At 36.2% G+C, this 72089-nt stretch overlaps 2 protein-coding genes and 2 long non-coding RNA genes across 6 annotated transcripts; 1 reads left to right on the top strand and 3 right to left on the bottom strand.

Moving 5' to 3' along the window:
* Positions 1-27452: 27452 nt before the first annotated feature.
* LOC132635985 (uncharacterized) lies at positions 27453-30839 on the bottom strand. Its single transcript, XM_060352607.1, has 2 exons — positions 30678-30839; positions 27453-28265 (listed from the first exon to the last, which is right to left on the bottom strand). The coding sequence occupies exons 1-2, from the start codon at positions 30745-30747 to the stop codon at positions 27655-27657; spliced, it is 681 nt and encodes a 226-aa protein (XP_060208590.1). The 5' UTR covers positions 30748-30839; the 3' UTR covers positions 27453-27654.
* A 2146-nt stretch (positions 30840-32985) lies between these two features.
* LOC132635984 (uncharacterized) lies at positions 32986-37375 on the bottom strand. Of its 2 annotated transcripts, XR_009580882.1 has the most exons (5): positions 37062-37375; positions 36472-36537; positions 36084-36135; positions 34734-34808; positions 32986-33291 (listed from the first exon to the last, which is right to left on the bottom strand). It is a non-coding gene; the product is annotated as an uncharacterized LOC132635984 (long non-coding RNA). The 2 variants fall into 2 exon arrangements; XR_009580883.1 differs by lacking the exon at positions 36084-36135 and having other exon boundaries at positions 37062-37371.
* A 3752-nt stretch (positions 37376-41127) lies between these two features.
* Positions 41128-45271, bottom strand: LOC132635983 (uncharacterized). Of its 2 annotated transcripts, XR_009580881.1 has the most exons (5): positions 44656-45271; positions 44097-44198; positions 43770-43955; positions 42162-42195; positions 41128-41899 (listed from the first exon to the last, which is right to left on the bottom strand). It is a non-coding gene; the product is annotated as an uncharacterized LOC132635983 (long non-coding RNA). The 2 variants fall into 2 exon arrangements; XR_009580880.1 differs by having other exon boundaries at positions 42162-43955.
* A 15463-nt stretch (positions 45272-60734) lies between these two features.
* Positions 60735-61061, top strand: LOC132637466 (uncharacterized). Its single transcript, XM_060354546.1, has one exon. The coding sequence runs from the start codon at positions 60735-60737 to the stop codon at positions 61059-61061; it is 327 nt and encodes a 108-aa protein (XP_060210529.1).
* Positions 61062-72089: the final 11028 nt, after the last annotated feature.

The raw sequence follows: 72089 nt of genomic DNA, 5'->3' as shown, positions 1-72089 counted from the left end.
TGGGTTTTGTGAATCTTTAAATGCACTATTCTGGAAATTCATCATATCTCCTTCTTCTGAACAATGGACTGGAGACATCCTTGGACTTGGAGATAGTTCTGGACTAGGGTTCTTGATTATATGCTTGTCTTGTTCTGCTTTTGTTTGGAAAAATCTTTCCAAAGTCTCTTTAACTATATTTTCTATGTTGTCATTTGTTTTCTTTTTTGCAAGTATGCTTTTCTTGGTAGAAATAGCTCCTTGCGTCAATGTCTTTGGTAGTCTTCTTCTTGTCTGGAGAGATGAACATCCCTCATCTTCACTTTTTGGCAAAGTGACAACCATCAACGGATTTGATGAGTCTTTACCGGCTACCGTTTGAACCGGACTAGCTGTATCTTTATCCGATACAGTGGATCTATTTGCATTCATTGGGGAATGCACACCCATCTCATCCATTTTAGTCTGAGATGGAGAACTCTGAGATTGCATCAATTCGAACTTAACCGCTTGTAGTCTTTGTTCTAATGTCTTCACTTGATCCAAGAGTTTCATTTTTTCTTGAACCAATGTCTCTTTCTACTGGTTTAACCTTTTGACCACGTCAATCATAGTAGAGCAGTGATCACAAAAAATTATTTTTTCTGTATCTTTTTGTACATTGTACTGAGGGATTTTGTTTGGATTTTTTCTGAGAGCTGGAGAAATATAGTAGTTTGGACCCAATACTCCTCTAGCATAGTCTAATGCTTCAGTGAAATTATGAAATCCTTTAAAAAGAGGTTTTCTTATGTCTTTGATAGAGTCTACAACTTCTATCCATGTTTGAAAAATACCATTAGTTTTACCGTGAACTACAACATAAAATTTAAATTTTTTGTCTAAATTTCGGTCTGTACTGACAAAGAGAATTTATAGTGGCTACAAAATGTTTAGCGTCTTTTCTATTATGCGAAATCCATAAATTATCCACTAAGCATCTTTGTTGTCTGTCTATTACGTATTCAGGTAATACTTTAAAAGTCTAGTTTGATGGCTGGAAAGCTACTAAGTTATTGGCTCTGAATTGTATTCTTTCCATAGTATTTCTTTCTAATAAAGATGTAGGTCTAAAATGGAGGTTACCTAATACTGTCTGTCTGTATGTATCTTGGGTTGAGGCTATGCCTTTCCCCTTGTCTGCTGTCTGAGAACTGGAAGGTCTCATGCTATTCAAATAAAAATTTAGTTAGCAGTAATCTTTAATCTACTTAATTGGTCTGCTAAATTATTATCTTTTCATTTTATATGTTCAAATTGTAAATTTTAAATAGAAATAGTATCCATAAAGTTTAACCATCTTCGTCTACTGCTACTTTTATCATTAATTTTTTGATAGAATTTAACTATAGCTTCGCAGTCTGTTCTAACTAGTATTTCTGGTTTATTTAGGATATATAGTCTAAAACTATTTAATCCATATATTACAGCTAGAATTTCCGCATCTATACTACTCATATTTCCTTTTTCTTTATACTTACCACTTTGGTAAGCACATATCTTTTCTTCATTTTTATTACTATATTTATTAGGTTTTTCTTTTAGTATTGCTCCCCATCCTTCGAAACTACCGTTTGTTTCTATAATTAAGTAGTCTGTTTCTAGAGGCATATTTAAATCGGGAATGTTCTTTATTTTGTCTTTTATTTTTTGTACCAATTTAATGTCTTCAGTATTAAAGTGTTTTTGACCATTAGATCCAGTCTTTGAATACAATGGGTCTGCTATCTTTCCTAAATCTTTTATAAAATTTCTAGCATAATTGACTATTCCTAAAAGTTTTTGTAATTCTTTTACATTGTCTAGCTTATCTGGCATTTCTAAAGCTTTCTTGGCTATATGAGGTTGTAGCTTTATTTTTCCTTCTCCTAGTATTACTCCTAAAAAATTTATATAATTTTTACATAATTCAATATTTTTCTTACTAATTATTATTCCATTTTCTACAAATAGTCTAAATACTGTTTGTAGGTGTCCTAAATGTTCTTTAATATCTTTACTAAATACTAGTATATCATCTACATATACTAATACAAACCTTTTGTATTCTCCAAATATACTATCCATTTTTCTTTGAAAAATTGGTGGAGTTGTCTTTAATCCAAATGGCATTACTAACCATTCGAAATGTCCTTCAGGACAGGTGAATGCAGTCCATTCTATACTGTCTTCATGCATTCGTACCTGCCAATATCCTGATTTACAATCAAACTTGCTAAATATTTTCTTTCCTTGTATTCTATTTATTAATTCTGTTTTGTCTGGTAACTTATATCCATCTGTTCTAGTATTATCATTAAGTCTTTTATAGTTTATTACCATTCTTGCTTTTCCTCTTACTATTTCGCTATGATTTCTTACCATAAATGCTGCAGATCTATGTTTAGAAGTAGATCTCCGTATTACTCCTAAATCCAATAGTTCTTTTATTTGTACTTTAAAATCTTCTACATCTTGATTTGTTGCTTCAATCAAAGCTGTTTTAATTATATAGTCTGGATTTATTATATCTAATTTACATACAATCCTATTATTTTTCCAATGTTTTAATGGTCTTTCTCCTATAATTTCTATTTCATCTAGTATTTTTATTATATTATCTAGGTCTTTTTGATTTTTTATTACTCCTATTCTTTATATTCCTGTTTTGAAATTATATAACTCTGTTTCTATGTCTATTAAAGTATAATTTTTTTCTAATGAATCCTCTTCTCCTAGAATTTCTTCTTCTTCTTCTTGTAGAGTTAAATTTTTTATTTCTGGCTTGTCTTTACAACATGTGTTATTTTCTTGACATTCTTTACAACAACTATCCTTTTTCTTTTGCAGGTCTGTATTATGTATCTTTTTATGACGGATCCTAGTTTCAGTCCTAAGAACTTGTACTGGTGTATGAGTAATATTTTTTAAGAAAATTACTCTATCTCTTGTAATCATACAGCTGTCATTATTATGTAACATAAAGTCCAATCCTATGACAAAGTCTACATTTATATTAAGGTCTCTTACCCATATCTTATCCATTTTATAGCTTGGTTTGTAAAATTATGAACATGTATTTATAAAGCTAATGTAGGCCTTATGAACATAATGTCTATATATGTTATGTGTGCCATCCATTTGCATGGCTGCAACTGGTTTTTCTAGATTTTTTATTAAATTAGGTGGAACTATTCTTTTATTTATTATGCACTTTGTGCACCCTGAATCTACTAATGCTAATGTTTCTATCTCATAATCATCTATTTTAATCCTAGCAAGTATTTTTATTATTCCTAATTCTTTATCTTCATTACATACTAATGCTTCATGATCTTCTATACTCATTAATTCTGCTTGAGAATCTTCTGGTATTATTCTTAATGGTTTCATTATTGGTTGTATATTTAATAATCTTATTTCTTCGTCTTCACTATCTACTTGTTTTTGTTTTCCTTTTTCTAGGTTACATAATCTAGTTTCTAATTCATTTATTCTTGTTTCTAATGTTATTATTCTTAGATTAATAGTAGGGTCTTCAATTTTCTTATGAGTTTCTTCTCTATTTATTTTTGTCTTAAATTCTTTTTCTATACACATTGTACATCCTTCTATATAGCAATTTTTACATTTAGCTTTTTTGTCTCTACTAAGATACCATTTACAAAAGAAACATGCATTACTATCCAATCCCTTATTTCGTTCGAACTCATGGTTACAGTCTTCCGCTATATTTGCCAAATTATCTATTGCTTCTAATTCTAGATTTTCTAATCCAATTTCATTTATTAATTCTTCTGCTTCTGAGTCTGACGAGTCTGTTATGATTTTTTCTTCAGTGTCTACACTTACTATAGAATATATACTCTCTGTGTCTGACAGACATTCGTCTACATTTATTAACGTTTCTTGAAAATTTTCAATTAACTGAGAATTTCTTGTCTTATTATTTATTCTTTTTGGACATGTATTTGCTAAGTGTTCTACACTTCCACAAGTAAAGCATTCTAGTTTATTTTTATAATTCCTTTCTGTTCGATATTTTCTTACATGCCTATTTCTGTCTAAATAAGGTTTTCTGGCTGCTGATTTTCTAAGATAATATTTCTTTCTATTATATTGAGGATAATTTCTATTATAATGTGTTCTGTATTTTTTATGCCTTTTCTTTTTGTAATTGTCCTTATCGTAGCTTTGTGTAGTGTAAACCACGCTCTTACAAAAGTTTATTTCATTTTGTTTTAGCTGTTTTTGTATCTGTATATGGGTACATTTTTATTGTAGTATATCCATTATATGTTGTATTCTATGTCCTATAGACCATTTTAGATTAGGATTTTGTACTACTCCGTCTCTCTTATTCCATCTATCTTCTATTTCTCTTCCTAAGGCTCCTGGTAGCTTATTAAATAATTTTTTACCTAATTCTTGGTCAAACGCATTTCCACTAATAGTGCAATAGTAAAAATAATCGTTTAAAAATTTCTTAATATGAAACCAACTACTTATACTTAGTTGTTCTAATTTTATTACCGCATTTCTTTGTAGTACCAATAATCCACTATTTGGGTCTTCCCCTGTAATTAAAGTATGTATTTTATTAGTAAAGTTATATGGATTTGCTCCCATAGATACTAAGTGTTGAAATTCCATTGGAAATTTTTCCTTATAGGCTTTCCATAAAGCTTTGGCTGATTCTCCTAAAAAGGTTTCTAAATATTTATACATTGTTTTTGCGTCTGTATCACTATATGTTTTTATATAGTCTGCTACTACTATTCCCTTCCAAAGATCTATTACTGAATTCCATCTTTGTGGATCACGTGCTGCTATATTTAATATTTTACCTTTATTGCCTCCTTCTTGAAGAATAATGGGTTCTTCTATAGGCATTCTTTTTCCTGATGGTTTAACATTGTCTATAGGTTCTCCTGTTGTTCTAAAAAATCTTCTTCTAGGTACATTTCCTGTACTAGTATCTACAGTGTATTGTTCTCCAATAGTTGTTCTTTGAAACGGACTAGAACTAGATGCACTGGATTCCATTAATTCTTTTTGACTTATTATCGAATCTATTTCTATTTCGTCATCACTATATTGCATATCTTCTAATATTCTATCGAATTTGTCTGATTTCTTTTGGTATATATGTTCTACTCTATATCCCCAATTATCAGTTCGGGCTTCACATAATTTAAAATGACTTATGGTTTCTTCTATTGTTAGTTCTCCTAACTTACACCCTTTACATCTAAAAAGCATATTTGTGTTTTCTTTTTGGAGTCTTTTTGCTTCTTCTATAGCTATGTCTACTTCAAAATCTTTTTGTATTAATTCTATGTTCATAAAGGTTGACTCAGTAGTTTCATTTTCATCTAGAGTACTTTCTTCTTCTATGTCTTTTTGTGGCGTATAATTATAATTAGTAAAACGTATAGATGTTTCTCCCTTAGAATTAGTGTACATTAGGTGAGATTCTGGCTGTAGAATCTTTTTTCTATTAAAATCTTCTAGATTCCATTCCATCCCTGCATATTCTTCGGGATTTATCTTTATGGGTTTTATTAATCTTATTCCTCTATTTCCCATTACCTCTACTACATCTTCTACCTTAATTTTAAATTTTGTATTACTATTATTAGTCATTTTTCCTAGGAATCCTACGCATATTAATAAATTATTACCATTACACATCTCTTCATAGCCTTTGGTCTGTATTCCTATTTTTATGTGCTTTCCAAATTCTGCTAAGTTCATTATAAAATCTGGGCTAATATAAAAGATTCCTCCATTATTTGTCATGTCTACCTCCGTTAGTCCTATTATTGATTTTTTCATGTCTGACCATCTATCGTCGTAAATCACTATTAGAACTTTAGTTCCTAAGTTTTTTCTAGCTAATCCTTTTAATCCTACTACTATTAATCCCATATGCATTAAACTTCTTCCAGTATTTTTTATTTGTCTTACAGCCGCTGGGTCTATTAAACTTATTGTATTAACTTTAGTTCCTATGGCTGATAATTGTTCCTCTCTATAATGTCTATATAATTGTGCTGTTCTTGAGAACTGTCCTATATTATATAAGGTTTTTGGATTTAATAGTTTTAATTGGTTTTGTTGGAAAATTTGTATATCTCTATCTACGTCTATTACCTCACTTAGCTGTTGATTGTTTTCTTCTGGTGTTCTTCTACTTAGAATTCTTGATAAGAAATTATTACCTATTCGATTTTCTGAGAAACTTACTCTTGGTCTTTCTTGCCTTTCTGATCCTCCTTCGTTTCCTGGTCTAGCTGAAAGAAGGTCCATCTTTGTGGTTTTCTAATTACTTTAACTTTTTCTTTCTGAGGTGTTATCTCAACCTTTTTCAATTGTTCTATTAATTCTTCAACTTCTTTATTTTTTGGGGTCTCTTTATTTTTTTCCCTTTGTTGTTCAGTTAACCACCAAATGCGTTCATCTAATAATTCTAACCTTGGTACTATTATTTCTATTTTCTTTATTATTTCTAATATTAATGAAATTATAGTAATATTTTGTTGTATTATTATTTGGTCCGATTTAGCGTTAGGTATATAATCTTTATAGTCTGCTGGTAAAGGTATAGACTTTTCTATTAATTTTGAGGCTTCTTCTTGAGCTAATGTTGGTCTATTCATGAAAGAGTGATTTCTTTTAGTTCTGCTACTGTCTTTTTTAATTCTCTAATGTCACTAGTTAAAACTTCTACTTGTTGCGTTATTTTAGAGACTATGTGGGTTGTTTTTAGTTCTATTTCTTTTGGTTTTTCTGTAATAATTTTAACTAACTTTCCTATTTCTGTCTTTGTAGGTAATTTTTCTAGATTAGATTTATTAATTAGAGTCTGAACTTTCTTTTCTAATTCTAATTCTTGGGTTTTTAAGTAGTCTAGATTTTGTTCTAGTTTTTCGAATGTTCTCTTTTGCTTAGTTTGAGATGCTTCTACCACCTCTAATATTCTAGTGATATCTTTATTATTCTCTTGTATTTTTTCACTAAAATTTATGAGTAAATCTACTAATGTATTCAACTGCTTGTCTTCACTATGTAGTATATGTTCGCTGTTACTGAAATTGCACTTTATAATACTATGGTCTTTTAATGCTCTATATTTTTTTTTCTGGGTATATTCTTAGGTCTAAGTATTCTAGGTTTTTTAATGTATCTATTTTGCTAGGCTTATTTATTACCCTATCGAAATTTGTATTTTACAAGCTTCCTTATGGTGCTCTATAATAGTTGTAATTCTTGTTATATCTTCCCTTATACCGTGTAATTCCCACGTTATAGCAGAGATTGTCTCTTCGTTAATTTGACTTTGTAAGTGTCTATTTTGTATTAGTGATGATAATGTTTCTGAATTTATTACCTCTAAATACACACTCAAAGCTTTTTCTACTTGTCTATATTCTCGTCTTTTCTTTATCTCTCTATATAAATACCAATGATTTATAGCTATTTGTCTGACAAAGGGTAGTGTTCTCATACAATTAATATGGTCTAAATCGTTTTTGGTTCTTTGAAATCTTTCTGGATTTTATATATCCTAGTAACTTATATTCTAATCCTGATATTATATCTATTAATTCCTGTAGTCTTAACTGGTTTTCTTTGGTACTACTTAATTTAATATATTCTGGGTATAGGTTATTTAATTCTTGTTTGACTTTTAAATAATGATCTTGCATATTAACCTAAAGGCATACGTTGTACTTTTTGTTCTAGTTGTCTAATATAGTTTTCAGTTCTAAATATCTCACCGTTGGTAAAATGAATTTCCTAAAGAAGATTATTGCAAAAACTTAATACCGCTGTTTTATGATTTAGTTCTTCTCTATAAGCTGTGTCTAAATAGTTAATATGTTCGGTAAGGGTCTTTCTTGTGCTTGTAAGGTTTATTAATCTTTTTTGAGTAAGATAGATCATACGATAGTAAAAACTTAAATCTTTAGCAAAACGGTGTTGTCTCATTAACTCTAGTCTAGTAGTAGGTACAGGCGTTTGCTTTCTTCTTCTAGCAGAAAAAGGTCTTCTCATATAGTCTTAGATGAGTCTTTGGTTCCAAAAATCTTCTCGCTCTGATACCAAACTTTTAGGGGGGGGGGTACCAAATTTTTCAATAAGTTAAATTTTTCAAAAAGTTCTTTCAAAAAGTTCAAGGGACAAAGCATGAAATTAATGTTGTTTTCAAATAACTTTTTAACAATCCTACTCGGTACTTCCTCACTCCTATATTTCTCTTCTTATCATGTAGTTATATTTATTAATTTTCTGTCTATCTCCCAATTAGTTTTTATGAACAGTACTACGAACAGTACCGTTTAATGTCCATAAATTATCCACTAAGTATTAGTGATGATAATGTTTCTGAATTTATTACCTCCCGGCAGACGCACCAACATACATATATAATTTTTTTTTTAAGTGTCTAAATTATGTAGTGCAATAGAATCAAAACTCATTCCCGAATCGTAGTCGTTTGGGTCTTGTGAATCTTGAAATGCACTATTCTGGAAATTCATCATATCTCCTTCTTCTGAACTATGGACTGGAGACATCCTTGGACTTGGAGATAGTTCTGGACTAGGGTTCTTGATTATATTCTTGTCTTGTTCTGCTTTTGTTTGGAAAAATCTTTCCAAAGTCTCTTTAACTATATTTTCTATGTTGTCATTTTTTTTATTTTTTGCAAGTATGCTTTTCTTGGTAGAAATAGCTCCTTGCGTCAATGTCTTTGGTAGTCTTCTTCTTGTCTTGAGATATGAACATCCCTCATCTTCACTTTTTGGCAAAGTGACAGCCATCAACGGATTTGATGAGTCTTTACCGGCTACCGTTTGAACCGGACTAGCTGTATCTTTATCCGATACAGTGGATCTATTTGCATTCATTGGGGAATGCACACCCGTCTCATCCATTTTAGTCTGAGATGGAGAACTCTGAGATTGCATCAATTCGAACTTAACCGCTTGTAGTCTTTGTTCTAATGTCTTCACTTGATCCAAGAGTTTCATTTTTTCTTGAACCAATGTCTCTTTCTGCTGGTTTAACCTTTTGACCACGTCAGTCATAGTAGAGCAGTGATCACAAAAAATTATTTTGTCTGTATCTTTTTGTACATTGTACTGAGGGATTTTGTCTGGGTTTTGTCTGAGAGCTGGAGAAATATAGTAGTTTGGACCCAATACTCCTCTAGCATTGTCTAATGCTTCAGTGAAATTATTAAATCCTTTAAAAAGAGGCTTTCTTATGTCTTTGATAGAGTCTACAACTTCTATCCATGTTTGAAAAATACCATTAGTTTTACCGTGAACTACAACATAAAATTTAAATTTTTTGTCTAAATTTCGGTCTGTAAAATACTGACAAAGAGAATTTATAGTGGCTACAAAATGTTTAGCGTCTTTTCTATTATGCGAAATCCATAAATTATCCACTAAGCATCTTTGTTGTCTGTCTATAACGTATTCTGGTAACAAATTTTTATGTGTATATATATATATATATACACACACACACTCAAATACACCATCAAATATCTAATTAAGTTCAATGGTTTCTGTACGTCAAAACTAAACACGATATCAGTAAAAATCACCCTGAACTAGCAAAACAGAAATTCTGGACAGTGCTACTGTCTTGTATTGTGACTCAGTTTCAAAGGGGTAAACGACAAAAATGGACTTTGTGGTCTTAATGAATGTTGTAGATATATTCTTGGGGTTCTATAGAAATTTAAATCATCCCAATATCAATTTCGTACAAAAATATATGCCCAAAATACTAACAGTAGCACATGGGGGTTTGTAAAACAGAATCTGGGCAGCACCTTCCATGTACTTCATCACCTCTTTTTGTGTAAACACAAGCAAAACTAGGTTTTGGAGCCTGAACAGAATTTTTAGATCTATGAAATAGATTTCCAGATCATCTTGGCTCACTTAAAACTAAATTTTATACAAGGAGATAAGCTCAAAATACTAACAATTGATTAATTCTAAAATGGGATTTAGCAAATTACCACAAAAAGGAGGAGTAGTGCTTCATATTGAGCATAATCTTCAATAACTTAGAGAAGTATACAACAGAAGGAAGAGGTCGTGTTGTAACCATATTATGGGAGAGAGTAACAGCATCAACCAAACATTTGACATCGTCAACCCCAAATTTTCCCTTTACCGAAGTGGATGTATTATTATGGCATGAAGAATAAGCCCTAATTTATTTGGACGAAATAGCAATGAGTGAGTGGATAGACATGAGCCCAAGAATATTATACATACATACATATATATATATATTATATTACTTTCTTACGGATGAAGGGAAAAAAAGGTGGTTGACCAAAATATCAAATATCCATTCCATTTCTGAATTTACTAAGATAATAATAGTAGGAGTAGTTTACATATCTACACCATAACACTTCAGACAAGTTCCAAATATCCTCAATTTCACGTTCAAGAAGAGCGAAATAAAATATATCCCTAGTATCAAGATATGGTCAACCGAAAATTCAAGTGTTAGTTTAAAAATTTTAGGATGTTACATCTATCTACGAGCCTCTACATGGAGTGCATAACATAATAGGATGGTACAGGACTGTCACGACCCAGCTAGGGGCCGCGATGGGTACCCGGGGCTAACCACCGAGCACCGCTCGTACTATTACTTCTTAGACTCATTCAACAATCATTTATCGGTTTCATGCTCATTTTACAAGGAAATTGCTTTTTATTACAAAACATAATGCTTTTATACAATAACATATATCGATATATTTACACAATATCTAAGTCGTGAAACCACATAACCCACATTGAGTATCTACGAGCCTCTATTGGATTACACATACAACTGTACACAAAAGATTCATCATAAGCACCTCCGGAACAAGGGGGTGCTTTCAGTCAGCTAACAACTTCTAAGAGTCCGGAGCAAGATCTCCTCCCTGTCTACCTGTGGGCATGAACACAGCGTCCAAAGAAAACGGACGTCAGTACGAACATTGTACTGAGTATGTAAGGCAGGAATGAAATGAACAATGTCATAGAAGCATCATGAATCATAAGAAAAGATATAACCTGCTTGAGTGTTATAAGCAACATACTTTTTACATATATCATATTTTACATCATCATAGTGTATGTTTTGTCATATCCCATATATCATCACATACTTCATCACGTACATCGTCACATCGTACTCTGCATCATTACCCGCGTCCGGGTAATCCTTATATGTCGCCCACTAGTGGTGATCATGCCCGGCCCTCTAGGCTCGGTGTAAACATAGCAGCCCGCATTAGCGGTGACATGCCCGGCCATATAGGTGCGGTGGAATCATACGCAGCCCGCATTCGCGGTGACATGCCCGGCCCAATAGGCACGGTGGAATCTTGTCATCACAAAATCAATCATAACACATCACTATTACACATCTCATAACATAGCATCATCTTATCATTTCTTGGTATCTTATACATATCATCATCGTATTAAAAACTAGCATTGTTAATAATTTTATAGGCATATCATATATTAGCATTAAGAGCATACATTAAGCTTTAAGGGCAACCACACTATGTTGGGGTGACGTAAGGTCGTGAACCCCCGATTATATTATGAACGTTTATGAGTATCGTGCCTCGCCTTGAAGGAATTAGAGCATGAGGCGAGTGCTAACAAAGATAACATCATTAGCCTTATAGGAACATCATGCCATAATTTCTTGAATCGCTATACTCTAGCTCATTATCATCACCATCATATTCATATGTAATTCAATATATTGAAGGACTCATAGGCTTCGTTTTGTAGAAGGATTATATAAGACTTGAAGGATTCATTCCTTTGAAAGAAAAGATAAGCCTCACATACCTTTGTCGTTTAGCTATGCTATCGTTTCCTTGATTTCCTTTGATGTCACGTCTCTACCTTCAAGAGAGAATTCGTACCATCGTTAGTCAATCGACGAGAAGAACGCACTACTATTTCTAGGGAAACCAGCATTTCCTTTGTTTCTACTACTTTTCCTATGATTCATTTCAACTACCAAACATTCACAACAACACTCACAATATCGTATTAACAATCGTCATTTATCTACGTTTACCACATTCCACCATTTTCCCCCAATTTCTCCACATTTATGGGTTTTAGCACATCATCACATTTTCTCATACATCACACCTATTTCATGGTCTACACGTCATCTATAACATATTTATACTCCCAACTCATCAACATTGATAATTCAATCCAACTATCATCCAACTATGGCACTATTCACATTTTATGACCCATTTACTACACTCTTCTATAATCCAAGTGTTTCAACGTATAAATACTTCAATCATCATGAGAAAGTCATAAAAATTACCTTAGATGTGGTAGGAACGAGTCTTGAGTAGCAATACTCTTCTATTCCAAAAACCCTACTTCACTTCCTTTGCAATTTCTTGGTGTAGGTGAACTTTGATGAGTTTCACAATCTTGGTTTCATGGATTTGGTGTTGTTGATCTTGATTTTCCTTTGATTCTCTTGTGGATGAATATTAGAGAGTATTCTAGATGTTTCTTGAACTGTGGAGTGAAAATGAAATGAATTGAATGAAAAAGGGTCCCTTATACTTAACTTAAAATTTGATTTTTATGAACAGTAGTCGAAGTGCACAGTGGCCGTAAACCCAGTTTACGGGCCGTATTCTGGTTTACAGTCCGTCTTTCATTACTGTATTTAAGCATAACAGAACCAGAAAGGTTTGCTGGAGTCATGGTGGTTTACGGTCACAGTTTACGGGTCGTATTTCGATTTACGGTCCGTATTCTGAGTCGTATTTAACCATTTAGACATTTGGAAAAAAGTTGAAGTTTTGGAATGTTGAAAGACGATAGCAGTTTATGGTTTGTAAACCACTTTACGGGCCGTATTCTATTTTACGACCAACTGGGCCGAAGTGCAAACTTGCGACTTTCGCATTTTCAAAACTCATAAGTAGTCATCCCCTTCTTAATAAGACATCGTACACTCATACTCTTCATTGGTCTATTCATTGTACGTTCACAGAGAAATTTCCGAGGTGTAACAAGGACCCCTCCATGCCCATATATATACACAAAAGAATCGTACCAACTGAACTGCAACTCCAGAACAAGTGAAGCGCTCCTGTACAACGCTGAGGAAGTAGCCTAAGGTTCTAATGCGTCTCCTTTCTACCTACGGGCATGAACGCAGCATCCACAAACAAAAATGATGTCAATACGAATAATATACTGAGTATGTAAGACATGAATACCAACATCATAAAGATATGAAAGAAATAAGGGATAAGAGAAATAACATGTACATCTGAATGCCTCTTAAGGCAGATAACATGCATGCTTTCCTTTTAAAAAAACATTTTCATACATATACATATGTCATAATACTGTACCCGGCCATATAGGCTTGGAGTCATCTGTACACAGCCATAATAAGGCTCGGTATTATCCGTATCCAACTGCAGTGGTGTGCATAATAGGTGTCGTACCCGGCCGATTATAGCGCGGATCGGTGTAAGAAAATAGTTACATATACATATAAAGCATGCATGAGAGCTCAAAGAAACGTCATGACTCTATCAGAGTGATGTAAGGTCGGTAAACCTTCGATTACCATTATAGAACTATTATCATGAACATATCTCACCTTGAAGGAACAATAACAATAAGACAAGATCAATAATCATGAGACAAAGATCAATAATATCATAAGAACATCAAGAACCATCAGCTTTTAGTGTTTCTAACATAATAATCCTTCAATAACTCTAACCATCGCCTATGCCGCAAATTCAACTCCTTCTGCTTGAAGATATACTGAAGGCTCTTATGGTCTGTAGAGATAGCAATATGTACCCCATATAAGTAGTGCCTCCACATCTTCAATGCATGAATCACCGCGGATAATTCTAGATCATGGATCGGAAAGTTTTTCTTATGTTTTCGCAACTTCCTTGAAGCATAAGCTATAACTTTGCCGAGCTGCATTAACACACAACCTAGCCTAACACCTAAAGCATCACAATAAATAACCTAGCCCTCCGACCTCTTCGGAAGTGTTAGAACTGGTGCTGAAGTTAGTCTGTCCTTCAACTCTTGAAAACTGCACTCACAAGCCTCGATCCATTGAAACTTAGCTGATTTCTGAGTCAGCTTTGTCAGTGGTGCAGAAATGGAAGAAAAACCCTCTACGAATCTCCTATAATAGCCTGCCAAACCCAGAAAACTGCTAACCTCTACGGATGTTGTGGGTCTCGGCCAAGTCTTCACGGCTTCGATCTTTTGCGTATCCACTCTGACACCCTTATTTGAAATAATGTGCCCCAGAAAAGTCACAGAGTTCAACCAGAACTCACATTGAGAATTTTGCATACAACTTCTGAGCTTGAAGAACTTTAAGGACAACACGTAAATGATCTGCATGCTCTGCCTTAGATCGAGAATATACTAGGATATCATTAATAAACACAATCACAAATAGATTCAGAAAGGGTCTGAATACGTTGTTCATTAAATCCATAAGTACTGTCGGTGCATTAGTTAACCCAAACGACATTACACGAAAGTCAAAGTGACCATATCTGGTTCTGAAAGTTGTCTTCAGAATGTCTTTCTCTCTAACCCTCACCTGGTGATACCCTGACCTCAAATCTATCTTCGAGAACTATTTAGCACCCTGCAACTGTTCATCAATCCTCGGGAGTGGATACTTGTTCTTTATGGTCACCTTATTTAGCTGCCTGTAATCAATACACATTCGCAAGGAGCCGTCTTTATTTCTCACAAATAACACTGGTGCTCCCCACAACGACGTACTCGACCTGATAAAATCTTTCTGAAGCAAGTCATTTAACTCTCTTAACTCGGCTGGCACCATTCTATAAGAAGTAATAGATATTGGCTTAGTATCTGGTAGTACGTCAATGGCAAAATCAATCTCCTGCTCTAGCAGAAGACTTAGAAGCTCATCTGGAAATACGTCTGGAAATTCATTAACTACTGGAATAGACTGAAGAGACGATGGCTTTGCTTCTGTACCCTGAATCTGGACCAAATGATAAATACAATCTTTGGCAATCATCTTCCTTGCTTTGAGATAGGAAATAAACCTATCTCTCAGAGATGTTGTATTACTCTTCCACTTTAGAACTGGTTCTCCTGGAAACTGAAATAGAACCATCTTCGTTCTACAGTTATCATTAGCATAATAAGAAGCCAACCAATCCATACCTATAATAACATCAAAGTCTATCATATCTAACTTAATCAAATCTGCTATAATATGACGATCACAGACTATAACCACACAATTTCTATATACCCATCTAGCTATCACTGGGTCACTAATGGGTGTAGACTCCTCAAAAGGTTTAATCGACTCAGGTTTCACCCCAAACTAACCAGCGATAAGAGGAGTAACATACGACAATGCAGAACCTGGATCAATCAATGCATATACTTCATGAGAAGGTACTGATAATATACTTGTAACAACATCAGGCGAAGACTTGAGATCCTGTCTACCGGCCAGTGCATAAATGCGGTTCTGAGGACCGCTCGAGCTAGACATTCCCCCTCTGCCTCCACCACGACCTGATGATATTTGACAACCTTGCCCCGGAGGGCGTACAGATGATAACTAACCAACTGCTGATTATGTAGGCTGAACTATACCTCTACCGCCTCTCGATGGACACTCACGCATAATATGGCCTGCTGACCATAGGCTTAACAAGCATCTGAACCCAATCAGCACTGTCCAGCATGTAGCTTACCACACTGAGCACATCGTGGTAAAGGTGGCCTCATCTAGCCTGAATCACCTCTATACTGAGATACTAAGGCTCTAGCACCCTGACCTAATACTGAATAAATAGGTCGGTCAGATCTCTGACTTGCAAACTGCGGAGGTGCACTAGGCGCTGAATGACCCGAGTGTCTAGAATACTGCTGCCTCTGACCCCCTCTGAATTCACTAATAACACCGGAAGATCTAGCTCTCTTACTATAACCCATATTATGCTCACACTCGACCTTTCACTGCTACTGGCGCTCCTCAAGATTCTGAGCGTGTTCCTCAATGCAGGAAATATCCTTACCTGTTTGAAGTGAGGCCCTCAGGCAGTCATCAATCAAATGTGGTCCCAATCCACTCACAAACCGGTAAATACGATCTCCCATGTCAGCTACCATAGCTGGAGCATATCTAACCAATGAATTAAAATGAAGACCATACTCTTGAACACTCATGTTCCCCAGTCTAAGGTTCAAGAACCTATCAGCTCTAGCCTGTCGAATCTTTGGCGGCAAATAATCTTGAAGGAAGGCATCTGTGAATTCCCTCCACAGGGATGGAGGTTCATTAATCCCTCTAGATGACACAGGTCTTATACCAATGAATGACAATATCTCGTAAGCTATAGGAAGCCAACTCCACTGACTCGGTGTCTGAAGCATGCATCACCCACAATGTCCTCAACGTTCCATATATAAAGTTCTACGGGTCCTCATTTGATTTCGACCCAAAGAATTCTGGGGGGTCTAAATTAATAAAATCTCAAAATCTGGCACTAACAGCCCTATCACCATGACCTGTACGCTGTCGCTGGGATTGAGCGGCTACTAACTGGGTCAACAACTGAATAGCCTCTCTCATATCCCGCCCTGAGGCATCTGGTGGAGGAACTGGGGGTGCTGGAGCTGGAGCCAGGGCTAGGGCTCCTCTATGCTCCTCTGGAACGGGCGGAGTATGAGAGGATCGTGATGGAAACTCATTCTGGGACTCTCCCTTCTTTACATCTGCAAGCGGTACCCGTCCAGTTCTCCTACTTGCCACTGACTTGCGCACAGTTAGGAAAAGGGGATCCTCATAACATTTCTCTATCGCACGATCTAGGATGAGAAAGAAAGGTCAATCTTCCTAAATGTCCTGTAGCCTCTTGTTTATAAGTGTGGTGTACTGCACACCCATAAATAAGACTCTACTAGACACGGCTTGTAGACAGCCCTAGGACGAACTGCTCTGATATCACTTTTATTACGACCCAACTGGAGGCCATGACCGACACCCGGAGCTAACCTACCGAGCACCACATGACATACATGCATCTCATTATCATACCTTAGTGGGCATACATGCTAACTATTAAATGCCATAAACAGTAAGGGATGCAAGCCCATACATATATATACATCATCAAACTGGTCTCAAGTACTCAAGCCGACAAAGCTACCAAAGAAATGATACAACACAACAGGGACCGAGAAGGTCACAGAATATCTAACTGTACATATCTGTCTACGATACTCTCCATGGAGTGCATAACATAATAAGGACGGGACAGGACCCTGCCATGCCCATATATATACACAAAATAATCTTACCAACTGAACTTCAGCTCCATAACAAGTGGAGCGCTCCTGTACAAACGCTAAGGAAGCAACTTAGGGGTCTGACCCATCTCCCTGTCTACTTACGGGCATAGATGCAGCGTCCACAAACAAAAAGGACGTCAATACAAATAATGTATTGAGTAAGTAAGGTATGAATAACAACATCATAAAGATAAACATCATAAAGATATGAAAGAAATAAGGGATAACAGAAATAACCTGTAACATGCATGCTTTCCTTTAAAAAAAACATTTACATATACATATATCATAATACCGTACTCGGCCATATAGGCTCGGTGTCATCCGTACCCGGCCATAATAAGGCTTGGTGTTATCCGTACCCAACTGCAGTAGTGTGCACAATAGGTGCCGTACCCTGCAGATTATAGCGTGGCTCAGTGTGAGAAAATAGCTATATATATATATATATATATATAGCTATATAGCTCAAAGAAATGTCATGACTCTATCGGAGTGACGTAAGGTCGGTAAACCTCCGATTACAATTATGAAACTATTATCATGAACATATACAACATCATAAAGATAAACATCATAAAGATATGAAAGAAATAAGGGATAACAGAAATAACCTGTAACATGCATGCTTTCCTTTAAAAAAACATTTTCATACATATACATATATCATAATACCGTACCCGGCCATAATAAGGCTTGATGTTATCCGTACCCAACTGCAGTAGTGTGCACAATAGGTGTCGTACCCTGCAGATTATAGCGTGGCTCAGTGTGAGAATATATATATATATATATATATATAAAGCATGCATGAGAGCTCAAAGAAATGTCATGACTCTATCGGAGTGACGTAAGGTCGGTAAACCTCCGATTACAATTATGGAACTATTATCATGAACATATCTCACCTTGAAGGAACAATAACCATAAGAAAAGATCAATAATCATGAGACAAAGATCAATTATATCATAAGATCATCAAGAACCATAAGCTTCTAGTGTTTCTAGGAATGGAGTAATTGTGTATATCTTTCGTATAAGTTTGTAACAAATAGATCATGCCATAAGGGAGAAAGGGAAAACCTTAACATACCTTTTCGTTTCCTTAAATACCCAACGCCTATCTTCCTAAGCTTGTAAATATATATTCAATATGATTCATTCTAGAGTTAAGTCTTGAAAACTCTCATAAGGTCAAACTAAAGTAATTGGTGAGCTAGCGAAAATTGGGCAGCATTTCCCCTATTTCATCTACTTCCACCAAACTCCAAAAAAGCTATCAAACAACAATAACAAAATCAAAATTACCATAGTCAAGAGATTACATTCAAATCAAACTCAAATCAATCCAAACTCCCTTTCAAAATCAACCCATAGCCATCAACTTAAACTTAATACCTTATAACTTCTCTACTATGATTCTCTTCATTTTAAGACTTTCTAAACCTTCAAATCAACTCAACATAAGGTTTAAGATGAAGAGAATACCTTATAATAGAAGAGATTCACCTCACACAACTTACTCCAAGACCAAATTCACCACAACATCAAGTAGAAGCAAGAACAATCATTTTGCATGAACTAGCTTAGGGTTTTGGAGCTTGATCTTATCTTGTGATGGTTTGGAATGATTTGGGATGATGGAGAACATTCAATAACACCCTTATAAGTTATAGAGAGAAGTATGGAAAGTGAGTATATGAAATGGGACTTTTAGAACTTTAAAAAAAAAAAAAAAAAAAAAAAAACTTAGACCGCCCCTCCGCCTCAACTTGCGGTGGAGATGCGGCCTAGCAAGTGGCAACTTGCGGCCGCATCTCTCCACCTCATCTTGGGGTGGTGTTGGGAAGTGAGATTTCCTAAAATGGAAAGTTTACGGTCAGTTTGCTGCACAACAAACTCCACATGCGGCTGCAAACTGCCCCCAAACTCCAAACTTCGCGAAAACGCGTTCTTTTCGATTTGTTTGACCTCCAATCCTTATAATATCTCCTTAAAACTTATGTAAACCTTAATTAACCATATAAGTAGTCCTATAACCTCCTCTTAAGATTAGACTATTCTAATTGTGGCACAATGACGCAAAATCTCAAAATCGTTCGAAGTATAACAGTGGCCGCATTTGCGAGGAAGGACCATCAAACCATTCTTCGCAATCGCAGGAGTAGTGGTCGCAATAGAGGATCACCTAGCAGTTTTTAAGAGTAGTGGTCATGGTCGCGATAGAGGATCACCTAGCAGTTTTTAAATTCCAAATTCGGTGTCATTGTTCAAAAACACATTCAGGCTATTAAGAGTTCGATTTTGAGGCGATTCAAAGGGTGATTTCGACATTGAACTATTAGGTAAGTGATTTCAACTTAATCTCAAGTATTTAATTTGATTATCTATGAATCGTAATGTCTATTTTAGCAGATTTGGGTGGATTGAAATTAGGATTTTTGAGTCAAGTTATGAAATAATAACAGTGTCCATTGTTCAAAAACAAATTTAGGGTATTAAGAGCTTGATTTTGAGGCGATTCAAAGGGTGATTTTGACATTGAACTATTAGGTAAGTGATTTAAACTTAATTCCAAGTATTTACTTTGATTATCTATGAATCGTAATGTCTATTTTTAGCAGATTTGAGTGGATTGAAATTAGGATTTTTGGGTTAGGTTATGAAATAATAATAAGTAATTAAAGGTCGATTTTGGATTAGTTTGACTTGAGATTTTAGATTTGAAATCTCAGGATGGGTAATTCAATATTAGAATACATTTTTTATTTTAAAGCAGGAGCTCAAGTTTGACTTTATTTTTGACCCAACCCTTTTATATTAGGATATGGGTATCGTTAGAGTTATTTAACACCATAGAGTACATTTTTTAATAGACTAGGAGCGTGTGGAGGCTCTAAGGAAAGGGAAGGATATTCTAGGTGGTTCAAAAGCGTGGTATTAAGGTAAGTTAAGACCTTGACTTTGATGAGGGAATGATTCTCAAATTAAATAACTATTGCAATGTATTAAGGGTAAGTGGGTACCGTATACGTGAGGTGACGAGCGCCGATGTGGGTACCGGGTGCCATGTTTGGGTACTTTAGCTATTATGTGTAGTATTCCATGTTATTTGATTGTTAAATTGATTTTTTGAGCATCCTTTTATTGAATTAATATGATACATGTAGTACTGATTCGCATGCTTGAGCATCACTTTGAATATCTCATGAACTTCGTGATAATTGAGTTGCATATATTCATTTCTTGTACTGTTTATGTATCATATGTGTGCATATGAGATTCATGTATCTATGAACATCCTTTCTTATACTCTGTGATTATTCATATGGTTATGACCCGATAAGATTTGGCTCCGGGCAGTGTGATGAGGATATGGCCTAATGGGATCTAGTTCCGGGCAGAGTGGTGATATTATGGCCTGACGGGCATAATGAGATTATTATTAACATGATAGGCCTTAAGATCCTCATTTGTGGCCTTAACCTCCTCCAAATCGGCTCTAAGTACTCCAGCCTCAGCCCTAAACTGATCAATATCTTCGGAAAGGGTCGTGACCCTAGCTATCTACCCTTGCGCTTCCATCAGGGAAGCAATCGCGAGGAGATTGCTCTATCCATAAAGAAAAATGATAGGAAATTAAATTATACGATAAAAAAAAGTGTGAAAATGGATAGTTAACATTCCTGGAGAGTAGAGTTAATTGCTTTGGTAACCAGACTCTCGAGGTCATACTTCTTAAGCCTTGCCCTCTCCTCAGGCCCAAGTAGGCCTCCGAGATATTGAGCCACCTCTAGGGGATACCTCAAGAGATCCACACCACTCAGGATCTTATTATGATCTGATGTGGTGCACGCGAAGAGGGACCGACTTCAAAATCAAAGATTCGGGCAACAATCCCCCGGGATCAATCGGGGTTGGCTCAACGATGCCTATGGCTGCTGGCTAGGCCTCTCTGTGTGTTCGTCTTAGTACGACCAGACTCACCGCCCCTAACCATTTCTGGGCCATCTATCGGAGGTGTCACACCCTAATTCCGCTAGGGTGTGATGGGCACCCGACCCTTACCTAGGGCCGAGCGAACCCTCAGACTCTTGCTGCACATAAAATCATGTCAAACTTTTCAAATCAAATGAGATGAAATACAGCGTAAATTTTTTTTTCCAGAAATATTCTTTCATGTAGCTTCCAAGCATAACGAATCAATAATCATACAAAATTCAGTACATAACACAGACCGACATTTTGGCTGACGGAGCCGCTTACAGACTGACAACCAATACCCACGACGCTGTCTGCAAAGTCTCTAACGTAATCCAGAAAGCATAACATACCAACTCAGACTCGGCAGCACTCCGGGAACAAATGGAGCTTGCCATCTGCACTGGAACATCTTCTATACTGTCTTCAACTCACCTGGGAGTACCTGCGCGGCATGAAACGCAGCCCCCCGAAAAGAGGGGGTCAGTACGAAATATGTACTGAGTATGTAAAGCATACAACACAGAAAGCAAAGTCACAACTGAAATACGATATATAGAAAGCGAGCACAATAGCCAGCATACTAAGGAGTCGTCTCCGGCGTACAACAGGCAAAAGCAGTTTCGGAGAAATCAACACGGCAATCGGGATGACAAAATGTTTGCTTTCTTTTGGAAAACATCTTTGTTTCACACACATAGAAGAATCAACGCACAATTTCCGCGGCCATAAGTCCAGCGATCACAATCACACATACCGCGGTCAAGTATCCAGCGATTTTCTATCACAAGTTCAACATACCGCGGTCAAGGGTCCAGCGGTCTATGTCGGCATAATCACAAGTGCGGCAGACGCGGTCAAGGGTCCAGCAGTCAATGTCGGGCACGCCGCGGTCGAGGGTCCAGCGGCCAATATCACATATGCGCATATTCACATAACCGGCCCGGGACTCGGTAACACAGAAGATAACCAGACAAAATGCCAAATTATCACTTTCCAAACATAATCACACATGCCAGGATCATGCATCACACAGGACTCAGGTATACCAAAATCGTATATCGGAAAATAAAGAAAATAAGTAGTTTGTCCAGAATCTCAGGGTAAGATTTTTAAAAACGCTTTAGATGTCAAAAACATTTTATAATGCTCATGAAGGTGGTCATAACACCTATCATATAGTGAACAGCATAATAACCAGGAGTTACCTGCGAACTCCGGACAAGAGTACATTGGCTAAAGCCGTACATCACATGTCAGGGTTTCGGTCCCCACAATTGGGTCAATAATCATTAAAATCCGTCTCGGGATAGATAAAATATCTCCCGTTTAGTAGTCGGAACAATAACCATGAGTTCCCTTGACTTACCGTACGGGAATAAGACAAACAGAACAATAAGAGAGGCATCAGGGATAGCGGGCCCACCTCGGGCCAAGTCGAGGCGGCGGACGAGAATCACGCCCATTAGACTCTACGGAATCATCCAGGAAAGCTTTAGAACGATCGGGTTACATTTGTAAACGTTTTGGAAGTCCAACCACTTTTCTAGTAAAATGCACCTTTTATAATTCAATTCTATTGAATGAATAGTAACGAAAACTAATCTCGGGTTACGATGAGCAGGATGGTCCCCGAGGCCGAAATCTCAACCTAGTAGACCTAGGGCATGCCAAAGAAGGAAAGGATAAACTTTACATACCTTTCGCGCTACTCACGCTTGTCCAAACTCAATCTCCGTTTCGCCCAAAACCTACAAATGGTCATTTTTACCAATTGTTAACTATAAGGCTTTTGGTATTCAATCTTTAACTCATCACTTGTCTACAAAAATTTGGGCAGCATTTCCCCTATAAACTCGTCTATCCGAATTTCCAATTGCTCTCCTGTTGACACAGAAATACCAACAATAACATATGGACACAACCATATCTTCAATTCTTTTATTTCAACAAGACCAACAACATATCAAAATAGCCCCCAACTGTAACATAACGATGCCCGAAATTCTAACGAACACTTGCAATACACCAAGCAGCCCATATGCACTTCTTATACCTTATTTCATGCAATATTTTCAGAAAATTTCAGGGAAATACAACAGCAGCCACTCGACACCACATCATCTACTCATGTGCAATAAAACCACATTATTATCTCTATAATCCTTACAACAACCCACAACAATTTAACTCCAACTCTAACCATTAAATTCCTTCACTCTCCTCACATATCCATGATTACAACAACCAAAATATTAATTCAAATCAGTCCATCAATTTCAATTAAAACAGCCCCTCACCCATAAATTTCAACAAAACAACAAACGAGTTTATAATGTTGTTTTCTCCGTTCTAATTCGTTAAAACTCTAAATAAACACTTTAATAACATAAAAGGAATTTTATAAATACCTTATCAGAAGCTCCACCACGAAAATTTCATCCCCCAAGACCAATATTTATCTCAAATTGAAGGCAACGCAACGTACAACGTTTTTCTCTTCATGAGCTTCGGGATTCGGAGCTCGGATTTTGATCAAAATGGCTTCCTTAGCCTAGGATCTCTCTCTCTCTCTCTCTCTCTAATGTTTTTGGAGGATATTAGCTGAAAATGATCAGCCCTCAAGTGAATTTTCCATATATATTAACGTTAATGGGCCTCATGGGCCGAAACATTAGTGTTTGGGTCGGGTCCAAACTTGCTGCCCTGCCAGCCCAAATTGCATCGTCCATATTTCCTTATCCAAATATCATTTTGACGAGCGGTTTGTTGCGTTGGAAACTAGACTCGATGAACTTCATTTTAGGCTTTTGAAACACCTTAAAACTCCTCATATACTAGGAGATATGCCCCCAACAATATGGGCTAAAAATCTGGTTCGAGATTTTACTGAAGTTGTTCCGATTCATTTTGTTTAGATTCGTTTATCTTCTAATCCTCTTTCAACTCTCATGTAACCTCTTATACATACATATACATACCCATATACATACATAACAATCCATACACGTCTCGAAGGGTCCGGAGAATCACCATAACCTTAAACGTAATTGGAGAACTTACGAAGCTTCGACGAAACTCCAATCGCAAAAATATATTCATATCTTTTATCCATCTTCTATATCATTACTAATAATCTCAAATACTTTAAAAGGGCACTCACATTACCTCATATACGCTCATAACGCGATTTCAAATCCTTTAGGTTACGATGTCACCTCGGGATACTTAAGGCAACCATATATATAACGATATTCTTACTAACTCGATTAACTTTCCTTGAACTTTCTTAACTCATTCTTTCTTGTCTTAATTAAAATAGCACAGATTCTTACGGGGTGTAACAGGAGGCCTCCCTTTAGCCGCTTTCGGGGCGTCATAACCACAAGGCTCCTTAGCTTGAACCAGGCTCCCAACGTCCTCTCGTTCAGCAGAAACAATTGATGTCTCGGAGACTGTCCTTGGCTCAGCTGAAGCTCTTTTACTGGTACGGGCTTCCTCTTCTTCTTATTTCCTCTTCTTCTCTTCCTACTTCTCTTCCTCATTTTTTCTCATAATGCTTGTGTTCTCCAGGGCCACACGCACCCTGACCTTATCCCCCCTACCCACCCATAATTCTCTTGGACTCTTAAAAGATTTTTTTTCATGTATCAACGAAGGATACTCATCCACTGGTCTACCCTGATTATTGCTCTGACAGTCATGGGTAAAAGGAGCGATAACCCTCCATAAGAACCTCTTCGTTGGCGTCTTGACCACCATTTGAGGACTCACCGATGGGGAATTTCCCTCTCCTCCATACTAATGTTTGAGACTTTTCATCTACCAACTCTTCAGTGGAGGCAGGAGGCGGATGATTCTCGACGGGTTCATCTAATTTGCAGCGGGTAATCTGGAAGAAGAGTGTTGAGTAGAAGACATGAATGAAGAGCTCCACAAAGAGAAACCTTAGCAAAAAGACCGAAATAATGTTCAAGAGAAAACTCTTCAAAGCCTAGAAATCTCCAAAACAAGATAAGGAAGAAAAGTAAATAAGTGAAGCTGAGATTAGTCAACGGTTTATATAGGAAAGGGCATCATCATTACCTTGGAAAGTAGCAGAAAATAGGCCCAACCATGTGCGACACGTTTTTCGAGCGTCAGATTGAAAAGACGCTGATGGTTAAATCTCAGGAGTCACAATGATTGTTGCACCTATTGACCTATCCTCACAATGAGATGCCAATTATGACATCTTTTCCAGCTAAAACAATGAGGTACAACTTAGTGGCTTTTTCGACTTTAACCTTTCCACTTCTCGGACTGAGTTGAGAACCTGTCCTGAAAGTGTCGGGACTATGCCAAAATTAAACCCCCGAGATTTGAGGGACCTTGCTCTATCTTGTCAAGAGTCCATAATCTCCACGCCATTAACAACTAAATTCGTTCGTAGGGTCAGGGAAGGTAGTTAGTGAGGTCAACCCTATATTTACCCCATTATCCTAAATTGTACCACATTTAGTTTTTAGTCTGAATATAACATTGCTCTCAATTGTTCACTGCAAACATCCAATTATACAAGCATTCGTTCAATATTCAAACAATTTGCATTACTCTTTCAGGAGATTGAATAATAGTTTCTCTCTCTTTTATTACTCGGTTCTTCGATTATTATTAACTATCATGCCAACATTTTTAAATATTATTCATTGCTTCAAACGTTAAAGATTTACAAATAATTGGATTAATTTCTTTGTTAAAGACCCCTTTTGAACTAATTCAATTGTTGTTATTATTATTACTCTCCAATAGTTGAAATGTCCTGATAGTAGTGAAACATCATGAAAAAACAATTCTGTATAATTAGTAACACATTTCCAAAGAACCTCTTTGTAAATCTGATGAAGAGAAAATTCTATATAGATTTATATCATCATACTAATTTCTGAAAATCTAAGTCAAGAGTCTATCGGAAACATCTTCTCTATCTCCCAAGGTAGGGGTAAGATCTGCGTACAGTCTACCCTTCCCGCACGATTGCCTATCTTAGGGTGATCTTTAATTTTTGCCCCTCAAATTGCTGGTCGTTAATTTTTTCCCTTCGGCACTTTAAGTAATAAAAAAGTGGCCGAAATACCCTTGACATTCTGGATTCAAACCCCAGCAGAGTAAAAAAAAATTCGCAAGGCAAGATTTCATAGAAACTATGCCTATTCGGGCAAAGTAGCATTGCAACTATGCCCTTTCCGGCATTGTTTATATGTAAACTATGCCGGAAGACATAACATCTATGTAGTTGCCAGACAAGACATAATTTCTATGTAACTTTACCTGAATAGGCATAATTTCTATAAACTTATGTCGAATAACTTAATTTCTACAAAACTATACCGAACAATGAAACTATGCCGTGCGAAATTGTTTTTTTTTTTTTTTTAAACTCTGCTGGGATTTGAACTTAGAATCTATGTTTGTAGACCAGCAAATAAGGGTACTTTGACCCACAAATTTTCAGTAAATGAGAAGTTGGGACAAAAAATAAAGACCAGCGATTTAGGGACAAAAATTAAAGACCAGTCCATATGAAAGGCAATCCGCGCAAAAACTTGTCCCCAAGCTCCACTTGTGGAAACACTGGATCTTTTGTATGCTAGCTGCTGAAAACACCTAGTTAGGTATGCCTCAATCTAAAATTTATGGGAAACGACTATATGAATTGTGCATGAAAGTTTCGTTTACATAAAAGAAAACTGTTAATTCCCTGATATAACTAGTGCCCTCCTATTAGAATGAGTTCCTATTGATTTGATGCTGATAAGTTTAAAATTTGGTGGAATCACAAATTTAACCACAGTGCACGAGTTAAAACCTCAATGACTTGCATAGCCATTGTTACCCACTGGAAATGCTTCCTCTTAACCATTTTAAAAAATAAAACAAAATAAATTAACGCAATACACATCACATGTCTATGATTATTATAATACGGCACCTGTTACAATTTATCGTTTCAAAAAGCATTGGTATTGACTATTCAATATGTTCAAGCATAGCTTATTGAAAAGTTACTCGAGTCCATCCATTGAAACTGCTCTTTGACACCAGAAGCCAATTATAAGAATACATTCTTGATAAGAAAAATCAAATGTATGTATTTTTACACTCTAGCATTGAATGAATGAACCCTAAATGAAGTCATTACAATCACAAAAGAAAAGGCAGTTCAATCAAGCCGAAAACAAAATCCCTTGATGGTTTATACTGCTAAGGCATAGAGCAGTGCAACGGCAGCTCCTACAGCAATTGTCCAGAGATGTATGGTTTGAGACAAAGTATTAGCACCATTCCCATTGCATTGGTCATTAGAACCACTGAAGCATCCAGGCCTCATAACCTTAGGCTCTCCTCCGCCTGTGTTAAAGCTGCTCTTCGGTTTGCCATTGCTGAAGAGTACACACCAGAAATAGGGGCCACCACCACCGGAGCCACTCACGGCAGCACCAACCTCAGTGTGATTCTTGCTGTAGAGAATATCCAAACTCTTGCTATTTCTTATAAGAATATCGTTGAATGCTTCAGAAGGTTCGGCATACTTGGATTGGCATGCGAGAAATCTTCCAGTTATTTGAGCAAGCGATGACGCCTGCACACCACAGTTAGGGGCAAAAGTTTCGGTGAATTCAGATTCAGCAGGTTTCTTGCCATCTGACCCTCCAACTACACTACAATCACCTTGGTATGCTTTTATATATTGCAGAGCCAAGCATGCCAAGCCAGGGTTGCTGTATAAGGAGGATAATTTATTTGCAGTCCTGTTACTATTAAGGGCAGAGACCAGCTGATCAGCAGGATTATCAGTTACCTTAGCTGTATATTTATCAAGAAAACAGATGTCTTAGAGGTTGATCGTAAGGGAAATAATAGTGAATCAAGATCGAGAAGCTATCTTCTCGAAGGAATACAAATTGGGAATGACAAGGGTCAATTACATCTAACCTAAGGGGCTTGAGATACATGTCGGTATGCTTTTGATATTTGGAAGTACAAGCAATTAAGTATCTAAGACTAACTAAAGGAAGTAGAGCCAGAAGGAGAGTAAACATCATTTAGGCTGTGACGTTAATTCTAGCACATTAGGAAAAAATTATCAACAGCAACGTTATTATCAAGAGAGTTATAAGAAGAAAAGGCGAAGATACAAAATTAGGATCCAACATGATTTCCGAAGGCATAAACTAAAGCATCTAGAGCACTGTCCTTCCATTTAGTATCTTCTGAAGCACAAGCAGGTGCAATGTCATCACCAAAGGCAATGGAGATAAAACCATCAGGGAATACAAGTGTATGTACAGAAGAGAGCACGTTAAGCACCTCAGAAGAACATCTTGTTTTTAAGTTAAAGACGTGAGATCTCTCTCTACCTACTGCTCATTTACTTTCTAAAGTTTCCCCTTATCCTGATTTCCAAAGTTCCTGCTCTTCCCCTGCTCCTTTTTGTTGCATTACTGCAAATTTATGTTGCTTATTCTACACCTGCCCCCACTGGACCTCCTCTACCTTCTTTACTTCTTTTTATATACTGAATAAATGCAATTGTATGTCCATTCTTTTCTAGACTGCGGAAACACCACCAGTGGATAATGATGATACTGATTACTCATCCCTTCAAGCAGGATATGTCTGTAAAACTATAGTTAGTTATTTGATGAAATTCTAACAGAGGCAAACATTGACATGCCACTTTCCATTGGTGACAGATTACACTGTTATTCCCCTTTCCGCCTTATATCATGCAGATATAGATAGTGTTGCATTCTTCAAAAAATGGCTGCCTGGTGTCTGCAAATGCTTCTCATCCTCTATTTGTTAATGCAGTGAGTTATCCATTTGACTATTGACGTTGTTGTTCCATGTTCTATATGGCCATATTAAACTACTCAAAACATTTTACAAAAACAAGGATGACCCTATTGAACCAACAAGAGGACTTGTAGCCTAGAATTTGCAAACTGACTAAATAGTTTCTTGTCAGTGCCATAGATTCAACATCCTCTTTTCCTATACCATTGGCTAGGTTAGAAAGGCAAGAATCACACAGAATCCAAGGTTCTAGCTTTTTTTTTTTTTTTTTTTGTTAAAGGAAGAGATTATCATTGCATGGCCATCAGGAAGATGCCAAACTACAAAAAGGTGTAACCAGTTAGCTCTAGTACAGAAGGGCACAAAACAGTTCACTGGTACAAGTAGTCTAAGCTAAAGCTAAGGAGCTAACAAAATCAAAAACATGTCAATGCTATTAACAGGTGAAAGAAAATTCCAACTGAACAAATTAACTAAGCATTTAGTCTTCAGAGAGTGGATAGGACTTATATTCTGTCAAAGCATTTGCGATTCCTTTCATTATAGATAACCCAAAAATTTCTATCAAAGCATTTGTGATTCCTTTCATTCTAGATAACCCAAAAAATGACTGCTGGGATCATCCTCCAGACTTTCATGATGGCTTTGTCAACTCTCCAAAAGATTCAAAGGTTCTATTATTAAGATATACATTTGATAATTTCCTAATTGTACAAATAACCTATTTCAACTCCTTCACCTCCCAAGGAAAATCTCAAATTGCCGAAGCACAACTTTGCACACTACTACTTAATGTTTTTTGGGGTTACAACATACCATTGCAAACGCACGGTGGGAAATGATCAATATTGAGCAATCAAATGATATCATTTAACAAAGTCTCCAAAAGTAGATCTACCTCAGGAACTATGCACTTACAGTCCTATTTGCATGAGCCTAAATCGTTCAATGCTGAAATTACTCAGCATATTAAGTTTATTCAACAAAAAATACACCAGAACATGTTGTTGGCAAGTCTAAGAATATAGTAAATAGTTATACAAGGATATTTCACTGAAGGATCTGCAGAATAAAGCTATTATACTTCCTTGCAACTCAGTCCTTGAGTAGATCCAATAGTAAGATGGACCCAAAAAATAGTGGAACACATTCACCATTACTTAATTGGATAAACAGAGAGTAGAAACAAACACTGCAAGATCCTTATCAGAAACCTTCAGTAAAGCATCACTCAGCAGATAATCAAGAAACTATATTAATTCAAGTAACAATGAGAAAACCCAAACCCACTTGAAATATCAGATCACAAACACATATGTCTCTAACTAAACAACTGATGCTACCTAAATAGTTGAGTAACAACACAGATTAGCAACATTCATTCAAAGATGGTTAAAAAAAAAAGAAAAGAATATATACTCTGAACTTTAGAAGCAGAAGCTGAGATGAAGAAAATGCAGAGAAGAAGAAACCATTGAACCATTGCCATTTCTTTTCTTTGAAGATGTCGGTGTACAGTGAAGCTAGCTGTTAAGCAGAGGGAAAAAAACAGCTCTCTGTTTGTATGTCTACTTCGATCTAATGCTTTATAAAATCCACATCATACTTTAACTTAAGGGAAAAGGGTCAAAAATACCCCCTACTTTGGAAAAAGGACTAAAAATATCTTCCGAACTTATTTTGGGTCAAAAATACCCCTCTCATTCTTAAAGTTTTCAAATCTACCCCTGTCTTGACGGAAATTAACCCCCAAAATAACCCAATTTTTTTTTTAAACCCGCTTCATCATTTAAACCTGACACAACTAAATAATAACCCATAAGATCCCCTTATTCCCCCAATTTCCTCAAACTTCAAACCTACATATTAGGGGTATTTTTGACCCAAAATAAGTTCAGAGAATATTTTTAGCCCTTTTTTCAAAGTAGAGGGGTATTTTTGACCCTTTTCCCTTAACTTAATTATTGTACAGTCACCGACCGAAATTTCATTTTCAACTGATAATAAGTAAATAAACTGTATGGATAATGACCAAACTACCCTTCGCAAAGTACCAAGTTTTTAACTCTTGTCTAGTTTTGTTCAGTTGGATGTTTATCTGCACTTCTTGAACTGTGTAAAAGAGGTTTATAACTACCAAAAAGGGAAATAAAGATCCTCAACATTTTCAGAAAAAAGAAAAAAAATTCAGCAATTCTTTATTAAGTCTGTGATTTATGGCACTAGGAGTAGTAATTTTTCAAGACAATAATAAAAAAAAAAATCTAGACATGAAGGATATATGCAATTATGCAAATTATGGTACTAGTACTATCCTCTAAGGTTGCCCTAAATTTTCTCACTTATTTGGATTCTATACCATAATTGTGTTTTACTCAAAAAAGATTAATTTGGTGGAAAAGATTATTTTAGTAGAAAAGGACGCTTCCATGTATATCCTTTTTCTTGAAGGAGGAGTTTCAAAAATCTATAAATAAAAGATCTTTCTTCTCATACAAAAAGACAAAAAAGACAAAAAAAAAAAAAAAAAAAAAACAACAACAACAACATTAGTCGTTTAAAGAGTCTTGTTTAGGGAAAAATTATTCTCTCAATAGATTTATGTTTTTTATATTAATTTTCTCATATATGTAGGTCAATTGATCAAACCATATAAGAATATTATGCTAATTTTAGTATAATTTTTATCATCTAATTTATCATCGTTCAAAGTTTTGCAGTTATAAACTTCCGCATGATGTCCTATTATTTGGATCTCATCAACTTGAACTACTATATATGCTAATGAAGATGTAGACAATCACTTCACCTAAAGTTCCATTCTAAACTGCATTATTGACGTATTAATTTATTCTACTCATTTGAAATGCAAACTACTCTTATAGCTAGTTCTCTCACACCATATATCTACCTATATATAATAGGAGAGGTTAACAATGTTGGGATTAGAAGTATCATCACCATAAAATCTAGTTTTAAATAAATAAAAAATAAAAAAATAAAAAAATAAATAAAACTGCAAAATAATTACAGAAACTGCTTGAGAGAAAATGAAATTGCTACTGATAGAAACTGCTTTGTGTTTTATCTCATTTATATGTTTTTCCCCGTTTTTTCTTCTCCCACTTTCATTAAACTTCCATGTCACGTTCATTAAACTTCTTCTTCAAGTTATAGAAGATATAGGCAATTGGTTTCATCTGACAAGGTGGTATATTTACCATCTTGGTCATTACACTTGAAAAACAAATTGTTTGTTGTATTTTGCTTAATTTGAACTCTTTCGCTTAACTTTAAATTTCCTTTGTTACATCTTATATGTGCGAAAGTTTAAAAAATTTATACATATTCAAATCATTATAACTTATGATTTAATATTTCTATGTTTGAGGATGTCGTAAAAGATAAAGCACTACTAAAAAAACAGTGAACGTCAACCAAAATTTTCGACCTCAAAGCACGGTCGCTAACAGCTAAGTCGAATTTTTTTTCCACATCACGTGGTTGAAAATTTTTCGACCTCAGTCGAATTTTTTTTCCACATCACGTGGTTGAAAATTTTTCGACCTCACGCGATCGAGGCAAGTTTTCTAAACTAGATGTTTGCACGGGCCAGACATTGTAGATTTGAATTTATCACTTTATGATGATGCTTTAGAAAATTCATTTGGGAGTCCAACTGGGATGGTCAAAGAAGCAGTAAGGAAAAAATAGCAACAAATTAGAATGACAATAAAGGACTAAATCCCAATATATTCATTATCCAAGTATGGAATGTTCGTAAGTTCATTATTCTCAGACTCTATAAAGAAAAAAAAATCCCCATTTAATTATCAACTGTTGAATTTCTTTACTACTTATTTTTCTTCTGAATTTTAGAAACTTGACCGTCTTGACTGAAGAAAGCTGGTCAAACATCTTCATTTGATCGATTGTAAGCTTTTAGGATAAAATCTAGATGTGCCCATGGATCCACTTCAAAGTTCAAACCACTTCCAAGCTAGCATTGTTGTATCCCTTATTCCTCGAGACCCTGTAAATGGACTAATTATTAACCAAAAAAGAAAAACTAATTTAATTAAACAACAAGAACATAAACCTTTGTATAGTATACGTTACATTCATTAAATTTCTGTCTTAGGGATATAGGTAAATTCTTTTACAAGTATGATCTTATTCTTATGACGAAAAACTAGTGTAGAGTACAAACTTAGTAGTTAGTACCCCATCACAAGAACTCAATGAATACACCAGACGTGCGTTAGTATTTCTAGGGAGGGAAGTAGGGAGAAAGATAAGTTGTACCTGCACATGTAGCTATGGAACAAGAGCCTTAACTCCATAAATTACTATCCTGTGTTTTTTCTGAAAATCAGGAAGTTTAACTGCAATTCCTATTGTCGAAGCATGCTCTTCTCTTGCATAACTGGTAGTCTACTTATAACCAGTAGGACTTAAATGTATTGTCATAGATAATTATCAATAGTTAAAAGAAAAACGAAAAGAAAGAACATCATACAACTATTGATTCTATCTTTTTAATATCTTATTTGAGCATTGATCAAGTCCACTGATAGGCCAAATTGTAGCGAAATATGACGCGCACCACTGCAAATTTAAATAGGTTTTTTATTTGGTAGAACAGATATTCTGAGAGATGAGAATTGAAAAAAAGTAATCGAATTGAAATGCAATATGGAGTTCTCTAAACAATAGTCATGAAAGTAAACATAACTGATACAGAATAACACATTCTTGCCATTTGGGTGGAATCTATAGAACCAAGCAAAGGACGAAAAGATTAATAAATAGACAACTACAGTTAAAAATGCATATCTACGGATTTCTTCTACCGTTTACATAAGCTATAATATATTCATTATCTCAACTCCATCTAAAAAGGTAAGTTATAGAGTAAAAAAAGGGACAAAAGATTAATGCAAATATTAGAAACCAAATTATCGGTTTAAGGTTTGATCATAAATAATTGGCTATTTCAATGTTGTCAGTAGTTCTTGCCACATATTATGATGTTCCTCAACTCTTTTGTCTAGCTTACCAACAGATTTATGTATTTATATTTTTCGATAAGTTAGCTTCTACAATCATTATTCACATTATGTCACTGAAATTCTACAGATCTCAAGTTTTGAACGTTCAATCATCAAACAACTAATTAAGATTAAGCTCCTTTTGGATGTCGAGACCTCTATAAATTATTATTGTTGATGCCTAGATGAGTTTTTATGTACTTTTGCATATATCTCTGCTTGACTACTATTTGATCCATGGATTCGTCCTATTTTGTGGATCTTCCTTTTTTCTGTTTTTTTTTTTTTTTTTTTTTGAAATGAAGATCCATTTCAAATGTAAAATTCATTTATCAAAGAAGGGTACCAATCATTTCTGATTCATAAAACATAAAGCAAATAAAATAGTAGTAGTTTGCATAGGTTTCTAGTCACGAAATCTCACCCTTCTCCACCAAAATAAGCAAAACGAACAATTGCTTCCTTGAAAATTCCATGCATTCTTCAGCCCCGAAGCCCCCTGAAATGCAAAAATTTCTCAGTTGAAAGTAGGAATGGGCATGTTCAAAGAAATAATTGCAAAGTTAACAAATGCCACCAGGGACAAAAGTATCATTGGTACTCTTGGAAGCAAGTTCAGCTCCATTGGAGCTAACTAACTAACCAACTATCAACAAAGCTATATGGAAATGAGCATGTTCATTGTCAAATACTCAAACGGTTTCAGAAAATGCACTGAAGAGAAACAGACTTTGCGAAATGCATACCACAATCTTTTTTTATTCCTTTGTTCAACAGAACTTAAAGAAAAATGTACTATAATATTTCTCCTGTTTATCCATACAGTTGATGGTTACTGATATTATGATTTACTAAATGTAGAGATGATGAGAGAGACTCTCATTTTTAATTAGATAAATAAAGCAATTTCACAGGAACTTAGCTTCAACTGTCGTAATCATAAAATCACATTCTCCCAAAGAAAAAAGGTTCATGCATGTTTCAAATGAGGCGAAAACACTAATATGCATATACAAAAATCAACCAAAGATATCAAAGTAAGACGAAATAATACACATGCTTTGAACTTCAATGATTGTTAAAGAGATGCAAGGGAAAAAAAACATAGCATAACTACTTAAAGCTAACAGAAAAAAGAAAAAAACACACCAACAAAAGAGAAATTGTAAACCAGGTCAAAAAAGATAAAGACACGTGTTATATTGAAATAGTAAAAAGTCAGATATACCCTTGGTCGACATGGTATGTTGGCCACCAAAATAGCACAAGGAAAATGAAATAAAGTATAATACCAAAATGAAATAAGGTATAATACAACATGGTGCGTTAGCCACCAAAAAGCCAAGGTAAATTAATAAGGTAGAGAAGACAACATTTATATGTAGGATTGAATTAAAATAGTCATAGCTTCCTACTTTGCTTTCTACGATATCTTAGGGAGCGGCTGAATTACGACACAAATATAATTCAGACAACATAGACTCAGAGTGATTCTACAATAAAAAAGAATTGAACCAAGCATGAATGAGACAATCCCATATGCTATAAACAATGTTCTACAGCACCTTAACTAAAAATATCTCTTCAAGAGTTTCATTAGCAATTGTAATGAACAAACTTTAATTAACAATTATTACATTGATCAGCTACTTGTATGATACTTCCAGCATTTGACTTGCTGCCAAAGATGCTGGAGCAAAATCATTATGTCAAGTTAATTTCGCTTCTGAAAAATACTGTAGCGCAATGAAAAGAGAAAGCACAAGCATCTTACTTGTTCTAAGCCAGATGAATATTAATGCACATCCAACCATCTAACAAAGCATCTGTGTATATATGAAGGAATCATGAATACCTCTGTGAATGCAGCAGATAGACAAAAAAAAAAAAAAATTATAACATCTAGATAGTGTAATAACTGTAGCGTCAATATTTTAGTTATTCTGATATCTTAGTATCCTCTTTGGACATCCAACTGGCAAGTCTTTCTATACATATTTTTGCTGATAAATGCCATTATATTTACAAAATTATAGAAAAACTATGGTCCAAAAAATATTCATCACAACCGCCGGAAGAACAAAATCAGGACAAAAATGAAAACTGCAGAAACGCATAGAGATATCCCAATAGAAATATATAAAATGATTTGTTAGTATTACCTCTGATAATGCAATAGCAGATTGATCATTAAAGATTTCAAGACTACATTCAGCTAAATAGTTTACCTGCAAATTAGAGTAAACAAGTAAAAGTGAGGCAGAAAGAGTGGCTCTAAAAAACATAACAACAACACCACCATACCCACTGTATTCCCACACTGATATAATAATTATTCAAACACGATTCTCGAAGAGAAAACACTGAACCAAAGCATGATACATAAGGATAAAAGGACAATTATGAACGACCCCAATAAGTGGCGAACGCACGGAAAAGACAATTCTAGAAGGGTAGTTGAATAGATGGACCAGCCAGTCCCTTCTAAAATCTAAATCACAATAGTAAATTAATCCAACAACCTTCAAAACCCAAAAAAGACCGAAGAAGGAGAATTGAATAGGAGGGGAAGCACATATCCGAAAGGGTAAACATGTTGCCCAGAAAGAGGAATAGTAAAGGGCTCAATACATGTCAACATTAGAATTGGTACCATTCACCAATGAGGCAATGAGATAATACCAAGTTTATGGTACAATTCTGAACATTCAAGGAACTTAAACGGAGTATACAAAATCGAAATGTTACTTACCAGTGCTAACAAAGTATGATTTTCTAGCAGACATTTTTTCAACCATATGGTGAACGTTAGTAATCTTTCAACAAAAAACCCACATATGCATACTCCAACAAATCAAAAATTAAAATGAGAAGAATGATTAGACCATTTTATTGAAAAGAGGACTTGTTTTCCCTCGAATCCTATAGCTTTTTTTGTTTGGATAAGAAGAGGTTTGAGGAAGATGCCGAGTACTTTGCCTATTCCTCTGGTTAGAAATTTTTGAGTTTTGGTTCTCTTTTAATCTGGAAGTGAGAGGAAAGAGGGACGAAGGGAACGATCTAGAAGATGGTTTGTTAAAAAAAAAAAAAACAGTCATGTATAATTACTATTATCCCTGCACTAACTGAGCTAAATGACTGCTCTACCCTTGGTCGTCTTGCTCTTCACATTTCTTAGACGGCTTATGCCCGTGCGCCCAACACTTTAGATTATAGTGCATTTATGTGTATATAGTTATTTTTGAATAGTGATAATATATATATAAAGTATATATTAATATTTTTAATAGGGGGTGCACTTTTTTTTTGAACATTATTAATTTACACTATTTTTATGCATATATATATATACTATGTTCAAAACACGATTAATATAACATTGTAGTTTGTACTCCATATCTAAAACTTTATTATATTAGTGTTTACTACGAATACAAAGTCTGCACTTTTTTTTTTACATAATTTTTTTAAATTTTTTTTATTGATATTACTTGATTTTGTTAATATGGGGTCCACTTTTTTTTTCCGTGAGTTTGGAGATGATGGGTTCCACTTTTTTTTTTTATATTGCTTGATGTCGTTTAGTATGGGGTCCACTCTTTATGGGGTGCACTTTTTTTTGGATATTATTAGTTTATACTATTTTTATGCATATAATATATATACATATACTATGTTCAAAACACGATTAATATAACAGTGTAGTTTGTGTTCCGTATCTAAAACTTTATTAAATTAGTGTTTGCTACAATAGAAAGTCTGCACTTTTTTTTTTAAACATTATATTTTTTTAATATGGGGTTCACTTTTTTTATTTTTTATATTGCTTGATTTTGATAATATGAGGTCCACTTTTTTTTCCCCATGAGTTTGGAGATGGTGAGTTTCATTTTTTTTTTATTGCTCGGTGTTATTTAGTATGCCCCCCCCCCCCCCTTTTTTAAGGGACAACGGACGACGAAGCATGGGTCTAAACCCATGCTTTATATAGTTTTTTTATTTTTTTAGTTTTTTATATTGCTTGGTGTTGTTTAATATGGGGCCCACCCTTTTGATCATTATTAGTTTGTACTATTTTTATGCATATATATATATATATAAACCCTCATGGGTTGGCCTGGTGGTAATTGGCTTGAGCCTTGGGTGCTCCCTTTCAAGGTCTCAAGTTCGAAACCCACTGGGTGCAAACAATTTCTGAGGGCCATCGGACTGGGGTAAAACCCTGAATTACCCGTGGTGCACTTGCGGGAAACTCCTTGCCGAGGGCCTGTGCATCCCCGGGATTAGTCGGGGCTCAAAGAGATCCGGACACCCGGTGCTTAATAAAATAAAAAATAATAATAAAAAAAAAAAAAAATATATATATATATATATATATATATATATATATATATATATACTATGTTCAAAACACGATTAATATAACATTATAATTTATGCTCCGTATCTAAAACTTTATTATATTAGTGTTTACTATGAATACAAAGTCTGCACTTTTTCTTTTGACATTGTTTTTTTTTTTAATATGGGATTCACTTTTTATTTTTATTTTTTATATTGCTTGATGTCAATATGAGATACTATGTTCAAAAAACGATTAATATAACATTGTGATTTGTACTCCGTATCTAAAACTTTATTATATTAGTGTTTGTTACGAATACAAAATCACACTCTTTTTTTTTACATTGTTTGTTTGTTTAATATGGGATTCACTTTTTTTTTATATTGCTCGATTTTGTTAATACGGAGTCCACCTTTTTTTTCCCGTGAATTTGGAGATGGTGGGTTCCAGTTTATTTACTTCTTTTTTTTTTAAATATTGGTTGGTGTTTAATATGGGGACCACATTTTTTTTTAAATGCTTAATTGGTTGGTGTTTTTTTTGAATTTTTTAATATTAGTTGGTGTTTAATATGGGGACCATACTTTTTTTTTAAATGGTTAACGGACGACGAAGCATGGGAACATTTTACTTGTCATGTTATCTTTTACACGATTTTTTAAGAAATCGTCAATTAGAATTATAATTTCACTAATTTACCTTATTAATTATTTGATCTCCATTTAATATTATTTTTCTTTTTATGACATTAATCTCTTTTCACATTTATTAAAGTAAGAAAAAAAAGGAAAAAGTAATTAAATTTTATCTTATTTTAATATATAAGTATTTAAGTATATTGCTGTACAATAATTGCATTTGCTCCCACTAATGGGTTGATACGCATGTGGCAATAAATTCATTATTATTGATTTAATTGTTTGATTTTCTAAGCACTTTTGTATTTTAAGTATGTTGTTGTACAATAATTTCATTTGCTCCTTCTAATGGGTAGATACGCATGTGGCAATGAATCCATCATTATTGATTTAATTGTTTGATTTTCTAAGAACTTTTTTTTTAACATTGTTTTTTTAAAATATGGGATTTATGTTTTTTTTTAAATATTGCTTGATTTTGTTAATATGGGATTCACTTTTTTTTCCCCGTGAGTTTGGATGTGGTGGGTTTCACTTTTCTTTTTTATTATTACTGGTTGGTGTTTAATATGGGGCCCACATTTTTTTTAATATTAGTTGTTGTTTAATATATAAGGGCCCATAATTTTTTTTTTCAAAAATTGGAAAACGGATTTAATATATAAGTATTTTAAGTATATTGTTGTACAATAATTTTATTTGCTCCCATTAATGTGTTGATACGCATGTGGCAATAAATCCATCATTATTGATTCAATTGTTTGATTTTCTAAGCACTTTTGTATTTTAAGTATGTTGTTGTACAATAATTGCATTTGCTCCCTCTAATGGGTTGATACGCATGTGGCAATGAATCCATCATGATATATGGGCCCACATTTCTTTTTTCAAAAATTGGAAAACGGATTTAATATATGAGTATTTTAAGTATGTTTCTGCACAATAATTTCATTTGCTCCCACTAATGGATTGATACGCATGTGTCAATAAATCCATCATTATTGATTTAGTTGTTTGATTTTCTAAGCACTTTTATATTTTAAGTATGTTGCTGTACAATAATTTCATTTGCTCCCTCTAATGGGTTGATACGCATGTGGCAATAAATCCATCATTAATGATTTAATTGTTTGATTTTCTAAACATTGTTTGTTTTTTAATATGAGATTCACTTTTTTTTTAATATTGCTTTTTTTTCCTGTGAGTTTGGATGTGGTGGGTTCCACTTTTTTTTTTTATTACTGGTTGGTATTTAATATGGGGCTCATAATGTTTTTTAAATATTAGTAGTTGTTTAAAATATGTGAGCCCACATTTTTTTTAAAAATATTAGTAGTTATTTCAAATATGTGGGCCCAAAATTTTTTTTTTGGGCCCACAGACGGACGACAGAATGACGACCAAAGTGAGCCTAACCGGCTCTTATTAATAGTAGTAAAAATAATTATGAAAATAAAGTTTTTGACCACGTGATTTTGAAAATGTTATTTTTTATTTAAATATTAATAAAAAAATTCGACCACATGCGGTCGAAAATATTATTTTTATATAAATATTATTTAAAGTTTTCGACCTCTTGTGGTCGAAATATGAAAGAATATAATATTTATCAGAATTTCGACCACATGAGGTAGAAATTTAGCAATATTGTTGCCAGATTTCGACCTCATGAGGTCGAAATTCAAAATGTTGTCCAGTTTTTTGACCTCATGCGGTCGAAATTTTAATTTCTGGGTATAATTCAATATCTGGGTTGATCTTCGACCTCGAAAATCTGGAAAAAAATTTCCAGCATTCAGCTGCTTTTACAGCAGCCCATCTGCCAATCTCATTCATCAACCAAATCAACAATGCAATTCATCAACACATCCAATTCATCAAAGTACTTCTACAATCATAAACTACAACATTCTACAATGAAATTCAACCTCAAATTTCAATTTAAAGTACTTCTAATTCAAATTACAACTACATTCAAACACTTAAACATCATACACTTAAACAACCATAAACTACATTCTACAATCAAATTCACCTTCAAAGTACTTCTAATTCGAATCAAAACTACACTCAAACCCTTAAACACACTAAAACTTTTTAGGCCTTTAGCCACCCCGAAAAAGTGTGGCCTAAACTATCAAAAAAGTGTAGTCTTTGATCAAAAGTCACACTTTCCGACTTTAGACTATGCTTTTCTGTGGGTGGCCTAAACAAGTGAAACCTTTGGCCTAAGGCCACGCTTTTCAAGCATGGCTTTATCAACCACACTTCAAAAGCATGGCCTATAAGGTACAAAGGCTACGCTTGTAGCACCTCGCATGGAACCGCTTTTCATGACATAAAACTACATTTTCCAAGTGTGGTTGTTGCTACCTCATCTAAAGCAACATTTGCAAAGTGTAGTCTTTGCTAATGTACATGCCACAATTTACAATCAATAAGCCACACAATTGACATCCCTATGGCCACACTTTTAAAGTGTGGAAATGTTATGTAGCCTATACCAAATGTAAAATTCAAACATCACAATTGTTCAAAAAGTCTTAATCATAGCCACGTAGCTCTGCATATATCTTAGTTCCTCGCTTTGTTGCATACTCCAGTTCCCTGGGACGTTATACCACAGGTAAGATGAGAAAATAGTCCAAGTAATGCTAACTAGCAAAATAGTAACCAGAAAGAGGAAAGGGAAAAATTAACTTAAGTAAACCTATATCTATCTCGGAGATGAATATAAGATCAAGTTGAATTTTTTCATTGCTACAACTTTAGGACGAGGCACCCCAATCATTGTATTTTTTAGGGATAAGCCCCCTCCCCTTATTTACTATTTGAAGAAAATATAAATTCTCGACGAAAAAAAACTCACCTTTAATACAATGACACCAGAAGCCTCACCTATCCTGCACTTCGAATTGAGGATGACATATGAAAGTAAATCATAATCAGTTCAGATATAAAAGATATGCAACCTTCCTAGTAGTATGGAAATTGTCCATTGCATTGCAAATGAATGTCCATCTTACTATCCTATGTATACTTAATAATTTTATAGCTATATAAAAATGTAGTGTTTCAACTTGCAGAGGCAAAAGTATCCATCAAAGTAATCAAGAACTTTTAATTCACTAACACAGAAGATGGGAGGGAATAGATGCAACTTAGACCTACTTGTTAAATAGTGTCTAACCGTTTCATAGCATATATCTATACCATCAGACCTTAGCATTATTACAAGTGCGGGAAGAGCATCTGTGATAAGTTAAGACAAGGTAAAATATGTAAAACAGTAACCATACAGATATTTGAGATAAAAAATATTGAGTGCAAGTGTGGGAAGGCCATATGTAATTAGTTCAGACAAGGTAAAATGTGCAAAACAATAATCATACAGATTAACTAGATTTTGTTCTCATCATTCTTAAATGCCAAAGTTCACAAGGCTCCTACAGCTACTATATGCACCATCAAAAAACTCAAGCAAATCAATAAGGGGAGGATACCACCCTCACTCCTATATTCACAAAATATTGTTGGCGCAAGAAAACATGAAGTCTTCTTTCAGTAAAAGCTACAATTAACAAAATTTTCAGAGAAGAAAAAAAAAAACTAACCTGTCATTATTTCTGTAATTCTATATACATGAGCAAGATTGGTAATTGTATCAGTTGCTCGTTGGATGGTCAAAATCATTAGAGATACAAACTACTGGCCTTGCTAGATCCAAATGGCATTAAAAGTGAGTTAATACTCTCTCGAAAAAATGATGAGGGTAAAAATTCAAAAGAAAATGAGCTTAATTTTGCTAGTCAACCTTAGGTTTTAATTTCAGGTAAGCTCCCACAATCGAAAGCTATGCATGTAAATTAGACCACAATTAATTAAATTATATGTTCATATTCTAAGTAGATAAAACCTACAAAAATAGCTACAAATGGCACATCTATTCCCCTAGCTAAATAGAGTCGACGTCATCTTCAACCTTTTCCTTCTCAGCATTGTAAAAGACTGAGAAACGCTCAATCCAGTTAATGAGTAGAAATTATGATATCTTGGAAGATTAGAGTTTCACGTTTAACATGGCTTAGGAAGAGTAATCTCCTGTGTTTTGCAACTTCATAGGAAAAATGCAAACGATCACAACATCCTGAAACTGCTTATATGCATTATATATCGCGAAGAAAAAATAGTTTTACTCCCTCCGTTCACTTTTACTTGTCCACTTTGGCTTTTGCACACCCCTTAAGAAATAATGAATGAAATGTAGAATTTATCATGATACCCATATTAATTAGTGCATATAATTTTAATGGACTTGAAAATGATTTGAAAGGAGTAATTAATACAATGGGTAAAACAGGAAAAAGAAATTGTCTTTTCTTGATGTGCTAAAAGTGACAAGTAAAAGTGAATTTATTTTTAAAATACTGGACAAGTAAAAGTGAAAGGAGGGAGTATGAGAAAAGAGTCACTATACCAAGTATGAGAAAATAGTCACTACACCAAGTAATTTGTCTCCTTGTCCTTGGCTATGACAATCACGAGAAACAGCAATAACAACAACCTCTCCATATTTTCTTCATAGTAAGGAAAGAGAGCAGCACAAGCTATAATGTGGCCTTTTTCTCTCCATAACAATGAATGAATGCAGTGCCTCCACTAGCTAGAACAAGTTCAAAACAAATAATTATGAAAAAGAAAAATGACATACAAACATTTTTTTTTTGGATCAAGATACAGACATTAACCAAATAAAAGTTAATTTAATATCTATTCGAGCATAATAAAAAGCATCAAGAATAACCTCTTTCTCACTCCTGCAATTTCCATACTCTTCTGAGGTTGTAATAATTTTTGATCCCGCGAATATGATAGTCTAGCCATTCGTCTTGTTCCATAAAGATCACTGAGGAAGAGAGAATCATGAACAACTTAGTTGAAGGATAGTCATACAAAGGATAACAAATATCAACTAGCTATATCCTAACATAATTATCCGATTGAGAATATCAATTGCTATTAATTTTTGAGACAGGGCAATCATGAATTTCTTTGGTGAGAAACATAATGTCAAATAGGGAGGGATCAGACAACCAGAGACATGCAGATTCTCACTGATCGTGGAGCAACATATCAATGTAAAAAGTAATACTACAACAACAACAGTCAATTTCATTATTTCATTCAATTTCAATTCAAAACCCTAAAATAAAGTTAACATTCTAAACCCTAAAACAAACATTGAACAATCAATAAAGTTACCAAATCTACTAATTAAACTACAAATATAGAAAGTAATGCAACTAATAATGATAAAATGAGATTGAAAACCAAAAAAAGAAAAAAGAAAAAAAAAGACTAACCTAGCTCACTGTTTAGTCGGCGGCAGTTGGTGGCTGCTTTGGTGGTTAATCATAAATAATCGCCAACACGAATTTGGTTATTTTTACTAACTTGATATCGATAAATCTGCTAATCTAGAAATTCATTTCGAAATTGGCCAGCGTTGCCTACTTGAAGAACGCCGATGGTAGTGGGTGGGAGGTGATACGGTGGTGGAATTTTGGAGGAGATGAATTTAGAGAGGGTAAAGTTTTTTTTAGAAAGGGAAGAGAAAGTTTGGGGAGGGGGGTGGGGAAGCTGGGTGTGGGCTTCTTTTTTACTGAACCTTTTCGACCACATGTGGTCGATTTTTTTTTTTTTTACTTTTTTAATTAATTGTTTTATATTTATATAATTTGTTTTTGTGTAAAATGATTTTTTTCCCATTTATTATTTGTACAAAAAATAATTTTGATCACATGCGGTCGAAATTTTATTTTCCTGTTAAAAAATAGACCCCGTGTGATCGAAATTCTAACGAAAATTAAAAAAAATTAAATCTAGATATTTCGACCACACGAGGTCGATTTTTTTTTTCCGACCAAAAGTGAGGTCGAAATTTCCAGGTTGAAAATACCTATTTTTTTTAGTAGTGAACTAAGGTGAGGGAGAAAACTCCCAAGACAGTAACAAGAAGAATCTAAAAGGATGAGCACACAAGTGTATGCAATACACTCGTCGATTCGTCACTGCTGTTGTTGGCTTTGGAAAGAAAAGAGGACCAAACTCTTCTAAGAAGTAGATGAGGATATCAGTTATTTTAGGTTGAGAAGTTACTAGTTCAAAAGTTTTCACATGTGTTATGTTTATAAATTTTGATTCTCAAATCTCATAACAAGAAAAGACCAGTTGTTTTGCAAGAATTATTTGAATTGTTACATCTTGTACTTTGGTACATTGAATTTCGTCATAAGTTAATTAGCGTAGATTTGGAAAATGAAATTATCTTTGAGGTTGTAAGTGACATGTTAATCTTAAGTATATGAGAGTTTAAGATCATGTTTAGTAGGTGTTGGAAGGATTAGAGGTTAAACGAATCGAACAGAATAAGTTTCGGCAAAATTCATTTTTGAAAGGGTGATATATGGATCGTATAATGGATATACGGACCGTATTTTTGAGGGACCCCTATCGTATAATTGAAACAGTGGTGGTGGTGCACTATGCCTGATTTACGGTCTAAATATACGGATCGTATATTGATTTACGATCCGTATATATGGACCGTATATCAATAGTGGTGGAACTCATGATATTTGTGTATATATTCATTTGGTCCTCATTTTCTTTCATAAAAACATTTCCGCCAGATCTCTCACACCCCCAAAAAGCCTCTCCTAGCAATCTTAAGCAAATCCCAAATGGAATCAAAGATTAAAACGTGAATCAAGCGTTGAATGTCCTGTATTTGAGCTTAGAAGGTTCTTCAAGGTGAAATAACCTCTGGTTAGGAGTGTTCTTGTGTTCTGAAGGTAATATTTCATCCCTTCTACATGTATTTGAGCTTGTCCAAGTGTCATCCAACTCGTTTGATAAGAAAATACAAAAAATATACCGTATATCACCTCGTTGTTGATGTTGTTGGGTTGTGGACTGTTCTTGATGGCTATTCTAATGTTGTTTAAGTGGATGGAAATCATGGATAATAGGTGTAATTCTTGTCGTCGTCGTTATTGTTATACCCCATGAATATGCAAGGAAAGAAGTATACAGAAATGTTAGTATATGAATGTATACTGGGCTTTTTTGAAGTATATCCTTGAGTTGCTTCATGACTAGAATTCAGGGGAGGTAATTGTAACTTGTTACTAATGTTATTAATCTTTTTGTTGAGTTATGGATATGTAGAAAGTAGGGGAAATGCTGCCCGATTCTATTTAGAGACTAGTTATCGTTCGATATGCACCGTATACTAGTATTCACTAAGTTGACGAACATATTATCCTTGTTTTAGGTTGAAGTGCTATTCGAGGAAAGTTCGTTTTTGAGTTCGTTTAGGCGACAAAAGGTATGTAAAGGCTATGACTTCTTTCTTTGGTATGAATCCATAATAAGAGAGAGTTTGATGAATTGTATAAGAGAAGCGTATATCATAGAGTTCTTGTCTCTATAGGTGTTACACTTTCCATATATTTCATCTTGTCTCAATGAGAGTGATTCCTATCCGCTCTATGTTTGTCCCATGTTGATAGGGAGAGATAGAGGGTCATATGTGTACTTTCATACATTTCTATTATATACGTGATACATAACATTATATACATTTATAGTTTCTGTTGCCTGATCACTTGGTCAGTGAGATATTTATATTGCCTGGCCTTATGTTCAGTGAGAGATATTATTGCCTGGCCTTATGGTTAGTGAGAGATACTATTGCATGGCCCTACCGTCAGTGAGAGATACTATTGGCTGGCCTTACGGTAAGTGAGAGATACACTGAACGCTATATGTGGCCGGCTAGCTATGATATTATTATATCTCATCGTGTTGAGTCAGAGCGAGTAAGTACGTCTCAAAGTATTCTTTGGCTTTCAGTTTACTAGGTATTTCAGTTCAGTTTCAGCTTTCAGTTATTCACTTGCTTTACATACTCGGTATGTTATTTCGTACTGACGTCCCTTTTACCGGGGGCACTGTTGACACCTAAATTTGGCCCTCCAATAATGTTATTTAATTATTCAGAGTTCTTGAATCGCAAATGAAGTGAAACGTGTATTTTACAAATAACAATGATTTTTACATAATTATTTCTATAACATTTTGCCATTTCATTTGGAAAAATAGTTTCAAATATATATTGCAGGTCATTTTAAATGTTCTGTATATTTTTCTATACGAATGAAGTGTATTTGTCAAAATTAACTCAAAATAGTTAGAAACAATCATTCAATTTGATTGTCTAAATTAATAATACCAAATTGACAAGTATTTTACTCGTTTAATTCAATAAAATTGATTAATTAATTAAGATAATCAATTGCATCTCAATTTTATGATTTATTTGGCTATATTTGCATTTAATTCCAAAATTGACTACTATTTGTTTTTTCTGACAAATGGTTTGAGTTAGTTGCGGCTATAATTGAAATAGACAATTGTTTGTTGTGTTCTAATTGAGGTTATAATTGCAATAATTAATTTATCTGATGCATTTGGTCACACTTGAAAAGGTTTAATCGGTTTTAATTTGGCCATAATTAAAATGGTTAATTAATTGTCCCCTTGTAAAATCGGCTATTTGTGTTTGTAGAAGAGGGTTTCTTCTATGAAACCTAGCCGCCACCAGCACCTTCTCTTTCCACCGCGTTAGCATTTCCAAGAATGGCAAAAGTACAGATGTATGTCGCCTTTTCGCAAGCCTGGCATGGCCAATTAGGGAAAACATTTAATGTTTGCCTTTTTTTTCTACCAAATCTCAGCCAAACGAGGTATAATCCTCCTCATCTCTTACTTTTTTGCTAATAAAAGTCAAACGAGTACAAGTTCCTGAATGGAATTTGTCTCTTTGCAATTTCAAATTGTTGATTCCTATTGGCTCACTGAGTTTGTGCGGGATTAAAGAGGAGTCCCTAAAGAAATTCAGTCCCACATCGAGTTTCAACAGAAAAATTAGGGTTTTGGGATTTTATATAATGAACCCCACCCATCAACACAAGAGACACCTTACAAGTCTCAAATTAGAGCAAAATACCTAATTTAACTAGGGATTTAGCAATTTTTGCTGAAACCTTTAACTAATTAGGTTTAAGTGTAAAAATTTAATTCTTTCTTTGTGGCTGAGTTTCGAGGAGGAGCAAGGATTTCAACTCCAAATCTCGATCAGGGCTGCGCATAAGAAAGGTAAATGATCTTCCTTTCTTTATTTTCCTTTTTTTTTCTGTATTTTAGTTTGTCTGTATTTATGTGTTGTTTAGCGCAGTGTTAATTAGTTGTTGGTATGCGTTGTTAGTAGTTTAGCTTTCATATGCTTATCTGTTTAGTGAAATTTAAGTAGTAAAGTGTTTGTTTCTTTTCTGATTAGCGTTAATGTAGTTAGTTAAATGTTGTTTGCTTATATAGATTAGAGATAAATGATAGCAGTAGAGGTACTAGTAACATATTAACCAGTTCATGATTTAAAATTGGTAGAATAGAACCCTTGCTAGGCCCATTTAAAGGTATAAATGAGAATTCACTTGTCAAGTTAAGTAAATAATCATTAGGAGGGGATTAGTATATCTTACAGTAACTTTAAAAGGTTTCAAAAACCTTGTTAATGCAAGTAACACCCTAGTGGAATTCAGAACATCTTTTTGTTGAAGAGTAATTAAGCATAAACTAAGTTTAACAGGTCTAGATAGGCTCAAGTTAATGATTGTTTATGATAAATCTTGCTGCTATGATTCCTCCCTAGCTAAATGATAATGAAATCCTGGTTATGTTCAGTACTTACTTGTTCATTGAGATGCCATCATATGTATGGCTTAGTATTAATTGTTGTTTGGATCAATGCATGTCTAGCCATGTCATTTATGTGATTAGCATGCCTCTATATTGCTTAAAGTCTGAGTACTGTCCAAATATATGTTTGTTGGAAATTTATTGGATCACTAGCATGAAGAGAAATTGACTGTGTTTGACCCTGTTTAGCTATGTGTCACAAAGATACTCATAGGTTAACTTCTTTCCTTTTAAATATAATCACCTATATGTCTGCTGACTCAAATATGAATCTGTCCAAGTGTTTACTTCTGATGTTAATATGTGTGCATTAAAATAACTCAACATGACAGTTCTGCCTAATTAGTCAATTTATATGCATTGATAACAGATATAGGGACTTTTTGACATATGAAACCAACATGAATATCCATGCCTATGTATATATTTTGCTTTGGTTAGTCAACACTGTCTAAAGTCAGCTTGTCCTGTATTGAGGTTAAATTTGTATTCCTATGTTTATGTGGAACCACATCATGGATTAGGCCAAACTTTGAAGCCTATTTTGTGTTCCTCTGTGTATTTGTCAACTTGGTAAATGACATCATTTGTGCAATACTCTATGTACCTGTATGGATAAGCTGTTACTTTAAATACAAAACAATGTTAATTCTCACTCTTGTCATGTCCCTTTTTTAAACAAGTTATGATTACGATTAGGTTGGAATTCATGGAAATCAAGATTTATGATAATGTCAGTCACGTTAGGTAGTTTGTGCTAAGTCCTAAGCCTACCATTTGTATTATCATGTATTTCTACGATTTTGTGCATAAAAGGATTTATCCCCTCTGCCAAGTGTGTGTGTGTGAAGAGAATAAGCTATGAGTTTGGAGTTTGATTTCCTATTTGACTAAACTGACCAAGCATGTACCCCTTTTTGATATGATTAAACTGAATTAGAACCATATAGGGTAAAAAAAATGGGATGGCACATGATCACATAAGTGTTAAAACATTAAAAAAGCTTAAGAGGTTGTCACTTGGATGTGATAGGGCAAGAGTGACTTACCTAGGGCTAGAGAAAGATAAGGAAAGACTTTGAGTAAATTTACTCAGTCTAGTACTATTGTTCCTAGGCTACTAGGGTTCCGCTGTGTTGAATCACACTCCTATGGGACCCGCTAAATCTCCAGTAAAGGGATAAGGAGAAATACTGCATCAAGATAACTTGCAAAATGAAAATGATGAGGTTTGGGTGCAAATATGGCACTATACATGTTCAGTTATATGTTCTTCTTGGCATTTCTGTTTTGTACCCTGCCCTTGTTGCTCTAAGGTTATGGAGTTAATGAACTAAAGTGTTGTCCCTCTAAGACAATATGAATCATGTCATTTTGTCATCTTTCATGCTTAATACATTCCCCAAAGTAATCTGAATTTGCTTATGTCTTTCCCCCAAATATGAGTATACTGAATTTGAATGAGTATGAGTCTCATACAGTATGCATGCAGTTTAAGATTAGATTTGAGAAGTTGCTGTATTTGGTGGGCTACATTGTCCATCCTCTTCTTTTTCTCTTTATGACTTAATATGCTACAGCTATGGTATACACCAGATATACAAGACATAGGCCCTTTATATACCTCAGTATATATCGAGGTGTATATCGTGTATACTCGTGGTGAATCATAATAGTGTTGGGAAGAGTAAGATTGGGTTTGAATAAATTTGGGCTTGCCTTATTGAATAGTATCATTATATGGCTAATTGGGGCTTTGTCTTGCCTATTTCTTATATTGGGCCTTTATTTGTTCTCCTTTTTAACACCTGGGCCTATTATTTCCTTTCCTTATTATGACTGGCCTGCCTCTCCTCTTGCTCGTTGAGTCTTTTTACGTATTCACTGAATGTACATTAGGCATATATTTGTATGCATGATTATGAATGAATGCGTTTAAATTGCTTATATTTCATGCTAAGTGAATTATTAAGTTTAGGTGCTCTCTAACCACATATTTCCTTTCCCCCTCCTTTGTTTTGCATGGAAATACGACATGGGCCATTCAGGAAATTCCTTCATGATCCATTGGGCCCAACATTCCTATTTCTTTTATCGAGTCTGCATAATAGAAAGCTCATTCATGGGTGAAAATGACAACTAGTGGGCTTCGGTGGGCCCACTAGCCTAACTTTTTCTCCTTTCATTTTTATAAATTACATATGTACATGTATGTAAAGAGTGCTTATATAATTATTGGAACCCAAATGGTTAGGACTTAAGACATCGCATAAAATAGATAGGGAAGCTTGCAAAAATGATTTTCTAAACTTAGATTTAATAAAGAATGGATGATGCATGAAAACATAGCAAAAGATTTTCTTTAAACTTGATAAAATCTTTGTAAATTGGAAGAAAAACACGGGATATATGTATACAGGTGTACTGGTTTCAAAGTAAAAAAGAAAACGAAAATTATTTTGATCTTTGTTTTAAAGATAAAAAATTGCACTTAGAAGAAACTGAGACTGATTTCAACATGAGTAAGTGTTGTAAATGGATTTAAAAAACCTTGAGTGACTTAAGGATTTTTTACAAATCTTTTGGGCCCAAGCCCAAGCTTGAGTGTAACGACCCTTCCGATCGTTATGGGATTTTAGGACTCCATTGGGAATTCCGAGGCCACGGGTGTATTCGTAGGGCGTCTTTTTGTATGTATACATATTTTGTGTTGTGTTTTGAGGCCTTGGATGAAATGCAGGGTGATAGGGGGAAAACTGGACAAAAGCCGACCTCACTACCCAAAATGGACCGCTATAGCGGTGGGACTACCGCTGCGGCAATACCGCTATAGCGGTGCCTCGACCACTGCAAGCGGCTATTCATTTCTTTGGTGGCCGCTGTGGCGGACGGTGGACTGCTATGGCGGTACAACTATAGCGTGAACCGACCGCCATAGCGGTCAGGCGGGATAGTTAGGGACCGCTATAGCGGTCATTTGACCGCTATAGCGGGACTGCTGCAGCGGCGGAGCGACCGCCGCAGCGTTCAACGGGAAGCAGTAGCCGGGTTTTTAATGCCTTAGTTTTTTTTTCTTATTCATAACACCCCAACACATTTCCCAACAAACACTTAGAGAGAATTTTCAAGCTAGGGAAAGACAACCTTGTGAGGTTCCATTGCTTTTCATTCTATCATTCCTTTCCCCTTCATTATTGTAATCATCTCCATGGGTCTTTAATGGTGAAATTAAAATAGAAACCCTAGAATATTAACAAACCTTCTAAACTTGATGGGTTATGATTATTATCGCTTAGTTATCATCTAAATGCATTGGTTAGTTGCTCTTGATCATAAATTGAACAGTTAGAGACATAAACTAAGTGATTGGAGACCTAGGGTTCTATAAAAATGGTGTATTTGCCATAGAAAACTGTTGTATTGGAAATTTTTGATAGAATGTGGTAGAAATTGATGGGTTATGAATATTAGGGGCTTTTGATAGGTTGTCTGTCACCTAGAAAATCATCCACCCTTAGAATTAGGAGAGGGAAGGGTATTTCTTGCCTTGGTATTTGCAAATTGAGCAATGTGACTCATTGAGTCTTCTATTTCTAGACCATGAATGTATTGAGTCTTTGAGGAAAGGAAAGGCTGTGGCAGAGTGACAGGCATTGTTCCAGCTCTACTCTGAGGTAGGTTACGGTTTACTTGAGTTAGACTTTGGTTAGTTAAATGTATGTTTGTGATTTCATTAGGAGAAAGCATGCCTAGTCTTCATTACATGATATTGTGTGGTTAAGCTCCTATATGTTTGTGATTGAACGTTGTGTAGGCTTCATGCCATTTTTCCTGTGTGTTGATTCTGCAGTGAATGTATTGTGATGAGAAGCTAATATGATTTTCTCGACGGTATTGTGACATGAAATTATGATTTGAGTATTGATATTGAGGAGGTAAGAAACCTTGATATGTCCCGCGTCCGAGGTTCGTTCCGGAGCGGAGGTTTGTGCTCGGGTCCGAGAAGTATTTCGGAACGAGTGGTACATGGACACCATGGGTCCCCTGCAGGTCATGACTACTGAGCAATGACATCAGTTAGCATGTGTGTACAGTGAGTGTGGTCGTCGTGGTATCTTATTTCTGTTGTGGATTACGTGATTGTGATTCTTGACATTCTTGGTGATTTGATTGTGATTATCCTTGGTTAGCTTACTGTGGTTTATTGATACACATGTCTATTGATTGGCTTTTTTATTCTATTGATTTTATGAAATATGCATGATACTAATCTTAGTCGGCCTATGATATCTACCAATACATAGTGTTTGTACTGATACTACCTTGCTGCATTCTTTTGAGTGCAGATTGTGATACAGAGACTGCTACCCGCCCTCACATCTAGCCTGTAGGACGTTTGCTGATAGTTTTAGGGTGAGCTTCTTCCCATGCCAGGCCGCCCGAAGATCTTCTTCCTACGACGTTTTTTCTTGTTCTTGACATTATGGATATTTATGAGTCAGATTTCATTCCTTAGACATGTTTTAGATTAGAGTCCTGTACGATGACTTTTGGATTTTGGGAATTTTGTAATAGTTAGAACTTCTGCACTTATATTCAGTATTTCATGGCATGACTTATTTTGTTCATTTGATGTTTGAATGAGTAATAACTAATTAACTTGGTTAATATAAAATCGAATTTGAATTGATAGATGTCTTGTGTGTGGGTTCAACCAATAGGATTTAGTTGGGTGCCAGTCATGGCGGGTTGAGTCGTAACATACTATGATAGATACCAAGATGTGACACCTTATGGAGCCTAAGTCTCGTTAGTATAGCCACGCTAAAATCCGAAGTACTAGCCGTCGAGCTCATTACCATGTACTGGTTGAAGAGAATGAATCTGGCATAGCTAAAAATTGGCTATGCTACATATGCAAGGTGCACATGTTCGATCTCCATGAATCTACCAACCTATTATGCACATTTAGTTGCCCGCTGTGCACGATATTACATTGAGGATGATGTGGAAATCATGGAGAAATGAAAATGCTCAAGAAGGCAAAGGGACTAGGTCTTAGTGGTGCTGAAAAAGAAGATGACTCTTAGTTAAAGACTCAAATTCTTTGTCTAGACCCACTAATCCTTAGTTCTTGAGCCCCTCTTAGTCCCCTTGAATATCTGACCCTTTGTATTCCATCGCTTAATGACTATGGCACTCATGGCAGTTTAAGCATCATATTTTGTACTGACTAAGTCTACTATGTTTTTCATATGCTTAATCTAATCTGGGCAAGTACTCTGATTTGTGCAATGATCTTAATACTTGTTGTTACTATTCTTGTTTATGTTGTGTTGCCCTAGTGGCCATGGGTTAATGCTACTGAACTTCTTTTTTGCTTATGATACTTTTGTTACTCTTTTCAATGATGCCAGAAGGGGAAAGAAAATAAAGGGGTGGGAAAGGGAGGAATAATGATGTGAGAGAGATAGTTTGTCATCTTCAAAAAGAGGGAAAATAACTATATGTATGTTTTGATGATTGTCAAACCTGGTGAAACAAGAGAGAACGATAAACTCGGTCCTCAATATGGCCTCTCCATACATCTCACAGTCTCAAGAATATAATCGATATATGTGAGAGAGACATGTGCGAAAGATAAAGGGAACTGTGAAAAAGGGAAAGAGGACTACAAGATGGGCAAGTGAAGGACTGATCTGCAGGGGGAACAACTGGGAATCTGGTTCTCAGGGGGAACTGTAACGACCCATTTGGTCGTTATAGTCTTTCCGACACTTTCGCCCCTTTTTGAACTTGGTTAGCTCACTTTTGACCTGAGGGGACCGTTGACACGCTTCCTGAGGTGTCTAGATTTGATTCGGGCGACTTTTTGTGGAATTTGGGCTTTAAGCGAAAAAGAGTTGACTCAAAGTTGATTTTTGGATAAACAGACCTTTTTTGAAAATCTGTTGATTTCGAGAGGTCCGGATGGTCATTTTAAACTTTTGTGTATATCTGGTTCAGTTCCTAATACACTTGGATGCATTTTGGGACTTGTGGTTGGGAAGTTGGAAATGAGGCATCGGGGTTTGACTCGGTCAACGAGACCTCCGGTGGAAATTTTAAGGCCACGTTCGTAGCGTGTTTTTATGTGGGTATGTGTATGTGGTTTGTGAGCAGATGACCTCAGGAGTTGGCCGGGATTTCAGTTGAGACTTTGAAAATATTTGGGATTCTGGTACCTGGTGTCCGCCAGGGCGGCACCAGTACCGTCCCAATGGCACCGCTGTAGCGGCGTGGTGGCTGCTGCTTACTTTTTCCTGACGGTCCTGACAGTCTGAGTGGTTTTCAGGGCGGTGGCACCATGGCGGTTCCGAATCTGCCGTAACGGTATCAGGCCTGTTATTTTTCATTAAGTGTGTATTAAAAGCCCTTAGTCTATCATTTATCACCATTATGAAAATTGAGCTCTTGGGAACTGTTCTAGAAGATTCTTGGGGAAGATTCTTGGTGGTAAGTCCTTCTAATCTCCTTACTAATTCATTATTCCTAATCATCTTAGAATTCCTCTTTCCTTATTAGTTCCTTAGTAATGGAAGATAAATAGTGGATTTAATAGATATTCTACCTAGGCTTTTAAATAATGAAATTAATTGAGTTATGCTAGATTATGATGTATCTAAGGTTGTTAATCATAGATCTTCCATTATTAGTATTGAATCCATGAATCTAAGAGTTGGGGTTTATACCCAAAATTGGGGGTTTTGCTTGAATTTCGAAATTGGATGAATCCTTGAGTTAATTTAGCAATTAGTTGATGGGTTTTGATCACCTAGTGTTTAATTGGATATTTTAACCCTTAATTTTCCGTTTTGTCCTTGTGGGCCCTATTTTCCCTAATTCTAGGGTTGGTTTTGACCTAATTTGAATGATAGCAATATAGGTATCGATCTTCATGATTTCTAAGACTTCTTTGATCTTGAGGCTCAGCAAAAGGGCAAGGCTAAAGTGTGATTGTCGGTGTAGCGAAGCATATATTTAGATGATATTATTGGAGACAACATGTAAACCTTCAAATACTTGGGTTGGATATTGTCTTAGGTTGGGCCCTGTTGTGTGATTGGTGTTAGCCACCCCGTTGTGTTGTGACTTGATTATTCTATTGTGTTGGCTTGATGCCACGTGTTGATAGTTGATATTGGGAACAGTTGTTCCATCTTGATTGTGATATGATAGTACCTTACTTGTTGATGTCGATATGAGAATAAAGTTCTATATAACTTGTGTAGTCTCTCATGAAATTGTTGGCGTACCCATATTTGGTACTTGTGATATTGATTTAATTATTGATGTTGACACATACATTGCACGCATTCTCATCCTTCATAATATATTGTTGATACATTGATGATATTTGATGAAACACTGTGATGAGCTGGGCTCGGTTTGGATGAGAGATGTGAGAGTCTGATATCCGATGTTTGTCCCGGAATCATAAATTGAGTGAGTGCATGGACTTTGTGGGTCCCCCAGGGTGATGCTGATGAAAATCCTCCGTGGGCGAAGATCCGAAGTCTCGTCTTTTTTTGGGCAAAGATCCGGGACGAGTAGCACTTAGACTTCGCGAATCACTTTAGGTTGTGCTACCGAGAAGGGGAGGTATTCCGTCCGGAGTACATGTGTACACAACATTGCATGGAATTGCATTTTCATTCATACATTATTGTATTGCATTGCATCATGGCTTATATTATGATGATTTGGTGTTTTGCTTGTGATGTTGGTTTCAGATTGGACATATTGAGACTTGGCACATTTGGGTTTAGATGCTCTACTTAGGCGATGACGTGTACTTGGTTCCGATTATGTTTGACTTATACTTATTGATTTATCTGCCTATCTTGCTTTATTGTTTGGATTATGTTAGCTATACTTAGTCAGCCTATGGTACCTAGCAGTACTGTAGTTTTGCGCTGACCTGCACTTGTTGTATTCTTTTATGAGTGCAGAGTTTCAGGTTGGGTCTTTTTCCGTCTCCCGTGGCTGATAGTCGCTGTTAGGACTGGTTTGAGTTTACAGGGTGAGTGCAGAGTTTATGAGTGCAGAGTTTCAGGTTGGGTCTTCTTCCGTCTCCCGTGGCTGATAGTCGCTGTCAGGACTGCTTTGAGTTTACAGGGTGAGCACGAGACGTTCGCTGCCTTGAAGACTCCTCTTATTATGTCATACTTTTCCATTCTGAGACATAGACAAATTAGATGTACCATTATATTCTAGACTTGTATATTTTCATTTAGATGCTCTTGTATGGCTTAGACCAACCCCTGGTGTATTTCTTATTTCCACACTATCTTCTATATTAGTATTATAAGACTTACGTGATTATTCTCTTCCGCTTAATTGACTTATTTATTTATATCTTTATTTACGTTGGGTTGAGGGTTCACTTACCAAGGTGGAAAAGGTAAGTGCCTGCAAGGTTTAGGCAAATTGGGTCGTGACAAGTTGGTATCAGAGCCCTAGGTTACCCGGTCTATAATACAAGAGCATGTCAAGTAGAGTCTCGTGGATCAGTACGATGAGCTCCGTATTTATCTGCAAGAGGTTACAGGGCATTTAGGAAATCTCACTCTCTTTGATCCTTTCGTGCTACTTTATTCTAATTAGTATCTAGAACAATCAAATTGGTATCTGACTCTTATCTCTTCTCTTACAGATGGTGAGGACTCGAGCTACTATAGCCCGAGGTCAGGTGCCAGAGCCCGCAGCCATGACTGGCACTCGAGGGTGAGCGACAACTCGAGGATGCGGCAGAGCTAGAAGCCACGGGGCTGCTCCAGCCAGGGCAGGGCTCTTGTGGTATTATTAATGCTGGTGGTATTATTAATGATTAAGACTATGATGTCATCGTTGGTATGGATTAGCTTCATAGATACCATGCAGTAGTGGATTATAGGTCAAAACGTGTGACCTTTATAGCTCCTTCATTTTCACACATCATTGTTCAAGGTGAAAGATCATTGATATCTAATATTATCTTCGCGGTTGTGGCAAGAAAGATGGTTAGTCAGGATTGTGAAGCTTATCTTGCTCATATATTTGATACGCACCTGGAAAGTCCAAGCCTTAAGGATATACCAGTTGTATATGAATTTCCTGATGTTTTCCCTGAAAATCTTCCTGGATTGCTCCCGGAAAGGGAAGTTGAATTTCCTATAGAGGTTATTCCGGTGCTACTCCTATTTCTATAACTCCTTACTGAAGGCTCCAGCAGAATTGAAGGAGTTGAAAATTCAATTGCAAGAACTTCTTGAGAAAGCTTTTATTCGCCCAAGTATTTCCCCTTGGGGAGCTCCTGTTTTATTTATGAAAAAGAAAGATGACACTCTTAGGCTTTGTATTGATTACTGGCAATTGAACAAGGTAACATTTAAGAATAAATATCCACTGCCTAGGATTGATGATTTATTTGACCAGCTAAAGGGTGCTAGCTTGTTCTCAAAAATTGACTTGAGGTCTGGGTATTATCAACTGCGGGAAAGTGAACAAGATGTCCCTAAAACTGCCTTTAGAACTCGATATGGTCATTATGAATTTTTGGTGATGCCATTCGGGTTGACGAATGCTCCTGCGGCATTCATGGATCTGATGAATCGTGTGTTCAAGCCTTATCTTGACCAATTTGTGGTGGTCTTTATAGATGATATTTTAATATATTCCAAGAATAGTGAAGATCATGAGAAGCATCTCCGGATTGTTTTGCAAATTTTGGAAGAGAAAAAGCTTTATGCTAAGCTTTCCAAATGTGAATTTTGGCTTGGTGAAGTGGCTTTTCTGGGACATGTTGTGTCAGCTGAAGGCGTGAAGGTGGATCCTAGTAAGATTCAAGCTATTGTTGAATGGAAACCGCCTAAAAGTCCAACTGAAGTAAGAAGTTTCTTGGGCTTAGCGGGATACTATAGAAGGTTTGTCAAAGGTTTCTCCATTATAGCTTCTCCTTTGACTAAACTCTTGAGGAAGGATGTCAAGTTCGTATGGGATGACAACTGCCAAGAGAGCTTTGAAAAGCTCAAATCCTTATTGACACAAGCTCCTATACTTACTCTACCAACTAAAGGGAAAGAGTATGTGATATATAGTGATGCTTCTCATCATGGTTTGGGTTGTGTCCTGATGCAGGAAGCGAAATTGGTTGCGTAGGCCTCTCAAAAACTGAAACCACATGAATTGAACTATCCTACTCATGACCTTGAGCTTGTTGCCATAGTGTTTGCTTTGAAAATTTGGAGGCATTACTTATATGGAGAAAAGTGTCACATATTTACTGATCATAAGAGTTTGAAGTACTTGGGTACTCAGAAAGAGTTGAATTTGAGACAACGTAGATGGCTTGAACTCATTAAAGATTATGATTGCACGATTGATTATCATCCGGGTAAAGCCAATGTGGTAGCAGATGCTCTAAGTCGCAAAGCCTTTGCTAGTTTATCTCTAAGTCCTTTGCCTTTGTTTCTTGAATTAAGAGCCATGAATGCTTGCCTTGCATTTAAGTTTGATGGCTCTATTGTTGCTAGTTTGCAAGTCAAGCCTGTTCTACTTGAACAACTGAAAGAAGCACAGAAGTTAGATGAGAAACTTGTGAAATTGATCAAAGAAGTTCAAACTGGAGAAAAACTTCATTTTAAATTAAGGGAGGATGGTGTTCTATTTTATCGAAATAGGTTATGTGTTCCTAAAGATGACAACTTAAGGAAATAAAGTCTGAATGAAGCACACACTTCACTTTATGCAATGCATCCTGGAGGTACTAAAATGTTCCAAACCATCAAAGAACAATATTGGTGGAATGGTATGAAGAAAGACATTGTGGAATTTATTTCTAAATGCTTAGTTTGTCAACAAATAAAGGCCGAGCATCAAGTCCCAACTAGTTTGTTACAACCCTTATCGATACTTGAGTGGAAATGAGAAAGAATAACTATGGACTTTGTTTCTGTACTTCCACGCACTCCAAGAAATCATGATGCAATTTGGGTTATAGTTGATAGACTAACCAAGAGTGCTCATTTATTGGCCATCAAAGTAGACTACCCACTTGAACGTTTAGCAGAATTGTACGTTGATGAGATTGTGAGGCTGCATGGAGTTCCTATTTCCATTGTATCTGACCGAGACCCGAGGTTTACATCCAGATTTTGGACTAGCTTGCAAGAAGATTTGGGCACTAGGTTGAACTTTAGTACTTCTTTCCATCCTCAGATAGACGGCCAGTCTGGGAGGGTAATTCAAATCTTGGAAGATATGCTTCGAGCTTGCATTATTGAATTTAAGGGTAGTTGGGACAGACACCTAGCCTTGATAGAATTTGCTTACAATAATAGCTGCTAATCCAGTATTGGCATGCCTCCTTATGAAGCATTATATGGGAGAAAATGTAGAACTCCTTTTTGTTGGAGTGAAGTTGGTGAAAGAAATTGGTTGGTCCTGAGATGTGCAACAAACTGAAGATAAAGTAAAAATCATCAAGGATCGTCTAAAAATTGCCTCGGATAGACAAAAGTCTTATGCTGATCTTAAGAGGCGTGAAATTGAACATCAAGTGGGAGATAAGGTATTTTTAACAGTTTCTCGATAGAAGATTATGAGATTTGGCCAAAAAGGAAAACTTAGTCCTCGATTTATTAGACCATATGAAGTACTTGAGAAAGTTGGTCCAGTTGCATATAAACTAGCTCTTCCACCGGAGTTAGATAAGATCCACAATGTCTTACATGTTTCTATGCTTAGAAGATATCGCTCAGATCTATCTCATGTTCTTCCTGTTGAATCCATTGAGGTCAGTCCTGACTTGACATATGAAGAAGAACCTATTCAAATCTTGGCGCGTGAGATAAAAGAGCTTAGAAACAAGAAAATTCCATTAGTAAAAGTCCTTTGGAGAAATCATTCTTGCGAAGAAGCTACCTGAGAACGAGAAGAGGATATGCGAATTCAATATCCCCATTTGTTTCGAGACTAGCATAAGGTAAATTTCGAGACGAAATTTCTTAAGGAGGAGAGAGTTGTAACACCCCAAAAGTTCTTTTAAGACTAATACTTGAATTTTTGATTGATCATATCTTTATAGTAAGGATATATTTACTTTGCACTCCCTATGTGAATTTGACGATATATGAAAATTTCTTACTTTAGATTGTGTTAATATTTACAAGGAAGTTTCGTGATGTTTTTATGTTTACCACTTATCATCCTCTTGATAAAGTTATTATGAAATACAATAGATATAGATAAGTTTGGGCAACCTTTGTTTTTTCCATCCTTATCTAAGTAGGATATATACCTTTTTGGGCTCTTATCCTCTCCACCACCTCCAATTTAGTTTTCCCTAAGAAAATAAAACCCAAAACGCCTCTCTACCCATCAAATTCTCCCACTAAATCAATCATCAAGACTTGTTTTGGTTGAGCCACAAACAACTCCACACGATTGAGGTAAGTTTAGAACCCGTTTCTGAACTAGACAGCTGTTAGTGTTTTCAGCATTATTCCTTGAATAAAGATTAGTTTTAAGTGATACAAGATGTTGTAGAAAGCTATTTCATAGCCCTAAAACCTTCGTTCGGGCTCCAAAACCTAGTTTTTCTTTTATTTACTCGAAAAGGGGTGATGAAGCACAGGGCAGGTGCTGCCCAGATTTCTATTTTGCAAACCCTACATGTAATACTGTTAGTATTTTGAGCATATCGTTTTGTACAAAACTGATATAGGAGTTATTTGAATTTTTTGAATCCCCAAGACATTTATCTACAACTTTCATTAAGGCCAAAAAGTTTATTTTTCCGTTTACCCCTTTGAAACTGAGCCACAATACAAGACAATAGTACTGTCCAGAATTCCTGTTTTGATAGTTTAGGGTGATTTTCGCTGATTTCATGTTTAGTTTTGACGTGGTAAAATCATTGAACTTAAAAAGATATTTGATTGTGTATTTAAGGTATATATGCTCTTGTACAAGCTAAGAGGAATTTTTTGACGAAATGGACTTTGGTTGGTCTATGGCGTAGATGATTTGAACTCCTCGAGTTGTGGTAGAACTTGTTGTATGGTAAAACACAAAGATTTGTGTATAAACCTAAATTTGAAATATCTTTACTTGCTGGAATTTTGAAGTATCTTGATGTGTTGTTTCCTTCCTCTTTATCCTATATCATTGTATGGTTATTATCTCAAGTATTGAAAAATATTCGCTAAATCGCCCACTTGTACAAATTGCTTGATCATTTTGCATTGTTTTTGGGACTTTGTCCTTCTTGTTGCAGTGACTTAGTGACCGATATCGGCATGCCTCTTGATTCGGATCTTGCCCATCTTGACTTTGGATTTACATTTCGTCTTGATAATGGACTTTTGTCCATTTTTTAGTATGAGTGGAAAGCCACTTTCAACATGGCTCTTAATTCTCTTGATTATTGGGTTTCGACCCTAGTTGATTTGGGGCTTTGGGCCATATTGATATTTATTGTGCTTGATGTGATGGCATGACGTACGTATTGGGAAAAATTGGTTATTTGACAAACTCTCTTAAATTGATTTATAATATTTCTTGACACTTGAGCCTTCGAATATTGATTTCGCCATTGGAAACTCTTCAAGGTTTTGATATTTGATACTCGATATACTTGTTTACTTGATTTATTATTAGCTTATTAAGCTACCTACGACGGATAAGGGAATTGGAGAATCTAATGGCTCCAAGCCCAAAGTTTATATGCCACTAAGCTTTATGCTTAGCGATAGTTGTTTTCTATCGTAGGTAATGTGCGGGAGGAGATTTGAAAATGGCCATTTGGAGTAGACTTTTTAGGAGCTTTAGTGAAGATCACCTTTTCATATGCATTTAGGTTTTGTATAGTTTTGGGACTTATGCATGATCTATATGTCACACATATGCATGAAATTTTGGAGGCTTGTTGGACCACAAGTCCATAAGCTTGTAACTTGAACTTGGTAACCTGTTTTGCTATTTTAGTGTGTGCTTTTAACCCAAGTCATGCCATGTACTGGGTTTACATTTTGCCTCGTAATTATGTACAAAGGAAGATACTAGTTTTATATGATAATCGCAAGTTTGAGTTTCGTGTATATTATGAACCGGCAGTGGTGTTGATTGGAAAATATAATTTCAAAATGATGTTTCTTAAATGTGTTGACTATTTGAGGAGGGCGTTACCATTTTAAATTGACACTCTGATATTGTATTTCATCTAAGAAATTTTTTTTGAGTGTATAATGGAAAAAAAGCCGCACTTTCAACCCTTTTTCGCATGGGCCTATTTCCGCTATTAAATATTTTTGTGAATATATTTTGGCATAAATTTCTCCTAAATGTTGTATGTGTGAAATTAGCTTTTGTTTCGTAAGTGGTATCCTCCCAAAGGGATGCTACAACAGCGGCACGAGAGATCTCCGTCTCCAAAGATTGAGTATCAGTAGGATCGAGACAGGATGGTGTGGCTCCAGCACGGACACAGCCCGACGTTACTTTTGATCAGGCCATGCAGGATACTATGGCCAGGGTCTTACTTTATTGTTACACCTCGGAAATTTTTCGTGAGCCAACAATGAATAGACCAACGAAGGGCATGAGTGTGCCATGTTTTACTAAGTAGGGAATGACTATTTATGAACTTTGGAATTAAGAAAGTTGCAGAATTTCATTTCAGCCAGTGGTCGTAAAATGGAATACGGCCCGTAAAGTGATTTACGGATCGTAAAGTGCCATCGTCCTTCAACATTTCAAAAATTTCAACTTTTTGTCAAATGCTTCGAATGGTTAAAAATGACTTGGAATACGGACCATAAATTGAAATACGGCTCGTAAACTGAGTCGTAAACCGCCATGATCTTCAACCAACCTTTCTGTTTCTGATATGCTTAAATACGGACGTGGGGGACGGACCGTAAACCAGTATACGGCCTGTAAAGTGGGGTTTACGACCACTGTGCATTTCGATCACTGTTCATAAAAATTAGATTTTAACTATTAAAAAGGAGGGACCCAAGTTCATTTTCTCATTTCATCTGCACAAAATTTCTCCCTAGAAATCTCTAGAACACTCCAAACACTTCAACCACAAGAATACCAAGGAAATCGATGATCATCAACACCAAATCTATGAAACAAAGTGTATGAAACCTAATTGGAAGTCATCTCCTTCAAGAAATTCCAAAAGAGGTGAAGAAGGGTTTTGGTGCTAAAATAGTGATTCCACTCTAGGCTTGTTCCACTATCATCTAAGGTATGTTTCATGACTTTATCATGTTATTTAAGGTATTGGAAAGCTAAGATGCTTGAAATGTAGAAGAACATAGAAAATGGGCCATTACTGAGTGAATAGTGTCACAATTGAATGATAGTTGAATGGAATCATGAACGTTGATATGTTGTGATGATGAATACGTTATAAGTTACGTATAGACCATGGAATAGGTGTGAAGTAAGCAAAATTATGATGATGAGCTAAGACCATTAAATGTGGAGAAATTGGAGAAAAATTGTGGATTTTGCTAAATATAGATAAGTGATGAATGTTGATACGATATTGTGAGTGTTGTTGTAAATGTTTGGGAGTTGAAATAGAATATGAGAAAAGTAGTAGAAACAAAGGAAACACTGCCCAATGTTCTCTAGAAATAACGATGCGTTCTTATGGTCGATTGACTAACTATAATGCGTATTCTCCCGTGAAGGTAGCAACGTGATATTGAAGGAGAACAAGTGAACGATAGCTTAACTAAGCGACAAAGGTATGTGAGGCTAATCCTTTTCTTTCTATGGCATGAATCCCATGATATGATTCTTCTTCCTCTCCATGATTCTCCTATATTCCGGAAAGCCAAGAGCTTAAGATCATGAATAGCTATATGAGTCAAGAGATATGATATGACGTTCCTATAAAGTAAATGATGTCGTCCATTTTATACACTCACCTTACATACTAATCCCTTCAAGGTGAGGCAGAATGTTCATGAATGCCCATAATGGAATCGAGGGTTCACGACCTTACGTCACCTCGATAAAATACACTTGTTCTAGAGTCCCTATGCATGCACAATTGTGAGCATATTTTGATAAGCATATTATTATAAGTATTTCATAATGAGCATGTCATAATCATATTACACCGGGCCTAGTTGGCCGGGCAGTCACCGCGAAAGCGGGCAGCTATACGATACACCATGGCTAGTTGGCATGGGTAGACACCACTAATGGGCGGCATGAGATGGTACCCCGGACGCGAGAGGCCTGGACGCGGGCTAATGTTACTGATTATCACACCGCACCTATATGGTCGGGCAGTTTATATATATATATATATATATATATATATATATATATATGATATGCATACATGAGATGATGATAAGCATAAAAGTAAGTCAGCATGCATTACTTTTCATACGATTCCTAGCCAGGTACAGTTGCTTCATACTTGATGCTCCCTTTATTTTCTTGATGTGTTGTTATTGTTCATGCCTCTCATACTCAGTACAACATTCGTACTGACGTCCGTTTTCTTTGGACGCTGTGTTCATGCCCACAGGTAGACAGGGAGGTGAGCCCGATTCGGATTCTTAGGAGCTGTCAGCTGATTGAAAGCACTCCATTGTTCGGAGGTGCTTATGATTATTCTTTTGGTAGATATGTATATTTTGGGCATGACGGAGTCTTGTTCCGTCTACATGTATAGTATGTCAGTAGAGGCTCGTAGATGCGTAGTGTGGGTTAGATGGTCTCACGAGAGGCTTTTATGTATATGTATGTATTATTTTGATGGCCGAGAGGCTTATGTATACAAAAGTTTTTTTTTCCCAAATGAAAAGATGATTTTCATATGTCCTAAGCATGAATTGATAAAAGAGCATTAAATGGGTAAGGTGTGTAGCAGAACGAGTGGTGGTCGGTGGCTAGCCCCGGGTACCCGTCACGGCCCCCAGCCGGGTCGTGACAGAAGTGGTATCAGAGCAATTCGTCCTAAGAAGTGTCTACGAGCCGTGTCTAGTAGAGTCTTGTTTATGGTGTGTTGCGCGCCACATCAATAGACAGGAGGCTACAGGGCATTTAGGAAAATGACCGTCTTTCTTTTTATGAGATCGTACGATAGAGCCATGCATAAGACTTTGCTCCTCCTAAAAGTGTGTTGTGATTTCAGAATGCCGCCAAAGGGAAAAGCTACAACCACCCAGAAGGGCAAAGCTACAACAAAGAGGCGGGCGAAAAAAGAGCCTCAAATGAATGTAGACGAGGGCGAATCACAAAATGAGGCCTCGCCAAATGTAGAAGAGCAAGGAGGAGCCTCCGCTCAAATTCCTCCGCCAGCTGCTTCGGGTCAACAAGTGACCGAAGCTATTCATCTATCGACGCAATTGGTTGCCACCTAGGCACAATGGCAGAATGCGGGCTCGAGTGATCGTTCCGCTAGTACGAGAGCCCGTGATTTCCTGACTCTAAATCCTTTGAAATTTTTCGAGTCGAAGCCGGATGAGGACCCACTAGGCTTTATTGATGAGATGCTGAGGACGCTGAAACTCATGCATGCTTCTGAGACTGAATCGGTAGAGTTGGCTTCTTATAGACTCCGTGATGTGGCGGTATTGTGGTATAACAACTGGATAGCATCGAGGACAGAAAATGCACCTCCTCCCGTTTGGCAAGAGTTTGTTGATGCTTTCATTCGCCATTATTTGCCGCCCGAGGTCCGCCGAGCTAGAGCAGACAAGTTCTTGAATCTAAAGCAAGGAAGCATGAGTGCTCGAGAGTATAGCCTGCAATTTAATTCTCTGGCCCGGTACGCCCCGACTATGGTGGCCGATATGGGGGATCGAGTGCACAGGTTTGTGAGTGGTTTGGGACCATATCTATTCAAAGATTGTTTAACGGCTTCATTGCAAGATGGTATGGATATTTCCCGTATACAGACCCATGCTCAGAATTTAGAGGGACGACAACAGCCGCCAAAGAGTGATCGTGATATTTACCGAAGGCAAGGCTTCTCGTATTGATATGGTACCCGCTCCTGGTGATGATCTTAGCCCCATGGACGACGCTGTTATGACCAAGATCTTGTTGGGAGGTTGAGGAAGTTAGAGCCGCCGAGGTTTTCGGGTACTTCTTTTGAGGAGGCTTATGAGTTCATCTTGGATATGCATGAGTTGCTGCATAGGATTGGGATCGTGGAGACCCATGGAGTTAACTATGTGTCCTACCAGTTTCGCAGCGATGCGAAGACTTGGTGGAGATATTTTGTGGCTTGCAGACCTAAGGGTTCCCCTCCCTTGACTTGGACTCAGTTGTTACCGGGCCTTTCTTGAGAGGTATGTGCCCCGGTCCTTGAGAGAGGTGCGTAGGAAGGAGTTTCTACATCTACAGCAGCGGGGTATGATTGTGGAGGCCTATGTGACTCGTTATTTGTATTTGGCCCGTTATTCCACCCCCTTGATCCCCACTAAGCCTGATAGGATTAGGCGTTTTGTTAGCGGGTTGGTCGGTCCTCTTCAGATTCCTTGCCTTCCGATGGAGGCCATGGGGGCTTCCTTCCAGTCGATCGTCGAGCATGTTTCTTTGTTTGAGGCCGCTAAGGCTAGTGCTTTTGGAGGTAGTTGTGATAAGAGACCGCGCCTGACTGAGAGTTATGGTTGTTCTAGTTCGAGGGGCACCGGTCAGTCTTCTAGGCTGTATCAGCCATATTCAGGCTGCCCTGCACACTTAGCTTTGCAGGCTACCTCCAGTGAGCCACCTAGACAAAGAGCTCCTGAGAGTTCGTTTTCTCGACCAGTAGACAGGGTTGTTTCATCCTGGTCCTCAGCTTCAGTTTATCAGCCTTCGTTTCCTCTGATCTATTTTTCATGTGGAGAGATTTGACATATTTCTAGGAGGTGTTCCCGACCCAGAAGGGATTATCAGCCACAAAGGACTCCGACATAATTTGGCGGTCGAGGTGGTTCTTCCCAGAGGGGCGGCGCTCAGTTAGGCCGCGGTGGTTCTCAGGGTTCTAGAGGTGGGTCCCATGTAGCTAAAGATCGGGCCTAGAGTGCGAGAGGGGGATCTCAGAATGGATGTGGTGGGACCTATTGTTACTTATTTTCGAGTAGGCCCAAGGCAGAGGCCTCAGATGTTGTTATTGTAGGTACCATTTATGTCCGTCATAGAGCAGCATCTGTGTTATTTGATCCTGGATCCACTTATTCGTATGTGTCTGCATATCATGCCGTCAGTTGTGATTTGCTTTGTGGTAGCATAGATATACCTATTCATGTGTCTACTCCGGTTGGAGATTCTGTGATTATTGATCGAGTTTACCGATTCTGTTTGGTTACTTTTATGGGGTATGACACTTAGGTAGATGTGAACTTTGATATTATATTGGGAATGTCCTGGCTTTCTCCTTTCACGTGATATTGGACTGTTACACCAAGACAGTCACCTTAGCCATGCTGGGCATTCCTAGGCTTGAGTGGAGGGGTACTCCTAGTCCCGCTCCGAAGAAGATCATTTCCTTTCTTCAGGCGAAGAAGTTATTCAATAAGGAGTGTTTAGCCTATCTGGCTCATCTGCGAGACACGACTGTTGCATCTCCACCCCTAGAGTCCATTCCTATTGTGAGTGAGTTCGCGAAGGTATTCCCGCCTGATCTGCCGGGTATACCACCCGATCGTGACATCGAATTCTTTATTGACTTGGATCCGAGCAGTCGCCCTATTTCTATTCCGCCATATCGGATGGCACCTACCAAGTTGAGAGAGCTTAAGAAGTAGTTACAGGATTTATTGAGCAAGGGGTTCATTAGACCGAGTGTCTCCCCTTGGGGGGCTCCTGTGTTATTTGTGAAGAAGAAAGATGGGACCATGAGGATGTGCATTGATTATCGCCAGCTGAACAAGGTTACCATTCGAAACAAGTGCCCTATGCCTCGTATTGATGATCTATTTGACCAGCTTCAGGGTGCTTCAGTATTTTTGAAGATTGACTTGCGTTCTGGCGACCACCATATTGGATCGGGGCTGAGGGATATTCCGAAGACAGCCTTTCAGACGAGATACGGCCACTATGAGTTTCTAGTGATGTCTTTTGGGCTTACTAATGGCCCGACTGCATTTATGAGCTCGATGAATGGCATCTTTAAGCCATTCCTTAATTCCTTCGTGATTGTGTTTATTGATGATATCTTGGTGTATTCTAAGAGTAGAGAGGAGCATGAGAGCAATCTTCGTAATGTTCTTGGGTTGTTGAAGAAGCATAGCCTGTTCTAAGTGTGAGTTGTTGACACCTAAATTTTGACCTCCCGTAATTTGTTTCAATCACTCAGAGCCCTTGGATAATGAATAAAATGAGCTGGGCATCTTGAAAGAGTTAAATGATTGTTATAATTGTCTAGGTCAACATATTTCACTCCCTTAAATTAATAAAAGGGATTTTCATTCATCATAAATTTATTTAGAAATTAATGAGTATTTTCTTGATATTTATGAGATTTTGTTAAATTTAATTTAAAAAAAAGAGAAAGAGGAAGAAGGGTTTTCATTTATTTAATTATTTAAAATTATCAAAATTTTGCAAACACTTTATTTCCTTTTAAATCTACGAGGTTTGAGTAATTTAAATAATTTAAGCAGTTAATCATTTAACCCTTTAAATTTCTAATTTATATAATTGGCATGAATTGTCAAAATGTATTCATAATTGCCCATAAATGTTTAATTAGGCTAATTAATTAATTAAATGGTAATTATTGCAAATTGATCCTTTTTATATATAAATATTTTTCTGTAACGACTCGTCTTGTCGTTACCGTGATTATTCCGTTTTTGCCCTCGTTGACCTATTCCTAAGTCTCGTAAAAACTATTTGGACCTGAGAAGATAGTTGCCATGGCTTCCTAGGCATCGTTTTGAGTCTTGGAACACCCTTTAGGAATGTGACTTTAAGTGGAAACCGTTTGACCTAGAGTCGACTTAGTCAACGAAACCTTCGTTGGTAGATCCGAGGTCACGAGTGAGTTCGTAGCACGTTTTTATGTATGTCTACGTATCTGATTTGTGTGTTTCGGGCCTCGGATGATTGTCGAATTTCGGGATGAAATTGTGAAACTTGGGAAAAGTTTCTGGTGTCTGGGACACCAGGACCGCTGTAGCGGCACTGCTGTAGCGGTGTGGTCGCTGCTGCAGTGATAAGTTGAGTTCCTGGCCTTGACATCTGTAGTGGTCTGCACAGCCGCTGGGGTGGTACCGCTGGAGCAGGCGACGAGCAGTTTTTTTAAGTTTAAAACCACAAAAACCCTAGTCATTATTTCTATTCTGACTTGAGAGTTTTGTGGGGTGAACTGGAGGGTTTTCAAGTAATTTCTGTCACGCCCCAAAACCCACCCTAGACGTGACCAGCATCTGACGTCATGAACAACATCGGAAGAACCTAAACAACACAATAATAATAATTGAACCTGCCAGGTTCAACATTCGCCTCCAACAGTTTATAAATTAAATGTAACAAATCATGAATACATGAATTAAATTAGCGGAAGTCTTTATAATTTAAATGATTCACCCAAAACATGATAGTGTGCCCGAAAGAGTTAAACGACAACTTTTCTTCTACCCACATTCGAATGTATACTAAGGAGCTTCTAAGAATAAGGAGTAAATGTCTAACCCATCGGGATGCAACCCGAAAACTAAAATAAATAAATGGAATTAAATAAATAGAGTGTCCCACGAATGAATGTGTGGGCTCACCAAATCAACAGTAACAGCAAGTCCTTCCTAAACGCCTGGAGTATCAAGAACCGGCTCTTCTCCATTACCTAACGTACCATCAAAAACAACAATGGTATGCCTGAGTACTTCGTACTCAGTGAGTGCCTTGGGGACAATGAGTAATAAGAAAATAGAGTACATAATACATAAAGAAATTAGTCTTGCCCATCAAGTGAGTGCAATGTAAGAACAATTATTCAGTTTATGTATCTCAATAATAAGTATCAAAACCCATTTATAAAGCCTCTTGTCAAGTTACAACTTCAAATATGCCTTTTTAATCAATTAAGATAGTCATCAGCAATTCCATAAGAGAATAAGAGAATAAGAATGTCACACATGCCAATATAGGCCCAAGAATCAAGCATATCGCGCATAGCGCACCACACCGGAATATATAATTCTCGGTGGCTATCCTTCCTCCCGAATATCTAGGCATAAACCACACCGGATTATGTAGTACGCGGTGGCTATCCTTCCTCCCGAATATCTAGGCATAAATCACACCCCGGGTAGCGAACCCAGCGGTGGCCGCTCTTCCTCCCGAATTGCTAGGCAATGACACACTTGGATCCATAGTGGCTACCATTTCTCCCGAGTAGCTAGGCCAAACACCACAACAAAGTTCATAGCATAGAAGCCAATTCACAAATTGTCTCAAAGTAGTCACACCATCAATAACATTAAAGTTCATTATGCATATCGAAAGAATAAGTTATTCCAATCTATGTTTTGAAAACGTACAACTTCTTTACAAAGATTTTCATGTCCCAATTCACCAATGAGAATGTCATTACCAACTCTTATCTAGCACTACTAAGCATTTCTCATAGAGGAAAACATTCATAATATCTTATACATATATAGGGTTTGTTACAATCTAGGTTTAATGTGGGTTGTCCCCTCACACACATTAATCACCATTTAGACATGAATTAGAGTTCAAGAAACATGAAAAGATTTCTTTTCCTTTCGTTCATTAAAGAATCTTAGAATAAAATTTATACTTCCAACAATAGTTTCAAAAAGTGATTTTCATTCAAAATAAGTTTTTAAAAGAGAGAAATACAAATCACCTTCATAGTCAAAAAGGATTTTCAAAAGAGACATACCTTAATTTGTTAAACAAGGTTTAACAAATCACTTTTCTAATGAAGAACACCCAAACCCTAGCTTGAATCACTTTG

This window comes from Lycium barbarum, chromosome 4, assembly GCF_019175385.1.
Source record: "Lycium barbarum isolate Lr01 chromosome 4, ASM1917538v2, whole genome shotgun sequence".
NCBI lineage: Eukaryota > Viridiplantae > Streptophyta > Magnoliopsida > Solanales > Solanaceae > Lycium > Lycium barbarum.
This window is presented reverse-complemented; position numbering and strand designations above follow the sequence as displayed.

Excerpts from the sequence above, each read along its gene's own strand:
- LOC132637466 (XM_060354546.1), top strand. The coding sequence starts at position 60,735 with ATGAGATTTGGCCAAAAAGGAAAACTTAGTCCTCGATTTATTAGACCA.
- LOC132635985 (XM_060352607.1), bottom strand. The coding sequence starts at position 30,747 with ATGGCAATGGTTCAATGGTTTCTTCTTCTCTGCATTTTCTTCATCTCA. Across the intron at positions 28,266-30,677 it reads TTCTGCTTCTAAAGTTCAGA|CTAAGGTAACTGATAATCCT; the intron begins GTATATATTCTT and ends ATAAATATACAG.